Raw genomic sequence first — 72,089 nt, 5'->3', positions numbered from 1 at the left:
GGTCTCCCCTGCAGGTTCTGTCGTAATCCGAACCTTCTTTTCTCGCAGCTAGGTAGTCATTCTTGATCCGCATCTCTTCTGTTTGTTGTAGCTTGTTTTTCGTCTCTTTTGTGTTGGTGATCTGTAGTTGGTGGTAGTGCTCTTCTGCCGTTCTCCGCCAGTCCTTCCTGTATTCTGCATCTCCTCGTGATTTCAACCGCGCGCGCGTGTATGCGGTACGGGTCAGCTCCTTAAGGTGGTGTCCCTCCGGAAACTCTAGTAGTTTCGAATATTGCCGTACTGCTTCGTCCTTGATGAATGTGGCAATTGTGGGTAGCTGTGCTTCCGCTAGAGTGTTGGCGTTGTTGGAACCACTTGGGCAGCCTGTAATGAGCCTTGCGGCTCTCGTGTTGCAAGTTTCCAGCTTCTTGAGATTCGTTTGCGCTATAAAAGGCCCCCATACTCCACACCCGTACAGTCCTCCGGGGCGCGTGTACGCCTTGTAAGTATGTCTGATGTCGGAGCCCTTTAGTCCCCAAGACTTGCCGGCCATGCAACTGAGGACTTGGTTTCTTTCTTTGAGCTTCCTTGTCGCGTTTACTGCTTGTGTTTTGAAAGTGCATTGTGAGTCTATTTCTACCCCCAGAATCTTCACGGTCTTGTTGTAAGAGACATCTGCCGCTGCCAGTTGTAGTCTTGGTTGGCTTTTCCCTGCAGTTTCTCTAGGGTCTAGGGAGATCACAATTGCTTCTGTCTTATCTTTGGCGACTTCCATGTGGGTATCGGCTGTCCATGCGTCTATCGAGTTCAAGGCTTTCTGCATTTCCTGCTGGCAGTCTTCTACTCTGGCGCTGGATACGTGTAACGTGATGTCATCTGCGTAAACGTCACAGCGGACGCTGGAGGTTTCCCTGATCTTGATTGGAAGTCCGCGGGTCCCGAGGATGAAGAGCAAAGGAGAAAGTGGGCTCCCCTGCGGTACGCCTTCCTTGAATACCATCTTGCTCCTCAGACCATCCCAACGCACTGCTGCTCTTCTATCTGTTAGAAAGGCCCTGAGCCACTTGAGGCACCCTGGTGAGATGTCCATAGCAGCTAGGTCCCTCAACAGGCCGCCTCTCCAGATACGGTCGAAGGCGGATTTTAGGTCTACTGCGACCAGTAGAGTCCTCTCTTTCTTCTGGAGCTGGTTAAAGGCTTGCTGTGCGATGTTGGTGATAGTGTCGAGGGTTGACCGTTTAGGCCTGAAACCTGATTGTTCTTCCGGAATCAGATTTCTTTTGAGTGCCCATTCTAGTAGGCGGCTGGCTATTGTCCTCTCGCATAGCTTCGTGATGCTGGAAAGAAGCGATACTGGCCGGTAGCTCTTTATTTCCGTCGGCGGCTTCCGTTTCTTCAGTACTGGGATGATGAGCGCTCTTCTCCATTGTGAGGGGACTTTTCCTTCCAGCCAACTGCGGTTCAAGATTTGTGGCTTAATAGTTCCTAATGTTCCTCTTAATCTTACGCTTAAATTTTGAATGTGACCGCCAATAGTGTTTTGATAGTTCTGTATTAAACTAATCATTCTTTGCACTGGACAAATAGTTTAGTTTATTCCATGTTTCTCTCTGTTACAAATGTATATACGCGGATGGTGTAATTTACTTTTTTTAAAATTAAAACTGGATAATTGCCAGGGCTAAACTAACAATTTCTTGTCGTTTTTTGACTCTAATCGTATTTTTAATTGCTCTCAAACAAAGTTTTTTTTTCGCTATTATATTAGTCCTACTGTTTTTTTTTCATGCGATGTTTCTTTCTACCAACTTTTGCTGTATTTTGTCTGACCATTGGAATTTTTGTCGCCCAAAACGGAGTGAACCGCTAAAGCCCGGATGGCATTAAGTTTCTCTAAGATTTTTCGGTGTACTAGTTTCTACATGATCGATTCATCGAAACTTATTAGGAGACATCCATAGCCGTTGGGTTCTTAGGTTTGACCCATTAATTTCACCCCCACCCACCGCATTTCACCTCCGAACTTCATCCACCTCATTCCGACCGTACCCTGCGTGCTTGACAGATATGAAGTCATTCGAACAATTGTGCAACTTGTACAATGTTTAATAGTCGCACTCATCTAAGCCAAATATAATTGCGGCCCTAATTTGTCAAAATCTGGTATTTCTGCACAGTATTTTTTGTAAGATCTGTTAGCAATTTTTTTCGACTTGGGAAGTCAATGACTAGAATGTCAATGACCTGAAGATTGTCAATGACAAGCCAAATCAGAGTGGTGATTTTAATCACACTGGAGTGGTAAAAAGTGAAATGGCTATAAAGTTCGAAGCGTGTTTTTATTTGAACTTCCTTTAAATTAGAGTGGGTTCTAATTGTTTTTTTTGCATTTGCTTGAATCTTTGAACCGACAGCTAATTCTTTTTATGACTTTGAAACCATTTGTTGTCATAAACTATGAGTGAATTTTTTAATTGCTGTCAGACGAAGTTTGAAGCAATTAATGTAAACATGTATCTTTTTCAATGCAAAGTTTTTGCTCGACGCTATTGAGTTTTTGTTCTAAAATATACATTGATTTCTTGAGTGACTTTTTCACACTTTAGTTCTTCTTTCTTGAGTGATCTAAGTTGCTCTTTCTGAAATAGCTTGTTGTTTAAAGAGATTGTGGGTGAAATGATATCGAAGCCTTTAGCCGAGTGGTTTCGATGCCAGGCTGCCAGCCTAAGTGTTTGAGTTTGATCACCAGTGGGTTAGATTTTTTTGCACCCATAAAACATTTCTAAGGTACACCTCTAAATTAAATTGCCCTCGTCTGTCGTTCGAGATCAGTTCATCCCACTTCAGTCGGTTTTTGTTTGATGTTTGCCCTTGTTTTTTATTCTGGTGTCATACTTACACTAATTAATGGCGCCTCCTAGTGGTTGCTTTTGAGATATAAATGAAACAAATTAAACCTTTCAGCTCATAGCTAAATTGCTAAATTTTTTCTAACTTTAACACTTTTCTGAAATTTGCTTGTGTATGCTCTTCATTAGTGTCAGTCTTTTTAAGGCAGGTCTCATCGGTCGGCAATGAGACATTAATGAACCCGATTAGTAATTCAATTTGTTGACTGGTAGCTTTTATAAATCTGGCACTATTTGTCTTGAGAAAATAATTGCAAAAGTTTAATATTTTTGCCTGTATTTGATGCCCTATTTTGTTGTTGTATCAAATAATTCCATTAATGTCATGTCTTGACGGTTGCTACTGAGACATAAATATGTCTAATGAGCCGCTTGAATTCACACCAGTGGTTTTCATCACTTGGAGGATTTTCAATTCTAATCTTGTGGCCTAGTTGCTAAATCTTAATAATAACATTTCTTATTTTCCATCAATTGCAACAGAATTTCAATTTTTTATTTTAGGTTATTTTTAGTTATTTTTTGTACCTCTGTTTTTGATGACTTGGATAAATTGTATTTGGAAATGTTTTAGTGAATTTTGGAATTTTACCTTATTTTGGTGTATTTTCTTTTTCTGGCTCATAAAATTTTAAATGTTTTTTTAGGCTTATAAGCTATGGTTAGTTAAATGTTTTTTGGATATTTGTTTTTTAATTTAATGCCAGTATTTTTCAAATAATTCAGATTTTTGTCAATTTGTTTTTCGAGCCTTTTTATACTTTCCCTCAAAAATAGCCGCACAGCGATAGCTTGGGCTATTATTGGCCTTCTTTTGGCTTTTTTTATTTCGTCAAGATTTTTGTTACGACCATATGACGTCATAGTCACTTAAAATCTGCTCTTTGTTCATACGTTCATGCAATTTCAACTGAATTGCGTGCATGATGTCATTTTTCACTCTTATTGGAGCGAGTTTTTTGTTCATTTTCGTGATAAGTTTTTGGTCACGCGTGATTTTCTTCGCTCTCGAAAATGACTTTTTGACTCTGCAACTGACTTTTTTTATTTTAATTCAAAGAGATAAGGGCAAGTGAATGCGTGTCACTCTAAATGAAGGTTATTGGAGAGCAACTAATAGAAGCAGCATTGACTTATACGGATTCGTAATCAAAATATAACATTTCAGAATTTAACAAAAAGAAATTTCATTTGTCTGTTTCTGTTACCATCTTTTTTGAGACTGCATATCTACAAAGCTATAGCGGCCGTTTTCTGGCAATCTGTCAGTTTTTTGATTTTGTCGAGGTTTCTGTATTGTGTAGGTTGTCGTAGGTTCAATAGTACATTAAGTATTGTTTTTACGACGATGATTGGCGATGATTTTTACGACACTAGTTATTGGAAATAAGTGTTTTAAAATTGTTTTCATGTTTTTTTTTGCGCATATGCTTTGTTGGCTGACGAAGTTAGATGTTGCTGGAAAATGCTGGAACATCTAACAAAATTGTTGTTTAGGTCGTTATGTAATTGATTTTTATGGATTGCAATTTCGGACTTGCTATGTTTTTTTTTAACTTCGTCGGATGAAAAGTTGTTTAGCTTCACCGTAAGTCACAACTTGTTCAACTTTCTGGGTGATTTTTTTTCTTCTTTAGGATAGTTTTATTCTACCCATTCTGCGCAAATTGCTTTTAAGCAGATTTTGCTCAGCAAAGCAATCTTAAATGAACAGAGTCATGAAAACGAATGGAAACGGGGTAAATCCATAAAGCCGAATTTTAGATGCCCGTTACTTGAAGTTTGTTCTTATGTCTTTGTACCATCTCTAATCCTTATTGGCATTGATACTAGCACCTGTATCAAGTCATTAACAGACATGAGCTTCTCTAACTTAGGAAAGACATCAAAATAGTTCGCACTTTAAAAATTAACTTTTATTTTTCTGTTCTGGCAATTGAAGTGTTGCCTTACAATTGGTCTGACTCTATTTTACTTTCCATTTTTTTCTCCATGGCTAGTACGATTTTTTTGTTACTGGGTTTTATCTATTGCTTTCCTTCTGAGAACCGGAATGTGCTAATTTAAATGAGGTTTATTGATTTTCTGATAAATTCTTAAGTTAAACTGAAAATGATCTTAGTGCTCAGTTTAATTGGGCCTAGTCTCATTTGTATTGCGCTTTGATTTTGTTCTGGTAAGGGCGACGTCTCGAATGGTTTCGTGAGTTCTTACAGCCGTTTGTTTCTGGTTCTTCGTTGTATTAATTTTGCTGACAAAATTTTCATTTCGTGTCAAAAGCTGGCAACATATTTTTATTTGCAGCGTGCTGCCTGTCTTTCAATAATTTGCGTGGTCAATTTTTTTGGTCATTTGGGCAGAATTTCTCTCAAAAGAAAGTATCTCATCCTAATTCATATACAGTAAGCAAAATGAAATTGACCATCTCTTCAGTGCATGTGTAATAATTTTATTAATAGCCGCACTGTGATAGCTGGGGCTATTATTGGCCTTCTCTTGGCTTTTTTATTTCAAGATTTTTGTTATGACCATATGACGTCATAATCACTTCAAATCTGCTCTTTTTGACTCTGCAACTGACTTTTTTATTTTAATTCAAAGAGATAAGGTCAAGTGAATGCGTGTCACTCTAAATGAAGGTTATTGGAGAGCAACTAATAGAAGCAGCATTAACTTATACTGATTCGAAATCTAAATATAACATTTCAGAATTTAACAAAAAGAAATTTGTCTTTTGTCTGCTTCTGTTACTATCTTTTTTGAGACTGCATATCTACAAAGCTATTGCGGCCATTTTCTGGCAATCTGTCAGCTATTTTTGATTTTGTTGAGGTCGTTGTATTGTATAGGTTGTAGCTTCATTAGTACATCAAGTATTGTTTTTGGCGATTGTTTTCACGACACTAGTTATTGGAAATAAGTGTTTTAAAATTGTTTTCAGATTTTTTTGCGCATTTAAAGACATGAGCTTTGTTGACTGACAAAGTTAGATGTTGCTGGAACATCTAACATTAATAGCCGCACTAACATAATGCTGGAACATTAATAGCCGCACTGCAATAGCTGGGGCTATTATTGGCCTTCTCTAGGTTTTTATGAATCGAAGAGGAGTATTGGAGAAGTCCTTTTTAATCAATTTTATTGGAGTGATTTTTGAAGTGGGAAATGAAACGCGTGAAAAAAATTGAATTGATTTTGGTGGTGCTAGGAAAATTGGCCGACATGGCGTGTAATTGGCCGACAAGGAAAAAATGAGAAATTTAGCCGACAGTTTTATCATAATTGGTTAAAAAGTCTCATTGGTCCACATAATTTAGTAGTTCGGTGGACCATTATCTTTGGTGTGCGGTCTGGTAGCGCTCCACTCGGCCTGCCTCTCCGTGGCCGCAACCCCCCCCCCCTGACGGGGGGAGGGAGGCTGCGGCCACAGATAGACTTTCCTTACGCTAGTTGACGGTATATTTTTCCGCTTACAAATAGTGATTTAAATTGGCCAATCACAGCTTCAGAATTGATTTTATCGCTCATTTTACTTAAATTGTCGGCTAAATTTCTCAGTTTCTGGTTGTCGGCTAAACGCCCTGTCGGCCAATATGCGAGCGAAATTTTTTTTATTCACGACCGGCTTTTAAAAGCAATTTTTTGCAACTTTTGATGGTTATGAGGTTTTATTATGATATTGTATTAATTTTAGGCTTGTTTTGATAGGAATTGAAGGTTTCAAGTAGTTAATTTGTGTTTAATGCTAATTTGGAGGTTTTTGATCAGTTTTGCTGATTTTTAGACGAAATTTAATGATTTTTGCCTGTTTGTTTTAATGATTTAAGTGGGTTTTGAATAGAAGCTTGTTACTTAAAAAATATTCAGATACCAATTGGCTAAAGTTTTCTTGTTATAAATCATTTTTTCTTGGGAAAATTGACAGAAAAATTGAGAAATTTTAAAACCATTTTTCTTCAGTTTTTTTTTAATCTTAGACAAGTTTCTTAGCCTAGAGTGACTTGCCCATCGTTTTGCGAGCTTTTCATTGCTCTAACTGCAAAGGAACTTTATTCGGTTTTATGTTTCCTTGTACTATTAAAAAAAACGCATTAAGTTTTTCTGGTTTTTTTCTTGTTCAATTTGTTTTTGGATGCCGTTTCTATTCTACCTTTTTCTCATGGCATTTTTGGAGGTTCAGGGTTCACAGTAGTTGTTCTAATTGATTGGGCATAAGTATGGGCAATTCTCTCCTTCGAGTCGTTTCCGGAATTCTTCCGGCTATGTTTTTACAATTCAAAGAATTTGAATTGTATTGGGTCGCTGTCTTTTTCACACATTTTTATGATTTTCGAAGTCAAATGGGAGTAGTGATTTTGGTCACGCCGAAACAGGAAGTGGAGCGAAAAAGCGAGTGGTTGGATCTATTCTGTTTCGCCCCCCTTCCCCACCAGTGTTTTTTATGACTCCCAGTTAAAAATTGTATGTTGTTATATAGCACGTTACTATGTAAGAACATAGCACGTGCGCCTGGGGGTCATAAAAGATTTATGCTTACTAAGCGGGGGGGGAAACAGAATAGATCCGAGTGGTTTTGCGGCGTCAAAATTTTTGCTCCAATTTTAAAGTAGAGTGAGAAAACTGTGTTTGAATATAAAATCGCTTTCTCGCTAGTGGTTTTTTGTTCACATGCGGCATTTTGACATTAATTTTTGGTTTTTTTTTAATTTTTCTGCTCTGATTTTTTTAGAAATGGTTTTGCCAATTCACTCCTTGTCCGTGCTTGGTCTAGTTTTTTGTTTAGTCAAAGAAAATTCTTTGAATTGTACGTCAGGACTTGTCCTGTTGTTTTTTTGAGATCTGTTCATACATTTTCATGATTTTTGAAGTGAAATTGGAGTACATCAATTTTCTGTTTTTTAAATTTTGATCTGATTTTTTTTACAAATGGTTTTCCGAATTCACTCATAGTCCGTTCTAGTTCTAGCTTTTTGTTTAGTCAATGAAAATTCTCTGAATTGTACGTCAGGACTTGTCTATGTGCTATGTTTTTTTATTTCGTCGTCAAGATTTGTTACGACCATATGACGTCACATCCAGTTCTTTTTTCAAATCTTCTTTTTGTTCATTCGTTCATGCAATTTCAACTGAATTGCGCGCGTGAGGTCATTTTTTGCTCGTAGTGGAGCGAAATTTTTTGTTCAATTGCGTGATTAAATTTTTGGTCACACTTGACTTACCTCACTCACAAAAATGACTTCCTCACTTTGAAATTTACTTCACTTTGACTTCCTGACTTTTATCTACTTTAATTCAAAGAGAAGATCAGATGGGTGTGTGTCACTCTAAATAAAGCTTATTTGATTGCAGCTAATAGAAAAGGCAAAAACTTATACAGATTTTTTTTGAAATATAGCATCTCAGCCTTCAATGAAAAGACTAATTTTTTTGGTTGTTTTTTTACTGTTTTTTTAGACTTCAAATCTACAAAGCTATTGCGTCTATTTTCTGGCAATATGCCAGCTATATTGTTTAATAGGGCTTTATTCTTTAGAATCATGTGGTTGTTGCTGTTTTTCTTTCGTTATCCTTGTCAGTCACCGTGAAGGTCAATATGGTATATCGTGGTGGCTGTTAATTGATGCTAAGGATTTGCATGTTTTGCATATTTGATAGAAGTTGAAAGAGTTTAATTGCTAGCATCTTTTAAAAGCAATAATAGATGTCCTATGACAGTGTTGTGTTGTTGGGTTAATTTGATTATTGTGTTCTTTACAATTTTTTTGTACAAAATCTACAAGGTTTCGTTTTGTTATGTTCCTGTTTTGCAGTTTCGAATTTTTGATAAAATTATTTTTTGTCATTCTTGTTTAATGTTTTATAGGAGCATATGCGTTGTTGAGCTTTAAATATAATTCTAGCCTTGTAAATGAAAGTGAGTCTATTATTGGCCTTCACTCGGTTTTTTGCAATCCGAAGTGTTTGTAATTTTACTTTTTAAGACTCGAAGAGGAGTATTGGAGAAGTGCTTTTTTTTCAGATCAATTTTATTGGAGTGAAATTTGAAGAGAGAACTGAAATGCGTTTAAAAATTTTGAGTGGTTTGGGTGCTGAACAAAACTGGAGAGGTGAGCAAAAGGAGATTTTTTTGTTCATACCGCTGTTTTCGAGAGAGCAAAAAATTGAGGTGTGAAAAAAGTTTCTGTGAGCGAGCAAATTTTTTTTTTGTTAGCGTGCGGCTTTTTAAAGCCGTTTCTTTGTTCGATTATGACTTTGGTTGAAGTTTGGTTATGATTTTGTTTTTATCTTATGATTGTTTCGATAGTGGTCTGAAGTGTTTCTGGTAATTATCTTGAGTTTTATTTCAATTTAGTGTTCTTTTTCAGCTATTTTGCTGATTTTTGGGCGAATTTTATGATTGCGATTTGACTATTGTTTTGTTTTACTGCGTTATGTGGGGTTTGGAAGCATGTTTAGTAATTAGGGAGATTTTTGCATACCAAGTGATTCCAGTTTTCTTGGTATAAAACAAAAATCAAGAAATTTTAAGCTGTTAATTTTTTGCAGTTTTTGTCTTCTATTGTTCTAAACAAGCTTCATAGCCTATTATGAATTGCCTATAGATTTGGTAGAGATTCAGTACTTTTATTAACTTAAAAGAAAAATTCCCTGTCCTCATGTGGCCTTGTAATATAAATAAATTCATTCATTTTTTCTAAGTCAAATTTTTTATTTGCTTTTTTTTGCATGAATTTACTTCAAATGTTTTTCTCATGAATGGTTATAGTAGGTATTAGATTTTTAGAGGGGTTAGGTTTTGCGCCAGATTCATATCCAAAACTCTGTTTTTTTAATCGGTACTTACCGTGTACTTAAAACAGGAAGTGAAATACGTGAAAAACTGTTTGGGTGAATTTGGTGAAAAACTGGAATATCAGAAAGAAGAGAGAGTGGTTGCTTTTATGATCTTGTTGCGTTTTTGAGAGAACGAGGAGAGGTATGAAAATTTTTACCTGATAGAGCGAGTTGTCATCACGTGCTTCGTTTTCGAAGCAGTTTTTTATAGTTTAAACTCCAATACTTTCATTTAAAGTTTTTTGTCTCAGTTATCCAAACTAATTATAGTTTGTTTTGAAGCAGTTCTGACTATCTGAAGAAATTAACACATTTCCTGACTTGAATATGAGTTTTCTAAATCATTTTTACCATTTTGGACTCTTTTTGCATATAATTTTTGTATTCGGAAGCATTTGGGAGTTCTGTTGTTTCGTTCAAGTTTTTGCCTATTTCTAGTTATCTGCTTCTTGCTATAGTTTTTCCTGTTCAATCTTTCAATTTTTAACTTAAAACTATTAGTCGAGTTTTGCTTCTAAAAATGCCACTTGAGGCTGGGCAGGGACCTTTTCACTGAAAGAAATAATACAAGTTTCTTGTTTTTTCTTTTCTTTGCATTTTTGTTTAATATTTCTGTTAGGTGTTGGGTAGGTGAATGCTCGAGCAGATGTAATAGATGTTTTTTAAATTGATCATTGGGGAGTACATTTTGCTGTTTGTGCAAACTACGCTAAGTTTGCGTAATTCAAGTTTTTTAAAATAATATTTTGGGCTTTGTTTCCTTTGCCTTCACTTTGTTTTCTAAACTCTGTTTTTCCTGTCAATTGGTAATCGTTTATTGAATCAAATTCAACGAAAAACGTAATTGTGTGGTATTTAATTGCATCTTTTAAAAGCAATAATAGATGTCCTATGACAGTGTTGTGTTGTTGGGTTAATTTGATTATTGTGTTCTTTACAATTTTTTTGTACAAAATCTACAAGGTTTGTTATGTTCCTGTTTTGCAGTTTCGAATTTTTGATAAAATTATTTTTTGTCATTCTTGTTTAATGTTTTATAGGAGCATATGCGTTGTTGAGCTTTAAATATAATTCTAGCCTTGTAAATGAAAGTGAGTCTATTATTGGCCTTCACTCGGTTTTTTGCAATCCGAAGTGTTTGTAATTTTACTTTTTAAGACTCGAAGAGGAGTATTGGAGAAGTGCTTTTTTTCAGATCAATTTTATTGGAGTGAAATTTGAAGAGAGAACTGAAATGCGTTTTAAAATTTTGAGTGGTTTGGGTGCTGAACAAAACTGGAGAGGTGAGCAAAAGGAGATTTTTTTGTTCATACCGCTGTTTTCGAGAGAGCAAAAAATTGAGGTGTGAAAAAAGTTTCTGTGAGCGAGCAAATTTTTTTTTTTTGTTAGCGTGCGGCTTTTTAAAGCCGTTTCTTTGTTCGATTATGATTTTGGTTGAAGTTTGGTTATGATTTTGTTTTTATCTTATGATTGTTTCGATAGTGGTCTGAAGGTTTCTGGTAATTATCTTGAGTTTTATTTCAATTTAGTGTTCTTTTTCAGCTATTTTGCTGATTTTTGGGCGAATTTTATGATTGCGATTTGACTATTGTTTTGTTTTACTGCGTTATGTGGGGTTTGGAAGCATGTTTAGTAATTAGGGAGATTTTTGCATACCAAGTGATTCCAGTTTTCTTGGTATAAAACAAAAATCAAGAAATTTTAAGCTGTTCTTAATTTTTCGCAGTTTTTGTCTTCTATTGTTCTAAACAAGCTTCATAGCCTATTATGAATTGCCTATAGATTTGGGAGAGATTCAGTACTTTTATTAACTTAAAAGAAAAATTCCCTGTCCTCATGTGGCCTTGTAATATAAATAAATTGCCACTGGAGGCTGGGCAGGGAACTTTTCACTGAAAGAAATAATACAAGTTTCTTGTTTTTTCTTTTGTTCTTTGCATTTTTGTTTAATATTTCTGTTAGGTGTTGGGTAGGTGAATGCTCGAGCAGATGTAGTAGATGTTTTTTAAATTGATCATTGGGGAGTACATTTTGCTGTTTGTGCAAACTACGCTAAGTTTGCGTAATTCAAGTTTTTTAAAATAATATTTTGGGCTTTGTTTCCTTTGCCTTCACTTTGTTTTCTAAACTCTGTTTTTCCTGTCAATTGGTAATCGTTTATTGAATCAAATTCAACGAAAAACGTAATTGTGTGGTATTTCGCCAATAGTTTGCTCTTGGTTTCTGCATATAAAGAAACATATCATGGTTCATTTTCCTTTTGTCATTTGAAAATGATTATTATTGCTAAGTATGATGTTGATTGTGTCAGTTCGATTGGTCAATTTTATTCGAGTCGTTTCCGGAATACCTCTGTTTATGTTAAGATCTGTTAGCACTCTGCGAGTTTTCTGTTGACCTTGTTAGTCTCATTAATGGCACGCCTCATTGGCTGCTAATGGTGCCCAAAGTAGTCGAATTAGTTGTTGCGGTTTGTAGCTTTTACTTCTATGGCTTATACGTTGTTCGTTTTCAAGAACTTTAAGTGATTTTTCAAGTTTTGTGAGTATTTGTTTTACTTATTGCTGTCTTATCAATTAATATCCTTGATGACAGATCTCACCGGTTGCTAATACGGATTAAGTTGATGGAAATTATTGTTTGAGTCAGTGTTCTTTTTTTAGCGTATCGAAATTTAGTTGTTCAATTTAATCGCTTGAACTTGTTTAGGTTTAAAGTGTGTTCATTTGTAGTGTAGTTCTAGTGTTCATTTATCAGCCATTAGAACTGCTAATTGTTTTCAGAAAGTGCTTTTTATTGTTGATGAATCTTTAAACACTAAATCTTGGAAAAAGAATTTTTTTAATTAGTTCATTTTTGCGCATGGGTGTTGTCTCTTTGATGTTTCTGTTAAAAGGTTGTCATTTTAGTAGTTAGTTCAATTCTTTTTTTTGCACTTCAGGGTTTGTACTGCTAGTTTTTTTGTTTCAGTATGATTTTTGTTAGACCATATGATGTCACAATTTTAGTGGAGCGAGTTTTTTCGTTCGCGTGATTAAGTTTTTGGTCACACTTGACTTAACTCACTCTCAAATTGTCTTTTTTTCTTTAATTCAGATAAGGTCAAGTGAGTTTGTGACACCCTAATTGAAGTTTACTCAAGAGCAGCTACAAGAAGCAACAATAAGTTATTTAGATTTTTGTTCAAAATATAAATTCTCTGCCTTCAATGGAGATAGATTTCTTTTTTGATCTGTTTTTATAACTATATTTTTAAGACTGCAAATCAACAAAGCTATCGCGGCTTTCCTCTCGCAATCCATCAGCTGTTTTCCCCCCAATTTTTCAGTTTTTCAAATTATAGTTTTTCAATTTAATCACTTGAACTTTATTTAGTTTGTTGGCAACCAAGAGTTGAGTTGACAAAATCTTGACAGCCTAAATTTTTAGTTACTCTTTTGATCCTTAGCTGAACCTGCTGGCTTGGCGTCTTTCACGCTAAAGCATAAACTTCTGTTATTGAAGTGGATTGTCTTTCTTAGCGAAAAAAGCCTGGCATTCAACTATGTGGGTTCATGAACTAATTGAAGATTGAAGATCAATAGATTTGTTTTAAAGTAACTTTCTAGCGGGCTTTTGGCAAAATTTATTCGAAATAATGAAATCAGAGATGAAAACGATGATTAATTGCTTTTTTGTCAGAAGTTTATCGTCACGTAGATCTCTCCTTGGTCAGTCGCCTCTTGTATGTATCTGGCTTTGGTCCGAAAGTTTTTATGCTTGCTTGAGTTTTTGACTTTTAAATATTCTCTCTTACTCAGCCATCTAAATTGTATGATTGCGTCCATATGTCAAAACTAAATGCAAAATTGAGCCAAAAATTGTTGTTACGAGCAGTTTTGCTGCGAGAGTCGTTTGTTATCGTTCCTTTTCAAATTGACTTTTGACATTGGCCATGCTTTTGGGACTTTTTCACTGCATGATTTTGTGGTAAAAGACAATGGAAGAGAGGTTCAATAGCTGCTAATTGTTTAATAAGAGCATTGAAGTAAGAGCCTGTTGTCAGCTCTAATTTTTTTATTCCTAAGAGTTTGAAGTGGCATTTGTAGAATGATTGTCTTTTCAGCACCTTGATGCTTATTGTAATTTATAAAATGGCGTGCTGGCATTCCTATCGTTGATTATCGAAAAGGTAGTATCTCTTGGTTTTTGAATGTCGACATTTTAAAGTTGTGCTCCAAAAATATGAAGAGCGGGTCATTCTTCTTATTTTGCTGCTTTTACACGTTTTGTTTGCCCTCGCTTCGTCTTGTTCCAAATTAATTGCAGCTTGGTTGTTCGAGTTAATGTGTACCCTGTAATTGTTCCTGTAATTGTTGAAAGCATGCTCTCCTTTTTCCGATCAATGTCTGCTGCTTTCTGAATTGTTTTATTTAATCTCAGATATGTAGACTTGATATGAATTTTTAGTTGACATGTTTTCTGAAACGCTGTCTGATTTGAGTAATTAACTAAGTGTTCACATGGATAGCAGCGTGCTCGTAAGCGGACACAATACCTCAACGCTACCAGGACACTATAGCGGACAAAATGGCGGCGGACATGGAAGGAATTACGGCCCAAATTCCCATACAGGAAATAACCCAAGACGCTCAAGTACTTCATCATCAGCCTATTCTACCGAACAGCATTCATCCATGATGGCCCCAAATCACAACATTAGTATTAGCGGAAGCAATTTCAGCCCTGCAGGGAGCAACACAAATTCGCTAACCTACCCTGATCATTCACAGCAGGAACAGTTACATAACCAGTTCAGTGCCATGGCATTAGCAGCAGCAGGTGCAAACGCCATCAGGATCAAGGCAGCCTACAATGGCAATGTATACATATCCTCCATAGAGTATAACTATTCCTTAGAAGAGTTAGTTGATCACATTCAGTCTATTTGTGGAATCAAACCAAATCCTGCTACTTCATCAGCCTCATCATCATCAGCGCCGTCAGACACCTCAAACAATGCTGGCCGCCCAAACGATACCTCATTACACATGCGAAATTCGTTCTTCTGTAAGTAATCATTCTTGAAGTAACTTCAACAGTGTTAGAGACACTTGATTGATACAAAAACGCCTTACACAAGGGTTCTTTGAATGATATCTAATTTCAAAAGCCTGCTCTCAACAGGATTAAGTCAAAATTTGTTGAATTTTGTCAAGGCTTTCTATTCCGACGCTTCCGAGAAATTGGGAGTTTATTTGTAATATAAACTTTTTTATAAGAAAGCAAATTTTGTCGAAGATTTTGAAGCAATATTTTGCTCAGAATAAATAAACGAGTGAAATAGATCAATCGAAAAATGAAATGAAGTTAGCTGTAAGTAGCAAATAGAGCTCGTGTTGAAAGAAATAAAAACTGCATCAATGTTTCAGCTGGCAATGTAGACACGAGTGGCTGCACTATCAAATGGATTGACGAAGACGGAGATCCTTGTACGATAGAAAGTGAGTTTGAACTGAAGGAGGCCATCAGACAGTACCACGAGAACAAGGACAACGAGATCCGCCTCTATGTCTTTGCCACGAAACCACTTAGGTTAGAAATTAGTTGTTTACTTACTCACAAACGCATTAGCAATCACAAAGTTTGAAGCAATCACATTAGTCCTGTTGGTCTTTCTTTTTTAATAGCCGCACAGCGATAGCTGGGGATATTATTGGCCTTCTCTTGTTTTTTTTTTAAATTCAAAGAATTTGAATTGTATTGGGGCGCTCTTTTTTTAAGATCTGTTTACACATCTTCATGATTTTTGAAGTCAGATTGGAGAAGTTATTTTGGTCACGAGGAAACAGGAAGTGGAGCGAAAAAGCGAGAGGTTTTGCGGCGTGAAATTTGTTCTTTCTAATTTTAAAGTGGAGTGAGAAAACGGTGTCTGAACAACAATTCGCTGTCTCGCTAGTGGTTTTTTGTTCACATGGGGCAATTTCACTTTGATTTTTACTGTTTTTCAATTTTTTGGATCGGATTTTTTCTAAATGGTTTTCCCAATCCATTCATAGTTCAATCTAGGCCTAGTTTTTTTGTTTGAACCAAATTTCCATTTCTCGCTGGTGGTTTTTTGTTCACATGCGGCATTTTGACATTGATTTTCTGTTTTTTATCTGAATTTTTTAGAAAATGTTCTCCCAATTCACTCATAGTCTGTTTTAGGTCTAGTTTCATGTTTCGTCAATGAAAATTCTTTGAATTGTACGTCAGTAATTTACCTGCTATGTTTTTTATTTCGTCGTCAAGATTTTTGTTAAGACCATATGACGTCACAACCACTTTTTGTTCATTCGTTCATGCAATTTCAACTGAAGCGCGTGCGTGACGTCATTTTCCACTCTTAGTCGAGTGAGTTTTTTGTTCATTCGCATGATTAAGTTTTTGTTCTATTAAAAATTCAAGGTTGTTTATGAGCTGCTAATAGAAACAGCAATAAGCTATACAGGTTTTTAATCAAAATTTAACATCTCAGCCCTTAATAACAAAAATATATTTTTTTCGTCTGTCTTTTTAATAGCCGCCGTCAGCGTCTCAAAGGGCTTTTATTTAGGCGCTCTCCTTTTTTTTAATTCGCCTTACCTTTTGATCGCGTTTTTCGTTTTACATAAGTCACGACTTTCACGTTGGATTTCTGACTTACCTCACTCACTGTTTCAACTGAATGGTTTTTTAAATTCTTCACGAGTTCAATTACGCAATGTGAATACTGTCAAAGTCAAAAGAGAAAAATCGAAAGAGACGAGATAAATCGATAGAGCCCGGTCATTGATTGAGAATTAGGTTATCAAAGTTAGTGTTTGCTAGCTGACATTAGTATTAAGCTTATTAGCTTTCATTTTAGAAATTGAATTAAGTATAGTTTTAGAATCCAACTGAAACTGCACGCCGAATTAGAACTTTTTGACACAAAAAGTAAAAGAAAATTCGGGCAATTTATCTCTTCTTTTTTCTTTTTCTGTTTCAATCCCGATACGCGTCAACGACGGCTATTTTCTGGCAATCTGCCAGCTATGTTCTTATTTTCGTTGTAAATTATTTTGTTCTGGCAAAGTAACATGTTTATTAAGATAAGAGGCAAGGTGTGTGCTTCACACGCAAATGATTGAGAGTTCAATCCCCTGCCTCCGTGAAGCTGTCTGTGTGAGGATGAGCTCTTACTTAACCATAGCTTCAGGTTGACCATAACCTGACCAATGTTGGCTGCAATGATGGTACCACGTGAAAGTTTCAGACGCAAAAAAAGTGGCTATAGTCACCAAAAAAAGAGCAATTCTGCTCATAAAAAGATCAGTCTGAAATGTGGGGAATAATAAGAAAAGGGCAGCTGAGAACAGGCCGCTGTGGCCTAATGCTGTTCCGCTGCAATTACGCAGGAACCAAAATTATTATTATTATTCGGTGAATGCTTTGAGATGTGAATTTTACGTCAATTTTAGTATCAACAGCAATAAGTTTATGAATAAATTACTAACAGATTGCAATTCATCTGTTTGTGTATTAAAAACATGCCGAGAAAACACGAAGAATGCCTTGGCGTACCCAGCTGTTGATTGTCCCTCAGTCAGATGTTTTGATTCAACTGAAGGAATTGAAATCTGTTGCGTCATTCAGAATTGAATCGTATGAGACAATTTCCACGAATGCCATGTATTCCCAGTTCTTAAAGCAAGTTACGATGACTTTTTAGGTCCAGTTAACATTTTGTTGCAGTTTATTAATTATATTAAGTTATGCTTTGTTGGGGAACTCATGGTTTAAATCAGTTCTAAGTTTAGTCGATTCTCAGAAATTGTAGGCAATTGATAAACCAGCTGGTCCTAAGTTTTGGTTATCGCCAAGCTAGGCTATACGTTTCAAAGTTTTTCGAACCAAATCTGAGAAGCCCCTGAAAGATTCGAACGTTTATTAATTCCCGTTTCAGCTGAAGATTTTTGCAGGCGCTGCGAATGCGCCAAAAAGTAGGCTCGGAAAGTGCGCGGGCAAATCTTGTCTCAACCGTTATTGATCTTATCCCAAATTCAAGGTACTTTTCTTGAACTCACCACACGGTTGTTATAGTGGAGCATTAAAAATTGAATTTGGACAATTAGATCTAATAATTTTCACCTTGCGGATAAAAAATTTTTGAACGTTTTTGTGTTCTGTAATTAGTAGAGTAGGTTTTGCTCTCGTTATGAAGCAAGCTGTAAATATCAAAACCTACCGCTGTTCTTTTTCTACAAAGTTGTTTTAGAGTAGTTTTATATTTGTATGCAGTGTTCCATAGAACCACTAACTTCCACTAAAATTGATTTTCTGAGATGAGATTGGATCTCAATTTTGTCGAGGTTTTTTCTTCCTGTATGATCTTTTTGGCTTAATATCCAGTTTTCAGTTATCTAAAATATTTATTCCCGCATTTGCTGTGATTCTAGGTATCGTTGTTTACTGAATGTTTAGTTATTAATCTTTTTTTCACTGGTCCAAGTATAGTACATTCATTGAAAAGAAAGGGAGTTTTCTCTTTTATCAATTGCTTCCTTCAATTTTGCTCCTATTGTATTGCTAATAAAATCACAAGCTTGCTTTTTATGATCATCAGCCAGTTGAACCGTTTTTAATTTCAATTGATTGAGATTGGTTTTATGACGTTTGCTAAAAGCGTAAATTTACCATGCAGGTGTCAAAAACAGTGCTTCTACTTTCTAAAATCATATGTCAAGTTTAGCAACGGTTTTCAAAATGTCATGTAATGATTTTGGAACAGTACGTTCTCATATTAAAAGCTTGTACATTTTTCGTTTTTCATTAAGTAATTTATGGAAAATCTGAGATTTATGTCTATATAGTCCCCCAATTTAAAGTGATGCGTTGTTTCTTTGTTCTGGTTGAATTTTGTGCCGTCAAATGATTTTATTAATAAAGAAATTCGCTATTTGGAGGCATCTTTGATGTAGTGTTGAATCTAAACGAACGTAAGGTAACTTCCAGCTTAAATTTTAGAAGTAGCTGGTTTCCAATTTTTTTTTCCAATGAGATTTGAACCAACTTATATTTGTGGCTGTCTATAGCCTTATTACCGAACACTGAATGTCTATTCGCTAATTTTAAGCTTACTAAGTTTAACAAAAGTAAAATAATAGGGAATTGAGAAACTCATTAAAATCAAAAATAAAGTTTACTTTGAAAGATACGCCATAATGCATGAAAACATTTCTAAAGATTTGATGTAGCTATTGATGTTTTGGCATTTGTTTCAGGCCTGGTGAGCCTTGTGAGGGTGAAGTAAAGGACATCTACAGAAGAGGAGCCAGACGTTGGAGGCGGCTATACAAGATTAATGGACACTCGTTCGCAGCCAAACGATTCGGGAAACGTGCTCTCTGTTTCATCTGCCGTGATGTCATTTGGGGTCTGGGCAGACAGGGGTTCCGGTGTGTCGAGTGCAAGATTATGGTCCACAAAAAGTGCCATAAACGGGTGTCTTTCGTGTGCGGCGAGTCTTCATACGATACCATTACGAGGTCTTTTGATATTAGAGTTGTCTGTTCAATCAGTTATATCAAATATCTGTTTTTTACTATCCAAATAGCTGTCATTGCCTATAGCAATTATGACCACAGAACTGTTAAAATTTAATTGTCGGTCAGAGAACTCGAAATTGCTATACCTTGAAAAAATGTTCTATTGTCTTGTGTACCTGATGGTCACTGCTGAAAAAGCATCTATGCTTGTATGGCGAAAGTAATTGAAGTTGTTCCTACAAAATGCTATGTGAGTGAAATTTCCAAGAAATAATTACATCAGATATTATAGTTGCTTGAATAATTCAAGAATTTTTCATCTTATTACGTCATTGTGAGCTATTGCAGTTGTATATTTCCAGATGATTTAAGAGGTGTTGTTTCGTTAATAATCAATCAGTCTTTCATGTGACAATTGGCTTTATTCGTTCACAGGTCACTACCTACCCAGAAAAGGGAAACGGATGACAGAGAAGAGCTGGATGTTGCTCTCTACAATAACAACAATTCTGCTGTTAGGATATCTTACAAGCAGAACGAGGCCAAACCTCCTCTAACAGGGCAGCTTTCAGCCACTAACTCAGAATCGCCTTCTAACAAGAGACCCCAATCGCGAGGACCCGCCAATGACTTCATAGATGCAGCCGGTAAGCTTGCTTTTCTAAATAGCAAAACGTAAGCAGATTGTGAGGGTTAAAATCAGTCGATTTCCGCGCTCGAGAGGACAAAAGCAACGTTAGTCAATGATTTCACTGACAAGTTAAATCACTGATATGTTTTTCATAGAGAAAAATTCTTGCTAATCTGTGTGTTGAAACTTTTCTTTCCTATCGTCCTTCGATGCCGGCGGTGTACAATATCTATCTAGTCAATCAACGCCTCTTGACCAAAGTATTTTATCTTTGCTGACACATCTCTGACTATTTACAATTGTGCTCACAGGTTCTAAGGGTGTCCTGACATCACCTCAACATCGTAATCATCATTCGCCAATGTCATCGGATGTCCACGCTAATAGAGGAGTTCCAAATGGTGGGAAGGGTGCCGGCAGTGGTACTATGTCACCTGCCTTTGCTATATCTCTTGCCGACTTCAGCTTGCTCAAAGTTATTGGACGGGGTAGCTTTGCCAAGGTACGATCCATGTTCCAAAAATAGCAAACGTAGACCTTCAATGCAATGAAGAGAGAATTTTTGTCCGAGAGACTTAAATTAAGTAAAACCTGAAGAAAGGCTCCAGTTTTTTGCAGATTATACTGACAGAATACGTGCAACTTTGAAATGCCAGATCTCTGCGGTTGCAGATTCATATATACCAGATTCAAAATACCAAATTTTCACAAATACAGCGCGCAAGATTTCGAACTTGCAAGTTCGTGTTTCTTGCTGAAGTAACTACGAAGTTCAGGCTCGTTTAATGCCAGATTTTAGTAATTGAAAGGCTAGCCTAACCCTCTCATAACAAAGCATTAATATGGTTAATTTCTGTTGCAGGTCTTGTTAGCCGAGTACAAGAAAACTGGTAAGAGATACGCAATGAAAGTGATAAAGAAGGAGTCTATTCACGACGACGAGGACATTGACTGTGTGCAAACAGAGAAAAATGTATTTGAAATTGCAACTAATCACCCATTCCTGGTTGGGCTGCACTCTTGCTTTCAAACGCCAAGCAGATTGATCTTTGTAATCGAATTCGTGTCAGGTAATTAATCATTGCTGTAAACTAAGCGTAGCTTATTGAAGTATTCATAGTTTGGCTTTTTGTTTCGCTCATAGTTTGATTAATTGCTCTCAAACGAAGTGTGTAGCAATTATATTAGTCATGCTGGTCTTTTTTTATGCGATTTTTCGCTTGACCGATTTTTTGTCTGACCCATTTGACTTTTCCTCCTTAAAAGCGGCATAAACCTCTGGCGCCTAGCGGGCATTAAGTTTCATTAGAGACCATTAGCCGCTTTTAGTAGTCTCTCAAGTGCTTAATTTGGTGAAGCTACTGGGAGGGCCGTAGTTTAAGGTTAAAAGGTCATTTTTAGGAGTTGTTGAGCCCAAAATGTTGCAATTTTTCGTGTTTTTTCGTCGTTTTTAAAATTTTTTGTTGGGCAAGTCTAAAATGGAGGTTGGCTTTAGTTGAGAAAGGTCTTTTGCATTACATACGTTCTTTTTATGACCATTTTAAGAGCAATATGTTTTGGTACTCCAATTACTATGTTTACTAATTTTTACAAATTTTACAAACTTGTCGTTTTGTTCAGCCCTAGATGCCAAGGAACCTCCTCTAGGGTTTGATAATAGGTTACTGCATAGTTTCTAGCGGCAATGCATTGGTTTTAAATTTTTTAACGTCACAAATTTTTGCGTTTTTGAAAAAAACATCGCAATTTTTCATTTTTTTTACATTTTCATTATTCAAGTTTCTCAAGCCCCAGGGGTGAGAAAACCATTTTTAGGGTTTTATAATCAGTTACTGAAATACTTTGTTTTGGCCATGGAATAGTTTTCAACTTTTTAATATCACAAATTTTAGCAATTTTTGAAAAAATTTAAGATTTTTTCAAGGTTTTCGAAATTTGTCATTTTTTAGGTTTCTCCAGCCTCAAGAACCAAGGAACCTCCTCTAGGGTTTGATAATATATTACTCCATAGTGTTTAGTTGTAATGGAATGTTTTTGTTTTGGCACCAGGGTCCAAGTGACCTCCTCCAAGTTTTGATTATAAGCTGCTGAATAGTTTTTCGAGTTACTGGAATGGTTATCAATTTTTTAATAACTCTGAGTTTTAGCAATTTTTTTTGATAAAATATAAATTTTCAAATTTTTGGAAAATTATTTTTGTGATCCCATTTTATGGATCTTTAGGAGCCAGTGAAACTATTTAAGGGTTGAAATAGGGATACTGGATGGTCTCTTGAGGTTCTGAAGATATTGATTCACTAATTTTGCTAAGATTTTGTTAAAATTTGCTATTTGTTTTAAAATTTTTGTATTTGTCTTTTTCTGAGTTTAACGATCTTACTGACCAACAAAACTTTTTAAATCTTGCAGAAGGGTTACATGACAGAACTCGCTACGAGACAGAAGGTTACGAGACAAAAGAATTTGGAAACTTTTCTTTTAAATTTTGCACTTTTGGGTTTTTTCTATATGACTTTATTCCTAACAAGGCTAGAAAACTAAGAAGTTGCAGAGTGGAATCTCATCATTGAAAATGTTCCTGGCTTTCTCTCTCTCTCTCTGTTGTTTGGGGTTCCTTTCCTTCTCTTTTTCGTTCACGTTTTTTCTCTCTCTCTCTCTTTCCTTATCTTTTGTTGATGCAGCACTTCAGCTGCTGTTATGTGGCGTGATGTCATCATCTTTTACCCTCATTACCGCTGAATTAAAGTACAAATGTATGAACAATTTTTATAATCATAAATGACTTAACTAGCACTTTTTAGGAAATCATTGTTAATTACTCTCAAACGAATTTTGTAGCAATTATATTAGTCCTTCTGGTCTTTTTATGCCCGATTAGTCCTTCTGGTCTTTTTGACCGATTTATCTCCTGGGCATTTTACTTTTCGTCCTCAGAAACAGGATAAAGAGGTAGCGCTCAGTGGGCATTAAGTTTCTTAGAGCCTTTCAGCTCACTAGTCTGCAAGTATGCGATTCACGGAAGATGTTTTGGAGACTTATGGCCATGGTGTGAAGGGCGGTTATTAGAATTGATCCCCCGCCCCACCCAGCCCCTCTCCACACCAATCCCCCCAAGCCGCACCTCTACTTATCTTTCAGGCCGTAAGGGCCCCGTGCAGCCAAGGGTTGTCTCCCACCGTTGCCCCCTCCCACTGTTGCACCCCCCCCCGGTGCACCCCTACCCTCCCGCTGCGCTCACCTCCGGTGCCTTCAATTAAGCTATAGCTAGTCTTACAAAACCGTGGCTAGCAACTGATGAAGCCAACCGCTCGCCTGTCGTTATGTTTTTGACCTGTTCACATATTTTTAATGTCAGCTTTTAATGTCAAAAAGTCGTTAGAGGGTCAATTTTAGTCACATTGGACAGGCAAAGGGTGCGAAAAGCGAGTTGCTTGCAAGAGTGAGACGTTTTCTAATTTTGAAATAGAGTGCGAATTTCGGGTTTAATTATTTTTCCGGCCTTTTAAAGTTTATTTTTTCACGTGCCTAAATTGGACATCTGTTTTCTCTTTCGCTTTTTCGGTAATGCAGCTAAAGGCGATGCACGTGTTCATTTTCGGTAATTCTGCTTAGTTGAATGTTCTTAAATCTTTCAGGGCAGAGAAAATTTTTAAAATGAATTAGATTTCTTTCCAAAACAGTTGAGTGTATTTTTAATAGCCGCTGTCAGCCTCTCAACGACTATTATTCGGGCGCTCTCCTTTTTTTTAGTTCGCTTAACTTTTTATCACGTTTTTCGTTTTACATAAGTCACAATTTTCACGCTTGACTTCGACGGATTTCAATCACTGAATGGATTTTAAATTCTTTCACTTATTGAGTTACCTAATTAGTGAATACGGTCAAAGTCAAAAGAGCAAAATCAAAAGATGAAAAGAAACGGGATAAGCATATAAAACCCGGTCATTAAGTCATCGTGCATTAGGTCATCAAAGTTCGTTAAAGCGAATGCTAGCTGGCATTAGTATTTTGCTTAATAGTTTTCAGTTTAGAAGCTGAGTTAAGTGTAATTTTAGAATTTTACCGTATATGCAGAATTTACACAACAAATAATATCACTTTGACACTTAGAAAATTTCTGTCATTTTCTATCTCTCAAGTCCCAATGTGCGTCAGGCGGGTCAACGGCGGCTATTTTCCGGCCATTTGCCGGCTTTGTTTTGTTGTTCACATTTATTTGTTGCTTTTTTGTCTATTCATTGTCGGTTTGATGACAGGTCCCATTGGCTTTTCAATGAGATTATGAAATTTATTTAAAAGTTGAAGTTGATAGCAGTACATTTATTTGGAATTAGCACTGTGTTTTCACAAAAGTTTGGTGAATTTTCACAAAAGAGAGAATTTTTGTCCGAGAGACTTAAATTAAGTAAAACCTAAAGAAAGGCTCCAGTTTTTTGCAGATTATACTGACAGAATACGTGCAACTTTGAAATGCCAGATCTCTGCGGTTGCAGATTCATATATACCAGATTCAAAATACCAAATTTTCACAAATACAGCGCGCAAGATTTCGAACTTGCAAGTTCGTGTTTCTTGCTGAAGTAACTTCGAAGTTCAGGCTCGTTTAATGCCAGATTTTAGTAATTGAAAGGCAAGCCTAACCCTCTCATAACAAAGCATTAATATGGTTAATTTCTGTTGCAGGTCTTGTTAGCCGAGTACAAGAAAACTGGTAAGAGATACGCAATGAAAGTGATAAAGAAGGAGTCTATTCACGACGACGAGGACATTGACTGTGTGCAAACAGAGAAAAATGTATTTGAAATTGCAACTTATCACCCATTCCTGGTTGGGCTGCACTCTTGCTTTCAAACGCCAAGCAGATTGATCTTTGTAATCGAATTCGTGTCAGGTAATTAATCATTGCTGTAAACTAAGCGTAGCTTATTGAAGTATTCATAGTTTGGCTTTTTGTTTCGCTCATAGTTTGATTAATTGCTCTCAAACGAAGTGTGTAGCAATTATATTAGTCATGCTGGTCTTTTTTTATGCGATTTTTCGCTTGACCGATTTTTTTTCTGACCCATTTGACTTTTCCTCCTTAAAAGCGGCAAAAACCTCTGGCGCCTAGCGGGCATTAAGTTTCATTAGAGACCATTAGCCGCTTTTAGTAGTCTCTCAAGTGCTTAATTTGGTGAAGCTACTGGGAGGGCCGTAGTTTAAGGTTAAAAGGTCATTTTTAGGAGTTGTTGAGCCCAAAATGTTGCAATTTTTCGTGTTTTTTCGTCGTTTTTAAAATTTTTTGTTGGGCAAGTCTAAAATGGAGGTTGGCTTTAGTTGATAAAGGTCTTTTGCATTACATACGTTTTTTTTATGACCATTTTAAGAGCAATATGTTTTGGTACTCCAAACAAAAACACGCAAATGTTTACTAATTTTTACAAATTTTACAAACTTGTCGTTTTGTTCAGCCCTAGATGCCAAGGAACCTCCTCTAGGGTTTGATAATAGGTTACTGCATAGTTTCTAGCGGCAATGCACTGGTTTTAAATTTTTTAACGTCACAAATTTTTGCGTTTTTGAAAAAAACATCGCAATTTTTTTTTCATTTTTTTTTACATTTTCATTATTCAAGTTTCTGCAGCCCCAGGGGTGAGAAAACCATTTTTAGGGTTTTATAATCAGTTACTGAAATACTTTGTTTTGGCCATGGAATAGTTTTCAACTTTTTAATATCACAAATTTTAGCAATTTTTGAAAAAAACTTAAGATTTTTTCAAGGTTTTCGAAATTTGTCATTTTTTAGGTTTCTCCAGCCTCAAGAACCAAGGAACCTCCTCTAGGGTTTGATAATATATTACTCCATAGTGTTTAGTTGTAATGGAATGTTTTTGTTTTGGCACCAGGGTCCAAGTGACCTCCTCCAAGTTTTGATTATAAGCTGCTGAATAGTTTTTCGAGTTACTGGAATGGTTATCAATTTTTTAATAACTCTGAGTTTTAGCAATTTTTTTTGATAAAATATAAATTTTCAAATTTTTGGAAAATTATTTTTGTGATCCCATTTTATGGATCTTTAGGAGCCAGTGAAACTATTTAAGGGTTGAAATAGGGATACTGGATGGTCTCTTGAGGTTCTGAAGATATTAATTCACTAATTTTGCTAAGATTTTGTTAAAATTTGCTATTTGTTTTAAAATTTTTGTATTTTTTGTCTTTTTCTGAGTTTAACGATCTTACTGACCAACAAAACTTTTTAAATCTTGCAGAAGGGTTACATGACAGAACTCGTTACGAGACAGAAGGTTACGAGACAAAAGAATTTGGAAACTTTTCTTTTAAATTTTGCGCTTTTGGGTTTTTTCTATATGACTTTATTCCTAACAAGGCTAGAAAACTAAGAAGTTGCAGAGTGGAATCTCATCATTGAAAATGTTCCTGGCTTTCTCTCTCTCTCTCTCTCTCTCTGTTGTTGGGTTCCTTTCCTTCTCTTTTTCGTTCTCGTTTTTTCTCTCTCTCTTTCCTTATCTTTTGTTGATGCAGCACTTCAGCTGCTGTTGTGGCGTGATGTCATCATCTTTTACCCTCATTACCGCTGAATTAAAGTACAAATGTATGAACAATTTTTATAATCATAAATGACTTAACTAGCACTTTTTAGGAAATCATTGTTAATTACTCTCAAACGAATTTTGTAGCAATTATATTAGTCCTTCTGGTCTTTTTATGCCCGATTAGTCCTTCTGGTCTTTTTGACCGATTTATCTCCTGGGCATTTTACTTTTCGTCCTCAGAAACAGGATAAAGAGGTAGCGCTCAGTGGGCATTAAGTTTCTTAGAGCCTTTCAGCTCACTAGTCTGCAAGTATGCGATTCACGGAAGATGTTTTGGAGACTTATGGCCATGGCGTGAAGGGTGGTTATTAGAATTGATCCCCCGCCCCACCCAGCCCCTCTCCACACCAATCCCCCCAAGCCGCACCTCTACTTATCTTTCAGGCCGTAAGGGCCCCGTGCAGCCAAAGGTTGTCTCCCACCGTTGCCCCCTCCCACTGTTGCACCCCCCCCCCCGGTGCACCCCTACCCTCCCGCTGCGCTCACCTCCGGTGCCTTCAATTAAGCTATAGCTAGTCTTACAAAACCGTGGCTAGCAACTGATGAAGCCAACCGCTCGCCTGTCGTTATGTTTTTGACCTGTTCACATATTTTTAATGTCAGCTTTTAATGTCAAAAAGTCGTTAGAGGGTCAATTTTAGTCACATTGGACAGGCAAAGGGTGCGAAAAGCGAGTTGCTTGCAAGAGTGAGACGTTTTCTAATTTTGAAATAGAGTGCGAATTTCGGGTTTAAATGTTTTTCCGACCTTTTAAAGTTTATTTTTTCACGTGCCTAAATTGGACATCTGTTTTCTCTTTCGCTTTTTCGGTAATGCTGCTAAAGGCGATGCACGTGTTCTTCATTTTCGGTAATTCTGCTTAGTTGAATGTTCTTAAATCTTTCAGGGCAGAGCAAATTTTTAAAATGAATTAGATTTCTTTCCAAAACAGTTGAGTGTATTTTTAATAGCCACTGTCAGCCTCTCAACGGCTATTATTCGGGCGCTCTCCTTTTTTTTTTAGTTCGCTTAACTTTTTATCACGTTTTTCGTTTTACATAAGTCACGATTTTCACGCTTGACTTCGACGGATTTCAATCACTGAATGGATTTTAAATTCTTTCACTGATTGAGTTACCTAATTAGTGAATACGGTCAAAGTCAAAAGAGCAAAATCAAAAGATCAAAAACGGGATAAGCATATAAAACCCGGTCATTAAGTCATCGTGCATTAGGTTATCAAAGTTCATTAAAGCGAATGCTAGCTGGCATTAGTATTTTGCTTAATAGTTTTCAGTTTAGAAGCTGAGTTAAGTGTAATTTTAGAATTTAACCGAATATGCAGAATTTACACAACAAATAATATCACTTTGACACTTAGAAAATTTCTGTCATTTTCTATCTCTCAAGTCCCAATGTGCGTCAGGCGGGTCAACGGCGGCTATTTTCCGGCCATTTGCCGGCTATGTTTCGTTGTTCACATTTATTTGTTGCTTTTTTGTCTATTCATTGTCGGTTTGATGACAGGTCCCATTGGCTTTTCAATGAGAATATGAAATTTATTTAAAAGTTGAAGTTGATAGCAGTACATTTATTTGGCATTAGCACTGTGTTTTCACAAAAGTTTGGTGAATTTTTTCATTTTGCCCGTTTTCAGTATTTTGTCTTATCATTGTCTTAATAATGACAGGTTTCTCTGCCTTTTTAATAAGGCACAAGGGAAACTATTTAACGTTTTCAGTTGATGGCTAATGGTTGTTGCGACTTTGACAATGTGTTTTTATAAATTATCAATGAATTTTTGAGTTTTTCCTGCATTTGTTCTTTTTTGGCATTTTGGTTCACTAGTGATAGGAGGTCACATTGGGTTTATAATAAAGCAAAAGTGATCTTATTTATTTTTCGGTTATAGTTAAATTTTTTCACGATTTTGACACAGTTTCAATAAAATAGTAGCTTTTCTGTAGTTTTGCACTTAATAATAATAACGGTTTTCATTGGCCTTCTTTTCCAACAATTTTTTTTAATTCTTTCAGTTTGTGGCTATTAGTTTTTTATGCTTAGACACGAATTGATTCCAATCAAGATCAGCGATTTTTTTATTACGTCATAAATATACATGATAGATACATAGATAGAGAATAACTCCCGCGTTTGTCGGATTTTTGTCACTGTTGCTTAGTGTAATTAATAAAATAATTAATCTGCTTTCATAACTTGCATTTCATAAATTGTATGATTTGCTGAAGAATGTTGATGTATGCATAGTCACCTGTTTATTAACTTCAAATTCAAACACACGGGGAAAAACGAATTTGTTTTTCTGTTTAATAGCCGCGAAGCGATAGCGGGTATTATTGGGGACATTGGGGTTTTCTTTACAATTCAAGAAATTTGAATTGTATTGGGGCGCTGTCATTTTTTTAAAGATCTGTTCACATTTTTGAGGTCAAATTAGAGTAGTGATTTTGGTCCACCGAAACAGGAAGTGGAGCGAAAAAGCGAGTAGTTTTGCGGCGTGAATTTTTGTTCGCTATAATTTTAAAGTAAGTTTAAACGGTGTTTGAACAAAAATTTACTTTCTCGCTAATGGTTTTTTGTTCACATGCGGCAATTTCACTTCGATTTTTTCTGGTTTTTTCGATTTTTTGGATGGAATTTTTGATTTTTTTCTAAATGATTCTCCCAGTCCATTCCTAGTTAATTCTAGGCCTAGAAATTCAAATTTTCCATTTCTCGCTAGTAGTTTTTGGTTCACATGCGGCATTTTGACATTGATTTTCTGTTTTTTAATGGTTTTCCAATTCCCTCATAATCCTTTCCAGGACTAGGTTTTTGTTTAGTCCATGAAAATTCTTTGAATTGTACGTCAGGACTTGTCCTGCTATGTTTTTTTTTAAATTTGTCGTCTCCGTCGATGATTCTTACGACCTGACTTCTTGGAATTGACTTTTTCAATGGCTTCTAGTGCTTTTCAGTTAAAATTTGTGTGCGTGACGACATTTGGTCAATTGCGTGACTTACCTCACTCAAAGAAAATGACTTCTGAACTAACTTAAGGAAATTTTAAACTTTAAATTTTATGAACATTCACTAGTTAATGATTGGCACTACTTAGATGCAAACTATTAATCTTTAACTAGTGAATGTTCATAAAATTTAAAGTTCCTTAAGTGAGTTCAGAAGTCATTTTCTGTGAGTGAGGTAAGTCACGCAATTGACCAAATGACGTCACGCACACAAATTTTAACTGCAAAGCAAATTATCTTAAATTATTCCTTAAACTGTTAATCTTTATCTAAAACTTATGCCCTAATTCTTGAGTATGTCTTGAGTTTTTGATTTCGAATATCAATTTTGAAAAAGCTCTTTTAGGGTTTTTTTCCTTATAGACCGTATGTGTCATTAAATTGACTGTCCGAATCTAACCCAAAAAGTCTAGTGGTCTATTAAAGGACTGGTGGTCGATCTGTCTATCTTATTTCTTTAAATGTTTCAATTCATGGAAGGCCACAAGCGTCTATCGCTAATTTCCGGCAATCTGCCAGCTATGTTCTGACTTTTATGTTTCTTGTTTGTTGGATCATGTGCTTTGTTGACAATTAAAATTCAATTTTGTGGTAATGTTAATAGTCAGTTTTTTATTTGCGCTCAAACGAAGGTTGAAGGAGCTGTATAGGTGCTGTGGTCTTTTTTCAATGCGATTTTTCTTTGGGCTGCCCCTACACCCCTTCATTTAAGCTAAAGCTAGCCTCGCTAAACGGTAGCTAAGTACTGACAAGAGCAATTTGTTTGAGAGCAATTCGCGCGATCTTATTCGTTTGTTTATTTTTGTCTTTGGATTGTAGTTCAGGATGTTTCCGTCCCTTTTTTGTTTCGACCACGTGACAAGAAATCAACGTACGACTATTGGTGACTCTTTCTACTGCAGCTGTATTAGTGTGCGAGATGTCTTTCGTTAGTGCTGTGCGAGATGTCTTTGACTGCATTCTATATAGGGTTGTAGATCATTAGTGTTATAAATTTTTGAGAATGATTGACTTACTTCACCCAATAAAAATGATTTCTGCACTCACTTCATATTTTTATAGGGATAATGTAGACTTTAAATCAAATTGAAGAGAGGTCACCCATCTGTTTTAATCGAGACAAAATTAGTGTTTGAAATTTGATTTGAAAATAGGTACAATTGAAATCAGGACTCCTACATAAATTGTAGTTGCTCTCCCACAAAGTTTGTAGCATTTATCCTATTGGTCATTTTATTCGATTATTTGTACTACCAATTTGTGTTCTGAGTTTTCAGGTAAAGCCCAGAGAGTCTCCACATAAGAGATTCGCCGAAACTGTCTGAGACAAATTCGTACTGTGAGGGGCCGTTATTAGGGTTTGATCCCCTTCAACTCAATCCACCACTTCGAGTTAATCCTGCCTCAAGTTAACTAAAGCTTGCCTCACAAAGGCACACATAACCATTGACAAACCAACGATCGCCAATCGTTTGAGGCCAATTCGCCCGACGTTAGTAGGCTGTTTTTTTTGTCGTAATCTTGGTGATTTCTTAAGCAAGAGATCCTCACTGTGAGTTTTGCTGCTGTTGTCTGACAGTCTAACGGCAATGTTTTTATATGCGGGACTTCATGTCTCAGAGCAATCAACTGTCAGTTTTAACTTGGTGATTAATTGCTCTCGAACGATTGTTGAGGTGGTTGTTTCAGTCGTGGATGTCTTTAAATAAGGCTTAAGTGGACTGCTTGAACGTTTTCAGTTAATTGCTAATGATTGTTGCAATTTTGACAATGTGTTTTTATAAAGTACTATTAATTTTTATTAGTTTTCCTGGATTTGTTCTTTTTGTCTTGGCATTTAGATTCTTTAGTGGCAGGCAACATTGGGTGTATTTTTTTATTTCCTTATGGGGTCATGTGGTTTGTTGACTATGAAAATAAGGTTTTGTAGTCATGTTCATGGCCAGTTATTATTTGCACTCAGAGGAAGTTCGAAGCAAATATATAAATCTTGTGGTCTTTAATGGTATTTTTCACATAACCGAAGCTCGCCCACGCCCTTCAGCTATGCTGAGGCTAGCCTCCCTAAACAGTAGCTGACTGCTGACGACTTCTACTGCTCTCTAGTTGTTTTAGGGCAATAGGCCCGACGTGAGTCGTTTATCTTTAGATTTGTGTTCTTTCGATGGTAGTTCTGGAGGTCTTTTTAAATTCATTATTTTCTTCGTGAGACGTCTTTTATGACTGCTGTGCCAGACTCTTTTGTTACTACATTCTGTATAGGTTATTAGGTCACTAGTTTGATAAGTGTTTGAGACTGAATGACTTACCTCAATAATATGATTTCTGCACTCAATTCTTATTTCTAAAGGGATATGGTAATTTTTAAATCATATTGAATAGGGGTCATCCAACTGTTAAAACTAGATAATCCCACTGTCATCCATCTGTTATAACGAGGTTTCATTTTGTCATTTTTTGTTCTGACCATTTCCCCTTTCGTCCTCAAATACGGGATAAACGGTTAAGCCCAGAGAGTCTCAACATATGAGATTCACACTTTGATACAAATTCCCACTGTGAAGGGCTGTTATTGGGATTTGACTCCCTTCTATTTAAACCACTTAATTCTGCCTCAATTTAACTAAAGCTCGCATCACAAAGGGGAGGTAGTTATTGACAAACCAACTATTGCCAATCGATTGATAACAGTTCGCCCGACGTTAGTAGGTTGTTTTTTTGTCTGTAGTCTTGTTGATTTCGAAAAAGAGGGCCTCGCTGTGAGTTTTGCGGCTGTTGTCGGGCGATCTCGCGGCGATGTTTTTATATGCGTGACTTCATTTCTCAGAGCAATCGGCTGTAAGTTCTAACTTGCGTGATTAATTGCTCTCGAACGAATGTTGAGGTGGTTGTTTTAGTCGTGAATGTCTTTAAATAAGGCTTAAGTGGACTGCTTGAACGTTTTCAGTTGATTGCTAATGATTGTTGCAATTTTGTTAATGTGTTTTTATAAAGTACTATTGATTTTTATTAGTTTTCTTGGATTTGTTCTTTTTGTCTGGGCATTTAGATTCTTTAGTGGCAGGCCACATTGGGTGTGTATTTTTTTTATCTCCTTATGGGGTCATGTGGTTTGTTGACTATGAAAATAAGGTTTTGTAGTCATGTTCATGGCCAGTTATTATTTGCACTCAAACGAAGTTCGAAGCAAATATATAAATCTTGTGGTCTTTAATGGTATTTTTCACATAACCGAAGCTCGCCCACGCCCTTCAGCTATGCCGAGGCTAGGCTCCCTAAACAGTAGCTAACTGCTGACGACTTCTACTGCTCTCTAGTTGTTTTAGGGCAATAGGCCCGACGTGAGTCGTTTATCTTTAGATTTGTGTTCTTTCGATGGTAGTTCTGGAGGTCTTTTTAAATTCATTATTTTCTTCGTGAGACGTCTTTTATGACTGCTGTGCCAAACTCTTTTGTTACTACATTCTGTATAGGTTATTAGGTCACTAGTTTGATAAGTGTTTGAGACTGAATGACTTACCTCAATAATATGATTTCTGCACTCAATTCTTATTTCTAAAGGGATATGGTAATATTTAAATCATATTGAATAGGGGTCATCCAACTGTTAAAACTAGATAATCCCACTGTCATCCATCTGTTATAACGAGGTTTCATTTTGTCAGTTTTTGTTCTGACCATTTCCCCTTTCGTCCTCAAATACGGGATAAACGGTTAAGCCCAGAGAGTCTCAACATATGAGATTCACACTTTGATACAAATTCCCACTGTGAAGGGCTGTTATTGGGATTTGACTCCCTTCTATTTAAACCACTTATTTCTGCCTCAATTTAACTAAAGCTCGCATCACAAAGGGGGAGGTAGCTATTGACAAACCAACTATTGCCAATCGATTGATAACAGTTCGCCCGACGTTAGTAGGTTGTTTTTTTTTGTCTGTAGTCTTGTTGATTTCGAAAAATAGGGCCTCGCTGTGAGTTTTGCGGCTGTTGTCGGGCGATCTCGCGGCGATGTTTTTATATGCGTGACTTCATTTCTCAGAGCAATCGGCTGTAAGTTCTAACTTGCGTGATTAATTGCTCTCGAACGAATGTTGAGGTGGTTGTTTTAGTCGTGAATGTCTTTAAATAAGGCTTAAGTGGACTGCTTGAACGTTTTCAGTTGATTGCTAATGATTGTTGCAATTTTGTTAATGTGTTTTTATAAAGCACTATTGATTTTTATTAGTTTTCTTGGATTTGTTCTTTTTGTCTTGGCATTTAGATTCTTTAGTGGCAGGCCACATTGGGTGTGTATTTTTTTATCTCCTTATGGGGTCATGTGGTTTGTTGACTATGAAAATTAGGTTTTGTAGTAATGTTCATGGCCAGTTATTATTTGCACTCAAACGAAGTTCGAAGCAAATATATAAATCTTGTGGTCTTTAATGGTATTTTTCACATAACCGAAGCTCGCCCACGCCCTTCAGCTATGCTGAGGCTAGCCTCCCTAAACAGTAGCTAACTGCTGACGACTTCTACTGCTCTCTAGTTGTTTTAGGGCAATAGGCCCGACGTGAGTCGTTTATCTTTAGATTTGTGTTCTTTCGATGGTAGTTCTGGAGGTCTTTTTAAATTCATTATTTTCTTCGTGAGACGTCTTTTATGACTGCTGTGCCAGACTCTTTTGTTACTACATTCTGTATAGGTTATTAGGTCACTAGTTTGATAAGTGTTTGAGACTGAATGACTTACCTCAATAATATGATTTCTGCACTCAATTCTTATTTCTAAAGGGATATGGTAATTTTTAAATCATATTGAATAGGGGTCATCCAACTGTTAAAACTAGATAATCCCACTGTCATCCATCTGTTATAACGAGGTTTCATTTTGTCATTTTTTGTTCTGACCATTTCCCCTTTCGTCCTCAAATACGGGATAAACGGTTAAGCCCAGAGAGTCTCAACATATGAGATTCACACTTTGATACAAATTCCCACTGTGAAGGGCTGTTATTGGGATTTGACTCCCTTCTATTTAAACCACTTAATTCTGCCTCAATTTAACTAAAGCTCGCATCACAAAGGGGGAGGTAGCTATTGACAAACCAACTATTGCCAATCGATTGATAACAGTTCGCCCGACGTTAGTAGGTTGTTTTTTTTGTCTGTAGTCTTGTTGATTTCGAAAAATAGGGCCTCGCTGTGAGTTTTGCGGCTGTTGTCGGGCGATCTCGCGGCGATGTTTTTATATGCGTGACTTCATTTCTCAGAGCAATCGGCTGTAAGTTCTAACTTGCGTGATTAATTGCTCTCGAACGAATGTTGAGGTGGTTGTTTTAGTCGTGAATGTCTTTAAATAAGGCTTAAGTGGACTGCTTGAACGTTTTCAGTTGATTGCTAATGATTGTTGCAATTTTGTTAATGTGTTTTTATAAAGCACTATTGATTTTTATTAGTTTTCTTGGATTTGTTCTTTTTGTCTTGGCATTTAGATTCTTTAGTGGCAGGTCACATTGGGTGTGTATTTTATTATCTCCTTATGAGGTCATGTGGTTTGTTGACTATGAAAATTAGGTTTTGTAGTAATGTTCATGGCCAGTTATTATTTGCACTCAAACGAAGTTCGAAGCAAATATATAAATCTTGTGGTCTTTAATGGTATTTTTCACATAACCGAAGCTCGCCCACGCCCTTCAGCTATGCTGAGGCTAGCCTCCCTAAACAGTAGCTAACTGCTGACGACTTCTACTGCTCTCTAGTTGTTTTAGGGCAATAGGCCCGACGTGAGTCGTTTATCTTTAGATTTGTGTTCTTTCGATGGTAGTTCTGGAGGTCTTTTTAAATTCATTATTTTCTTCGTGAGACGTCTTTTATGACTGCTGTGCCAAACTCTTTTGTTACTACATTCTGTATAGGTTATTAGGTCACTAGTTTGATAAGTGTTTGAGACTGAATGACTTACCTCAATAATATGATTTCTGCACTCAATTCTTATTTCTAAAGGGATATGGTAATATTTAAATCATATTGAATAGGGGTCATCCAACTGTTAAAACTAGATAATCCCACTGTCATCCATCTGTTATAACGAGGTTTCATTTTGTCAGTTTTTGTTCTGACCATTTCCCCTTTCGTCCTCAAATACGGGATAAACGGTTAAGCCCAGAGAGTCTCAACATATGAGATTCACACTTTGATACAAATTCCCACTGTGAAGGGCTGTTATTGGGATTTGACTCCCTTCTATTTAAACCACATAATTCTGCCTCAATTTAACTAAAGCTCGCATCACAAAGGGGGAGGTAGCTATTGACAAACCAACTATTGCCAATCGATTGATAACAGTTCGCCCGACGTTAGTAGGTTGTTTTTTTTGTCTGTAGTCTTGTTGATTTCGAAAAATAGGGCCTCGCTGTGAGTTTTGCGGCTGTTGTCGGGCGATCTCGCGGCGATGTTTTTATATGCGTGACTTCATTTCTCAGAGCAATCGGCTGTAAGTTCTAACTTGCGTGATTAATTGCTCTCGAACGAATGTTGAGGTGGTTGTTTTAGTCGTGAATGTCTTTAAATAAGGCTTAAGTGGACTGCTTGAACGTTTTCAGTTGATTGCTAATGATTGTTGCAATTTTGTTAATGTGTTTTTATAAAGCACTATTGATTTTTATTAGTTTTCTTGGATTTGTTCTTTTTGTCTTGGCATTTAGATTCTTTAGTGGCAGGCCACATTGGGTGTGTATTTTTTTATCTCCTTATGGGGTCATGTGGTTTGTTGACTATGAAAATTAGGTTTTGTAGTAATGTTCATGGCCAGTTATTATTTGCACTCAAACGAAGTTCGAAGCAAATAAATAAATCTTGTGGTCTTTAATGGTATTTTTCACATAACCGAAGCTCGCCCACGCCCTTCAGCTATGCTGAGGCTAGCCTCCCTAAACAGTAGCTAACTGCTGACGACTTCTACTGCTCTCCAGTTGTTTTAGGGCAATTGGCCCGACGTGAGTCGTTTATATTTAGCTGGCTTTTTATTCTTTCCATGATAGTTCTGGAGGGCTTCCTTCTTTAATTCATTGTCTTCATCGTGAGACGTCTTTTTTTAGTGCTGTGCCAGACTCTTTTGTTACTGCATTCTGTGTAGGTTATTAGGTCACCATTGTGATAAGAGTTTGAGACTGAATGATTTACCTCAATAATATGATTTCTGCACTCAATTCTTAATTCTAAAGGGATATGGTAATTTTTAAATCATATTGAATAGAGGTCATCCAACTGTTAAAACTAGGTAATCCCACTGTCATCCATCTGTTATAACGAGGTGTCATTTTGTCAGTTTTTGTTCTGACCATTTCCCCTTTCGTCCTCAAATACGGGATAAACGGTTAAGCCCAGAGAGTCTCAACATATGAGATTAACAGTTTGATACAAATTCCCAATGTGAAGGGCTGTTATTGGGATTTGACTCCCTTCTATTTAAACCACTTAATTCTGCCTCAATTTAACTAAAGCTGCCATCACAAAGGGGGAGGTAGCTATTGACAAACCAACTATTGCCAGTCGATTGAGAACAGTTCGCCCGACGTTAGTAGGTTGTTTTTTTTTGTCTGTAGTCTTGTTAATTTCGAAAACTAGAGGGCCTCGCTGTGCGTTTTGCGGCTGTTTTCTGGCGATCTAATGGCGATGTTTTTTTATGCGTGACTTCATTTCTCAGAGCAATCGGCTGTAAGTTCTAACTTGCGTGATTAATTGCTCTCGAACGAATGTTGAGGTGGTTGTTTTAGTTGTGGATGTCTTTAAATAAGGCTTAAGTGGTCTGCTTGAACGTTTTCAGTTGACTGATAATGATTGTTGCAATTTTGACAATGTGTTTTTATAAAGTACTACTGATTTTTATTAGTTTTCCTGCATTTGTTCTTTTTGTCTTGGCATTTAGATTCTTTAGTGGCAGAGCACACTGGGTGTATTTTTTTATTTCCCTATGGGGTCATGTGGTTTGTCTCCCTAAACAGTAGCTAACTACTGACGACTTCTTTTGCTCTCCAGTTGTTTTAGGGCAATTGGCCCGACGTGAGTCGTTTATATTTAGATTTTTGTTCTTTCGATGGTAGTTCTGGAGGTCTTTTTTAATTCATTATCTTCTTCATGAGACGTCTTTTGTGACTGCTCTGCCAGACTCTTTTGTTACTACATTCTGTTTAGGTACTTAGGTCACTAGTTTGATAAGTGTTTGAGACTGAATGACTTACCTCAATAATATGATTTCTGCACTCAATTCTTAATTCTAAAGAGATATGGTAATTTTCAAACCATATTGATTAGAGGTCATCCAACTGTTAAAACTAGGTAATTCCACTGTCATCAATCTGTTATAGCGAGGTTTCATTTTGTCAGTTTTTGTTCTAACCATTTCCCCTTTCGTCCTCAAATACTGGATAAACGGTTAAGTCCAGAGAGTCTCAACATATGAGATTCACAGTTTGAGACAAATTCCCACTCTGAAGGGCTGTTATTGGGATTTGACTCCCTTCTCTTTAAACCGCTTAATCCTGCCTCAATTTAACTAAAGCTGGCATCACAAAGGGGGAGGTAGCTATTGACAAACCAACTATTGCCAGTCGATTGAAAACAGTTCGCCCGACGTTAGTAGGTTGTTTTTTTGTCTGTAGTCTGGTTTTCGAAAACTAAGGGGCCTCGCTGTGCGTTTTGCGGCTGTTTTCGGTCGATCTAGCGGCGATTTTTTTATATGCGTGACTTCATTTCTCAGAGCAATCGGCTGTAAGTTCTAACTTGCGTGATTAATTGCTCTCGAACGAATGTTGAGGTGGTTGTTTTAGTTGTGGATGTCTTTAAATAAGGCTTAAGTGGACTGCTTGAACGTTTTCAGTTGATTGCTAATGATTGTTGCAATTTTGACAATGTGTTTTTATAAAGTACTATTGATTTTTATTAGTTTTCCTGCATTTGTTCTTTTTGTCTTGGCATTTAGATTCTTTAGTGGCAGAGCACACTGGGTGTATTTTTTTTCCCTATGGGGTCATGTGGTTTGTCTCCCTAAACGGTAGCTAACTACTGACGACTTCTATTGCTCTCCAGTTGTTTTAGGGCAAGTGGCCCGACGTGAGTCGTTTGTATTTAGATTTTTGTTCTTTCGATGGTAGTTCTGGAGGTCTTTTTTAATTCATTGTCTTCATCGTGAGACGTTTTTTTACTGCTGTGCCAGACCCTTTTGTTACTGCATTCTGTATAGGTTATTAGGCCACTATTGTGATAAGTGTTTGAGACTGAATGACTTACCTCAATAATATGATTTCTGCACTCAATTCTTAACTCTAAAAGGATATGGTAATTTTTAAATCATGTTGAATAGAGGTCATTCAACTGTTAAAATTAGGTAATCCCTCTGTCATGCATCTGTTATATCGAGGTTTCATTTTGTCAATTTTTGTTCTGACCATTTCCCATTTAGACCTCAAATACGAGATAAACGGTTAAGCCCAGAGAGTCTCAACATATGAGATTCACAGTTTGAGACAAATTCCCACTGTTAAGGGCTGTTATTGGTGTTTGACTCCCAACCATTTAAACCACCACTTAATCCTTCCTAAATTTAACTAAAGCTGGCCTCACAAAGGTGGACGTAGCTATTGACAAACCAACGATTGCCAATCGCTTGAGGACAATTCGCCTAACGTTACTAAGCTGTTTTTTGTCTGTAGTCTAGTTGATTTCGAAAACTGGAGGGCCTCGCTGTGAGTTTTGCGGTTGTTGTCGGGAAGTCTAACGGCGATGTTTTTATATGCGTGACTTTTTTCTCAAAGAAATTGGCTGTGAGTTTTAAATTTAATTGCTTGATTAATTGCTCTCCAAACGAATGTTGAAGTGGTTATTGTTTTCGTGTAGGTCTTTTTAAATTCAAAATGTTGACCGTTTTTTCCTATTTTTGTCAAAAGAAACGAGTTAAAATCGGAGAACGCGAGGGCACTCAGTCGCTTAGAAGAGCCTTAGACGAGATGTGAACTCTTAGAGCTGTAGTAGGCGCTAAGTGCACGGTTCAACGAAGTTGTGCCCTATCCTTTGTGTCATTCCTTTTTCAAAAAGAATCGTAAATAACTTAATTCACTCTCTAAATGGACTTGTTTTCTAACATTGACTCATCTTTTAGAACGTTGAATTCTGTTTGCGATCGTTGAAGTTTAGCTTAATTTCTAAGACAATAGTTAGGCGCTGTTATTAAAGGTGAACAGGTCATTTTGGGAAGTTGTGTTCCCATAACATTCCCCCTCCTCCATATTCAAATCATTGCAAACATCAAACATTGCCCCCACATACATACCGCCCGCATTACTAGCTACCCCCTCACCACGCCTACCAAACTTCCCCACCCCCCATCACATACATAACCCCTCATCACTTTCTTGCCCCCTTCATCCATCAACCCCTTCACCAACCCACTCCCTTAAAATTCCGTCTGCTTTTTGTTCAAAACTTTTTTTGTTCTATTAGGCAATTAATTTATTTCTCTCGCTTTTTTAGTTCGTTTTATCTAGAACATCTGATCTTTTCCATTGATATTTTTGATTTACGATTATATTGCACACGATTCTTTGGGTGGTTTCCGGTATTCTGTCGTCTTTGGAAAAGTTCTGCTTGACCGTTTTGACTTTTCGAATGTTTTTTGCGTCCATGACTCTCGTTTTGCGGGATCTAAATTTCTCTAATTCACAATATTCAGCAGCTGAACTCATGTGGCGGGAGATTACTTCTAGAAGTCAACTGAAAAGTGCGCCGGATTTGGTGTAATCTTTTTACTTTAAGTTTTATTAGTGGTTATGGTGGTATATAATAACATCTAATGACGTCATTTGAAACCCCCCTCCCCCTAGTGAATTTAGTTACTCCCCCATTGTTTTTGGTTCTTATTGAAAATGGTGCCGACATTCTACGCAAGAAACCCTCCGAGTTGATTGATTGCTTTATATTCAAAGTTGGAGAAAAATGTTGGTCACAACACTGAACTGCATTTGATTTCTATCGTAGTTCTATCATGTGTTTGAATTAATTATTTTTGACAATCAGTTAACCGGTGAAAGTAATTGAAAAAACTCAGTTTTACGTTATTCTGCTCAAGCATTTTTATCTGAGGCATTTGTAATTAAAATGAGCATCTAAAGTGATAATTGTTTTTAATAGCTGCCGTCAGCCTTTCAACGGCTATTATTCAGGCGCTCTTTTTTATGACTCGAAGAGCATCGGCGTGGCATTTTTAATTGCTCTCAAACGAAGTTTGTAGCAATTATAATAGTCCTGTCGGTCTTTTTTATGCGATTTTTAGCTTGACCGATTTTTCGTCTGACGCTTTGGACTTTTCGTCCTCAAAAACGGGATAAACAGGTAGCGCCCAGCGGGCATTAAGTGCTCTTAGAGCCTTTCAGCTCTGTCTCAGCTCAAACTGTTTCGGAGACTTATACTTATGTTGTGAAGGGCGGTTCTTAGAGGTTGACGACACCCCCACTGTTGACCCCCCATTGCCCCACCCCCCCCCACTGCGCTGTTGCCCCCCACCCCACTGTTTCCCACGCCCCTCCCCATCAGACCCGCGATGTACCCCCCGCCTCCCGTGGCTACTGACCAACAACCAATCGCTAAAAACACGCAATTTTATACTAATTTTCACAAAGTTTTTTTAAAATTTTTGTCATTTTTTGTGTTTTTTCAGCCCTAGATGTCAAGAAACCTCCTCTAGTGTTTTATATTAGTTTACTGCATAGTTTGTAGTGGTAGTGGAATGGTTTCAACATTTTAACATCACGAATTTTAGCCTTTTTTTGACAAAACCTGCAAATGTTTCCAATTTTTTCGACATTTATTTTTATTATCCACTTCTTTCCAGACGCAGGGGCCAGAAAACGTCCTTAAGGGTTTGATAATAAGTTACTGAAGCAATTTTATATGCCATGGAGTAGCTTTCAATTTTTTAATAATATGACAAATTTTTTCAATTTTTTTTTTTAATAAAACTTCATTTTTTTCAAGTTTTTGTTGGTTTTTAGGTTTCTCCAGCCTCAAGACTCGATACACCTCCTCTAGGGTTTTAAAGTAGGTATTGTATAATTTCTAATTGTAATGAATTGTTTTTCGAGATCAACACCACGAATCTCAGCATTTTTTTCTGACAGAACTTTTTTAAATTTGAAATTTTTTTAACATTTTTTGTCAGTTTATTATTGCTATTGTCAGTTTATTTGTCATTATTGTCATTTATTCAGATTTTTCAGCCTAAAAGAAAATCTCCGTTAGGGTTTAATATTGAGATACTGAAAAATAATTGTTGGCCATGGATTAGTTACAACTTTTATCACAAATTATAGCAGTTTTTTTTGCAACTACTAATTTTTTTCAAGTTTTGAAAATTTTTGTCGTTTTCTTGGTTTCGACATCTCAACAGCCACATAAACTCCTCTAATGTTTGAGCTTAGGTTACTGCATATGTTCTAGATGTATTGAAAGGTTTTTCAATATTTTAAGATCAGCAATTTTAAAATTATTTGCAATTTTAAAATTTCGTGAATCTTAACTTTTTTATCATTTTTTCCGTCACCAGGGTCCTAGGGCCCTCCTCCAAGGCTTTATGAAAAGCTGTCGAGTAGTTTCTAGATTCATGGAATGGTTATCAATATTTAAATTCGAAAAATTATTACCATGTTCCAAGTTTGTGGATGTTTTTGAGCCAGTAAAACTAATTGAAGATTGAAATAGTGATAATGGATAGTCTCTTGAGACAATGAAGTTGTTTTGAAGATTTTAATGTCTCGAATTTTAGCAAGATTTTGTTAAAATTTGCGATTGTTTTCAAAATTTTTGAGTGTTTTTGTCCTTTTCTAAGTTTAACTATTATTATTGGCCGACGAAGTTTTTCAAGTCTTGCAGATCGTTTACTTGACAACTCAGGAGAGAAAAAATAGTTTTGAACATTTTCACTGCGAAATCTGGAAGCTTTTCTTTTAAATTTTGCAATATCTTGCAAATTTTTTAAATATCAGTTTTCTATTTGATTTGTTTACTAACAAAGCTAGCAAACCAAAGTTGAAGAGTCGAATCAAGCTAGCGCTAGCTTCAATAAATCATGGCTAGCTACTGACAAAGCTAACTGCTCGTCGGTCGTTTGAGAGCAATTCGCCCGATGTTTGTCGGTTATGTTAACGATTTGAACAGATGCTTTGCAGAAGTGTTTTTTGTTTCAAGTTTATTGGAGTAAATTTTGAAGCAGGAAATAAAAAACGCGTGTAGTTTTGTATGTGATTTTTTGTCTGCCTATTTGACTTTTCGCCCTCAAAAACCTGAAAAACAGGTAACGCCCAGCTGGGTAGTATCAAAGCAAACCGCTCGCTGGTTTTTTGAGAGAAATTTGCCCGATGTTAGTTGGTTATGTTTTTCTAATCGTTGACAACTTTCTTAGCCTATTACTTGCGTGTTTTTTGTTCTTGCGTGTTGCTGTCCTTTGTTATCAACTTTCCCTTTCCTCGGTTTTCTGTATGAACCGGTTACTGTGTGTCATTTGATAATATTTTGTTTTGAACTATCACTATTTTTGTATTACGTGATTGATAACTGGCATTAGTATTAAAATTAATCGTGTTCAGGTTAGAAGCTGAATTAGTATAATTTGGAATCTAACTGAAACTGTTAACCAAATTATATCACTTTTGACACTTAGAAACAAATACTTTGAAGTTTTCTCCTTTTTCTGTTTCAATCACTATGCGTGCTTGAGTGTAAACGGCGAATTTTTTTCCGGCAACTTATTGCCTATGTTTTCTAGGTTGGCTTTTTGTTGAAACTGTGATTTGCTCCTGTACTATTTATACTTATACTACGAGTTTTATTGTGACTTGTTCACCAAGATTAGATTCGACAATTCGATCGTTTTGCAATGACTTTGCATTTGTTGTTCTCTTAGGCTGTGTGTTTGATCTTTCTTTCTAATCGCTGCAATAGAGGCAACAAAGAGGAGCCATTATTGGCCTTATTCTTGGATCTTTATTTCGTTTTGAACGACCATATGACGTCATGCTCTCTTAAGTTCAGCTTTTTTTCATTCATCCAATTTTTTTACTGAACAGCCTGCAATGGCATTGTAACATTCATTGGAGCTGGTTTTTTGTTCATTCGAGTGAACAATTTTTTGCTAGGCAACTTATTGCCTATCTTTTCTAGATTGGCTTTTAGATTAACCTGTGATATGCTCCTGTACTATTTATACGAGTTTTATTTTGACTTGCTCACCAAGATTAGATGCGACATTTCGATCGTTTTGCAATGATTTTGCATTTGTTATTCTCTTAGGCTGTGTGTTTGATCTTTCTGATTAATCGCTGCAATAGTGACAACAAAGAGGAGCTATTTTTGACCTTCTCTTGGATCTTGATTTCTTTTTGAACGACCATATATCCTCATGCTCTCTTAAGTTCAGCTTTTGTTCATTCGTGCAAATTGTGAATATTTTTTTTGTAAAACTTGACTTCCTTTACTCAAAATGATTTTTGCTTGCCTTATTCATCGCAGTTGAGGTCAATTGAGGTATCTTACTCTATTTGAATGTTTTTTGAGGGCTGCATTACAGCTCAGAAGTATGAGTTGATTATGGAAATCGCAACTTGTATAAAAAACTTTGATAGCCGCCGTACGCTTCTCATCGGCTATTAATTAGGCGCTTCTTTTTTAAACTCCAAAGATGTTTTTTCTTATGACTTTTTAGCTTTCGAAACGTGATAAACTGGTAAAGCTCCGCGGGTGTTAAGTTGCAATGGAGGTTCTCAGCGGATTTTAGGATTCTCTTTAGTGTTCAATGCAGCGTCTAAGTTCAAGGTGAAAAGTCCCTTTTTGAACTTTTTGACTAGAAAATGTCCTGTTTTTCATGCTTTTTTGTTTATTTTGGGAGTTTTCTCCCAAACGAGTCTTCATTTGATATTGGTTAAAGCTCCTAGTGGTCTTCTGACAGCTAGAAATGTTTATCAGCAATCTTCTTTGATGTATCTGTTTTGGTAATCCAAACTTAATTACAAAAATTTGTAGCAATTTTTGCATTTTTTGAATTTTTTTATTGGATTTTTGGAATTGTTCATGTTTTTCGATATTTAGGGCCAAAGAATCTTTTGTAGAGCTTGAAGTTGGGTTAAAGATTAGTCTTAGGTGACAACAAATTAAATTTGATGATTTCAATATGAAATATTTTAGCAAATTTTCATTAAAATTGCAATTGTTTCATTTTTGAAGGTTTTTTTTATGTTTAGACAACTATTTAGTTGTTTAGGCAACTATTTAGTTTTGAAGATATGAATCTGAGGAATTTGAGCAAATTTTATTGAGTATTGCCAATTTGAAAATGTTTTTTGAAAATGTTTGTAATTTTTGAGTATTTTGATCTTTAACGGCTAATGAAGCTCTTCATGGTTTCAAATATGTTTACGGGATAGTTGTTTTATGACAACTAAATAGTTTTGAAGATAATAATCTTTGCAATTTTAACAAACTTTTACTAAAATTTGCCAGTATATTCATGTTTTTGAAAATGTTTGTCATTTTTTCAAGTTTTTCGGTTTCTAGGGGCCAGTGAAGTTTTTCGTGGGTTTTTAGATGATTACTGGATGTTTTTTGACAACTAAATGTCTTTGAAGATATTAATCTGAGGAGTTTAAGCAAGTTTTTGTTAAATGTTTTTCATTTGTTGAGTTTCCCGGTCTTTAGGGGCCATTGTATCTTTTCGAGGGCATAAAGATTGTATAGTGAATAGCTTTAAGTTCAATAATATGAGAAATTTTAGCAATTTTTGTTCAACATTTCTCATTTTTCATGTTTGTGAAATTTGTTCTCTTTCGACTCTGTCAATTTTTAGGCGCCGATGAAATTTTTCCAAGCTTGTTTGTGTTATCAGATAGGTTTTGGTGTCGTAAAGTGGTCGTCTGAGAACATTGGATCAAAAATTTTAGCTTTATTTATCTAACTTTTTTCGATCTATTATACGCAAACTGATTTCTGCTGGCCTGTAATTTATTTATTATTTATATCTTTGCAAGGATGAATTGGTCTCAATGACAAACATGTGAATTTTGTTAGTTATAAAAGACAAATTTGCAATCATCTTATAGTTTTTTTTTAGTTTTTTGGAATTTTAGCGATTCAGTTTTCTTGAACTCAAGTCGTCAATATTTTTTGACGTTGTTGATAGCTTGATGCGCAGAATAAAAGAATTACCACTTTGGCTTTGAAGTTGATATTAGAAAGTTGTATCGAATCTGCAGCACATTTGCTAAAGAACAGTATTTTACATGATTAGCCTAGAAGTTACATTTCGATTTACGTTATTATTTCTATTTTTTGTGAAATTATTTTTCCATTTGATTCATAAAAATCATTTGGTTTGATGGTCAGATGTTTGACTGCTTGCTTTTTCTTTTAATTCTTTGGATTGTTTTTCAGTACTTGTACTGTTTTTTTTATTCACTTTACCTTTTGATCACGTTTTTCGTTTTACATATGTCACGATTTTCACGCTTGAATTCTGACTTACTTCACTCACTGTTTCAACTGAATGGATTTTAAATTATTTCTCGTTTTGAATTACGTTGTGTAGTGAATACAGTACAGTCAAAAGAGCAAAATGAAAAGAAACGGGATAAACATATGAAGCCCGGTCATTAAATCATAATGCATCAGGTTCTCAAAGTTCATTAAAGCGTTTTTAGCTGGAATTAGTATTATGCATTCAGTTTAGAAGCTGAATTACGTGTAATTTTAGAAACTAACCGATTAAACAGAATTTACACACCAAATAAGAAAAACAATTTGACACTTAGAAAACTTTTGCCAATTGCTATCTCTTAATTTTTTCTTCTGTTTCAATCCCAATGTGCGTAAAGCGGGCCGACGGCTGCTTCTTTCCGGCAATTCTTCAGTTATTTTGTTTTATTTTGAGACTACAGGTCTTTCTTTTTACACTTCAAATCTGCGAGCTATGTTTTGAGTTCTGAGATGATTTCTCCAAAGTGCAATTGACGTTAACAATGAAAGATTCTATCTTTCCTCTGAAAGATTCTATCGATGTTTAGATTCTATCGATGAAAGATTCTATCGATGTTTTTATTAGCCACCGTCGTCTTCTCAGTCGGGTACTATGTTGGTACTAATTTCTATTACTTTGTGAATCAGAAATTGCCAAATTTCCTAATTTTACCAATTTTTTTTCGGTATTTTAATTGAATTTTGCCTTTTTTGGCTAATTTCATCCTTAGCTCATTTTGATGAAAGCGATTTTAAGTAGCTGTCTCTAGTCTGCGTTACCAAGTCTAGTCCTTTCTTGCTTCGATACTTCTTTGTATTATTAAGAAACAGAACTGTGCCCAATCGAAATAGCTGACAAATTTGAGATTTTTTATATTTTTTTTATTCTTGTTTCGATCCCAATTGTGGTCATGGGAATCAATGGTGGCTATTTTTGGCCAATCTAATGAGGTTGCGACAGAGACCGAATACTTAGTTTTGTTCTAATTTTGCTTGAATCTCTAGCCCTTGTTTTGTTCGAACGAGATTGTGATTCATATTGAATTTTTTCCTATTTGTAACGTGTGTCTTAAATTTTTTGTTAAAATTTTCTGCCGGATGCGTTTGAGAGGGGTTTGATAGAAATACCGTACATGAAATACTATTTGAATTTTAAGTTTCAAACATCGCAGGTTTTGTTCTGTATCGAGAGTTGTGGATGCGGCCTTCATCTTGCTCAAGCCTTCCAGGATTTGGGTTTAAGAGCTTTATGCCAGACTGACTTTGTCCGAACAATTACTTCTGCGGCGACTAACAAAACTAGTAGAACGCCCTTGAAAAAAAGCTGAGTCGTTTGTTGGAGCCATTTTCAGTGTTAAGTTCCGCCAGGAAAATAAGGTTTCCAGAAATTTATATTCCTTTACCCGCCATTTTTAAACTCTTCATTAAGGTACGTGTTGTCATGGGTAAGGAAAATAATGCGCGTTCGGCTTCTTTTTGTTCAGTCTCATTTGGCCGATCAAAATGAATTGAGAGTTGGCTTTGTCTCAGAAAGGTTTTGAGATGCTTTGAAAATGCTTTTCCGACTTCCAAAATTATGGAAAATGGTCTAGCAGGGCAAAATCCAGTGTCTAAATTCTAATCAGTATTTTGAACGTATTAAGTGACAGTGTATTCACACAGCTGTTTCTTTCTTATTTTTCCATGAAGAAAGCGAGACTGTGTTAATCCCGCCAGATATGTCAATATTGAAGAGAGATTTGGGACGAAAAGATTAAAACTGATATTAATAAAATTGTCATGCGAATTTTTGTGGTCTCTTCGCACAGACTCTGATTAGTTTAAATAACTCACACTATTGCGGTTTCTACATGTTTTTGCCTACGAAGATAAAGATGAGGACAGACAACGGGGTTATGCGAGTCTGAAAACGAATTCTAAAAGGTAATAGTTGATATTTTTGGTGCTTAGGAGGTGACCTGATGTACCACATGCAGCGTCAAAAGAAGCTTCCTGAAGAGCATGGCCGCTTCTATGCTGCTGAAATATGCAGTGCATTACATTATCTTCATGACAAAGGCATCATCTATCGCGACCTCAAGCTAGACAACGTCTTGCTAGGTGAGTTAGTTCAATTAAAAACTCAACCTGAAGTTTATCTGCATAAAGACATGATATGATGGCCACCATACAGCTGTTCTTCAAAGCCATATTTGAGATGCCCAGATGTCTCGATGCTCAAGTAATAACACGATCTTAGACCAAAAGATAAACCTTAATCGAAATAGCCGAGACAATTTTTGAGACTGCTATTATTCCTATTCTGAGTTAAATGCCTGCTGATAGATGAGGTTGATTTATGTTAAACATTGCTCCTTAAACACTTCCAACCCAATGGGATCCTGTCCAGTTTAGTCCAATCGAATCTTCAATATGAATCAGTCTAAACTTTTAAGAATGTTTTCTACAAGACGGGCAAGAGAGTAACAGAATGGGTTATTACTAGTAGAATTTTTTGCTGTTTTTTTAGACGATGAAGGTCACGTCAAACTGACTGATTACGGAATGTGTAAAGAGAATATGGGTTACTACGATACCACGGGCACATTCTGCGGAACCCCAAACTACATTGCACCCGAGCTCTTGACAGGCGATGAATACGGGTTTTCCGTCGACTGGTGGGCGCTGGGAGTCCTGACGTACGAGATGCTTGCCGGAAGGTCACCGTTTGACTTACTAAATGTTGACAATGTCCAGAATACAGAAGAGTATTTGTTCCAGATCATTCTAGAAAAACCAATCAGAATCCCCAGATCTTTATCGCCCAAAGCATCCGCGGTTTTGAAAGGGTTTTTGAACAAGAACCCTGCAGATAGGTTGGGCTGTGATCCCGCTGAGGGTTATATTCACATTCAAAATCATCCGTTTTTCCGGTCAATTGATTGGGAAAAACTGGAACGAAAGCAGATTGAACCCCCATTCAGGCCAACTATTGAGGACGAGTCTGATTTGAATAACTTTGACCCCCAATTTACAGACGAACCTGTGCAATTTACACCTGACAAGACAGCTGGTTCAACTGAAGGAATTGACCAATCAGAGTTCGAGGGCTTCGATTATGTAAATCCTCTTCTAATGTCAAGCGAAGACAACGTTTGATTCTGTGTCATAATTACTTAATTGTGAATTTTGATGACGTAATTAAGAATACATTGCGCAATTTAATTAGTGTAGCACTTTGATTACCCCTGCAAATCAGAACTGTAAAATAGTTGATGATATTTAAAGATTTAAGTTTCCACATTCCGTTTCCTTATTTGATTGTTTTAATTCATGAACCTTATTCTCATTCATGTAGGTATCCTCACATAACAGTTTGAATTTAAGAACCCACAAATCAGCCAGCAAAATTTTTCTTTCACAGATTTCTCGAAGGGCACTTTCTTAAAAGACTTGAAAACTGAATCGTTTCAACTAATACCTCGGCCAGTTCGCTTGACTAAAATTTAGTGATAGGTCGATTCGAGAAGAAAAATTTTCGCTTAAAGAACATCGCATAAAAAGAGTGCGCTGTCTAACCCTGTTTTCTTTTCATTCTTCACCTAACAAAGATCATAAGAATTATCATCATCATAATCATCCTGCTGCTTTGCGCTGTTTCCTCCTGAATTGCATATCTCTCTATCTATCACACTTCACACACAAGCCTACCCGCTGCTAGTTTACTTTATCTGTCCTTTTTTGTTCTTAACTGGCAACGTTGTTTTTGATGAGAACTATTAAGAAAAATAGGTAGCAGTGACCGCGTAAGAAATTAGTTTGACAATAGCTAGTTTATTCAATTGATTTTAGGAAGGTATAGTAAATCTAAAATGGAGACCGCAAATACGATTAAAACTTATATTACGGCCTGTACGTCGACTAAAATAATATCATAATCCTTGTGCTCCAAGTGTTAGGATGTTTAATTGCTCTCGAACGAAGTTTGAAGCAATTATTGTAAACGGGTGTGTCTTTTTTCACGCAAAAATTTTTGCTTCACTGTTTTCTACATTTCGATTAACAGCTTTTTCAAAAGTTAGTTTCAACTTTTTTTTCCTTTTTACAACTTTGCTTGACGTTTTCTTTCACAACCTTTCGATTTCACTTCTCGGGTGACTTTTTCACGCTTGACTTTTTGACTTTTTTGTGATTTGAATTGCGCGCTCACCGATTGTGAGGAATGATCGTAGTCATAGCCTTGAGTAGCGTAGTGTTTATTGTCCCTGACTTGTTCCTGGCCAAAGGTGTTTGCACCATAAAAGTTTCTCTATCCTATGCCCCCTTCTAAATAGCTTTCCTAGCCAGTCGTTCGAGAGCAATGCATCCGACATTAGTCATTAGTTTTTGTTCAGTTTCACTCCTTAAATGGAAAACGTCAGCTCCAGCTCATTAATTGCTCTCGAACGCAGTTTGAGGCGATTATGGTAGTCGTTAGGTTTTCCTTAAGGAAAATATTCATGTGAACGTTTTGATTACGTGATTTTTTGCTTTTCATATGATTTTATTTCATCTTTTCCTTTTGTCTGAAGTATGCTCCAACTTCTTTCTTTTAAGATAGATGCCAAAGAAATCGGAGCTGCCCGGTTCGTGTTCTCTTCTATATTCTCTCATACATCCAGCTCGAAGTAATACTTGAGTCTTCATTGCGTTCGATGAGATAATTTGCATGACATGGAAACATCATTTTTCTTTTTCTATTATCCATCTTCCTTCTGGTTCATACTTCTTTATGGTACGAAAAGTTTGGATAAACGTTGCGTTTTAAAACTTGATGTCTGCCCTTGAGCGAAGGGTTTTTAATAGCGAAGATGTTTCTCCTTTTAACAAACGGCTTTTTGGCTTGCCCAATTTGACTGTTACGTTCTTCCATATGTACAGTCTGATAAAAATAGCATCCTAAATATTAAACTTCTGATCTTTAAGAATCGTTACAATTATAATTGATGAAGCCTTCATTTTGATGTGACAGTTCATTTTCCGTCAAAAGCAGCAAATTCAGTCTTTCCCGGGTATTGCTACTGCCTAACCCAGTTGCATTGCACCGTTTCTCCCGTGTTTCGAAGGTTATTCACATGCCCAATTCCTACAGAAAAGAGAGATAAGTCCTACTCAGGCCTCATTAGGATTTCAATGTAAAGGGAGATGTCAGGTGAAAACACAGCTATCTCTCACCCTTCTCTTTGGGAACATCTTGATATGCAAAAGAAGAGCTCTTAAGGTAACGGTACTCGTCTCTTGAAAAACTTTACTATTTATTACGGAAGACTGAATTAGTGTTCATTTTTAATAGCCGCCCTCATCTTCTCAGCCGGCTATTATTGCGGACGTATTTTTTTTTACTTCGTCAAACTTTTTTTCGCTTTACCATTTTGCCGCTTTTTCGACATTTTGCGTGAAATCTTTTTGACTTCTCTAGGCTAGTTTCTCTCTTCTCTCATTCTGCTAAAAGTGAATTTGAACATCAGTTGCTAAGCAAAGCAATTCAAAATGAACAGAGTCGGTATAAAAAATTGAAGTCAGAAATAGAAACAGGATAAACCCATAAAGCCCAATTTTAGATGCCCGCTATTTGAACGTCGTTCCTATAAGTCTTAGTTACCATCTCTTGTGCTTATTAACAGCCGCCTCATCTTCTCAGCCGGCTATTATAGCGCTCCTATTTTTTTTTACTTCGTCGAATAAAAAAATTTTTCGCTTTACCTCATTTTGCCGCTTTTTCAACATTTTGCGTGATATCTTTTTGACTTCTCTAGACTAGTTTCTCTCTTCTCTCATTCTGCTAAAAGTGATTTTGAACATCAGTTGCTCAGCAAAGCAATTCAAAATGAACAGAGTCAGTATAAAAATTGAAGTCAGAAGTAGAAACGGGATAAACCCATAAAGCCCAATTTTAGATGCCCGCTATTTGAACGTCGTTCCTATAAGTCTTAGTTACCATCTCTAATGCTTATTGGTATTGATAGTAGCCCCTGTAGCCTCTCTCTAAGAAACAGAAGTACGTTATCTTCAACTACGAAAAGCCATCAAAATAAATCGCACTTAAAAAATGTTTTTGTACAATAATCTTTTTTTTTTCAATATCTTCTATTCTTTCAATCCCAATCATGCATATTGGAATCAACGGCGGCTATTTTCCGGCAATCTGCCGGGTATGTTTGGTATTTATAGTAGCCCCTGTAGCCTCTCTCTAAGAAACACAAGTATGTTGAACTACGAAATGCCATCAAAATAAATCGGACTTAAAATTTTTTTTGTACAAAAATCTTTTTTTTTCAATATCTTCTATTCGTTCAATCCCAATCATGCTTATTGGAATCAACGGCGGCTATTTTCCGGCAATCTGCCGGGTATGTTTTTTTTTCTGCTTGCTGTCGTTGTTACATTAAAATCTGCTGGTAGTGAAATCGTTAGTTTCAATGATTAACTTTTCCCATGATTGAATTGCATTGCACTTTCTGATTCCATGTTGGAGAAAATTGTAATCCAGTATTACCCATCATTGAGAACACTCGGATTTCGGCAGAGTTTATGAACAGTTTCCTTTCCCCATAGAAAAAAAACTTCAATAATTGATATTCCTATACTTTACAACATTTTTAAGTTGTAGTTAATTAATTGCACCACCGATCTGGCTCTACAGATCTTAATCAGTTCAAAAATAAGAAGTAGTTTGTACACTCGTGCTAATAAAGAACAATTTTGGGCAGAATCAATTTTTTTAGGGGGGGAGGGGGTGGCAGATCTAAAACATGGTTTAATTGTTTATGAACCTGTGCGCCACCACATACCTCTATGCTTTGGAGCATCAGAAGATCGGGTATGGTTACTGTAATAAGCGAAGATCGTTGCATTTACTGATTAGTTCTTCATCAACGACGTTGCCTTTTTGCGACCCTGTTGAATAAATAATGAGTTAAAACCTGTAAAGATTAATTTCTTCATTGCAGAACATTCACAACTTTTTACGTTCTATCTCTTCATAAATCGATTTTATTGCCTTACACTAATAACAGAATAAAGTGACTTTTAATTCAAATGTTTTAGATTTTATTCTTTTTCATATTTAGCTTTGAAAGAGTATTATGCTCATAAAGTCTTTCTCGTTATGAATGGTGGCTATTTTTCAAGCTCGCTGAAGCGAAAAATTGTTTACTGTTTGCCAGTCTGTTAATTCAAAGTCAATATTAGCGTGCTACTAAATTATTTATTGCATTTTATTCAGCTCTCTAGACGGTTACAAAAATTGCCTATTTTTCAGGCTAGCTATGCATCTACACAATGTTTCGTTACGATCAGTTGCTAACACAGTTAGGTTGAATTCATTAAGACATCCATTATCGAGCTTTTCAGTTATCGACAAACGAAGTTTATCACAAACACAAACCGCAAAGCTTTCGACTCAGTCACTACCTGAGAAGACGTCATTTTTTGACAAATATCTGGGACCGAAGTCAGTCGTAGCCAATGAGAAATTCAAAGCGAGATGGCTAATGGCCGTGCCACCATTTCTTGCCCATTTATGCATTGGCGCGCCATATGGCTGGTCAGCGGTTGCCGGACATTTATCCAAAGAGTACGGATTTGTCTGCAGTGCAGCAAACGACTGGACTTTAGCTCAAGTTTCGCTTCCGATGTCAGTTGTCTTTTTTCTTCATGGGCTTTCGGCCGCTGCATTGGGTAAATGGCAAATGAAAGTTGGACCGCGAGTAGCAATGGGTCTGTCGGGACTTTGCTTCGGGGGAGGTTTTGCTCTCACTGGCATTGGTGCCTGCACGCATTCATTGCCCTTGATTTATCTTGGGTTTGGTGTTTTAAGTGGAACTGGCCTTGGTCTAGCATACACGCCGCCTATTCAGGCTTTGATGACTTGGTTCCCCGACCGAAAAGGGGTTGCTTCTGGTTTGACAATTATGGGCTTCGGTTCTGGCTCTTTATTGTTTGTTCCAAGTGTCAACTACCTTATAAGTAAATTTGCTAAAATGCCAACCTACCTTGGACAAACATTGGACTACACTCTGAAAGATGGAAAAATGTTTGCAAGTTTATCAGATGGCAGCTTGGCTGAAGTTGTTTACGCAAACGCAGCCGATTTAGCAAAATTATCTCATAAGGGATTATCGGAGGGATACTATATCGTTGGATCCGGATCTACTGGTGCTACATCCGCGCTTATGGTCATCGGAGCTGTTTACAGTGCCGCAATGTTGACTGCCGCTACCTTGATCCGAGTTCCGCATCCCAAATACACGGAAGAAATGAACAAATCAATGGCAACTGTCAGTACCGGAACCCCTGTTAAGGTCGAAAGAAACGTGCACGTAGATACAGTTATGAGGACGCCTCAGTTTTATGGTCTGGCAGCCACCTTACTATGTTTGGGATCAGGTGGTATGGGTCTTCTAAGTGTGTGCAAGCCTTTAATGGCTGACACGTTTGGAGGACTTCTGCCTGACATTGTAACCGCCAGCTTTGCCTCCAGTTATATCTTAATGTTATCAGTCGGAAACCTTGGTGGGCGTATTGGATGGGGCGTTCTTTCCGATTACGTTGGCCGTCGAAAGGTTTTTCACATGTTCACTTTTGGTTCCTTGGGTTTATATCTCAGTTTTCCATTTATCGTATCACAAATAGCTCAGACTAAATCTGCCTTGCCCTTAGCCATCTTTTGCGGGACTACTTCACTTGCGGTATCTTTCATGGGTGGTGTGTATGCTATTTTACCCGCATACGAGGCAGATCTATTTGGGCCGAAATATGTTGGTGCTAATCACGGTAGAATGTTGCTTGCATCCAGCGCGGCAGCAATTACTGGACCTTCTATGATTCTATCTCTTCGCAATATGGGCGAAAAATCGGCCATAAACGGGTTACTTGAAAAGGTCGACCCGGCAATTTTTCAACAGAAATTTGGTGTCGATATTTCGCAAGCGGACGAACTGATTAAAGCCAAGACAATGACCATCAATAAATTGATGGAAATTGTGCCCGCGAATGTACAAGACCCTACACCCTTTATGTACAACACATCATTTTACTCTATTGCCGGACTTATGAGTGTGGCTGCGTTGGCTCATTACATGGTCGGTCCTGTGAATCCGGAATACTATGAAACAGAAGAAAATATCGAAAGCAAATCTATCACAGACGAGATTCCGGAGAGCGAGAAGTTGGTCGACGCTGCTGATAAGAAATCTTCGTAGTCTGCAAACTTCGTATCTGAGCAAACTTGTAGCTATAGCTTTATTTTAAGATCTGAATTTAGTTTCACATCCTAGTTCAGTTATCTTTAATTTTGTATCATACAATTTTCAAAATACGGCTTATTGATATAAAATTGTCAAATGTTTTTTCCTAAGGAGGAACCTGAGAAGAAAAGCGTTTTAAAGCTCTTAGTTGTCTTAGATATATTTAAATTGTAATAGTTTCAGCATTTTTGATCAATCATAAATTTATAACAGTTCAAGAATTAATCCAGAATGGGCGTTGATGAGAAAGGCGATTGTATGATCTACTGGTTTTTTAATTGCTATCGAATAATGTTCGAAGCTATTATTGTAGTTGAGTGCAAAATTTGTGTTTGACCTTTTTGCCATTTTCCTCTAGAATTTTGTTCCGGAATCTTTATTGCTCGGTTGAGCAGTTTGACTTTTCGAGACTTTTTCGCGCTCAACTTCTTCCGCTCTGTGTGATGTAAATAGCTCTCTCACTCAGAAGCTGAAACATGTGAACTGAATTGGTGGCAGTTTTCTACTAGCCAACGAGCCATTCTTAAACTCTAATTCTTAGTAGTTGTCTAACTTAAGTAGTTGTCTCTATTAATATCACTTAATGCCTGAATTTATTCCGCTTGCTATCCCCACCCCAACTGAAGCTCACTAAATTAAATTCATCCGACGTCAGTTCGTTTGCTTTGGTTTATTCAATTTTGACCGCTTGATATATTCGACCTAGAAAGTTGTGAGTTGTATCACATTAGTGATGCTATAGAGCTTAGTATGTTTTAACTGTAGACTTTTCGTATTTTATGAGGAGCAAAGCAAAGTTTTTGTTATTTGGGGTACATTTTGCACTATTTTCAAGCTGTTTTCAGAAGAACCGGAGGAGTTATGTGCAATGATACTGGGGTTGCTCAACGGTTTTTTGTGGCCACGTTTTTTTTTTTGAAAAATGAGAGAAATTTATGCTGGCCCCATTTTTTTTACTCAGACACTTTATTACTTTTTTGGAAAATGTTTTGAACAAATTTTGGCAACATTTTATATTTCAACGATTTTCGATGACAATAATATTAATAATAATAATAATAATAATAATAATAATAATAATAATAATAATAATAATAATAATAATAATAATAATAATAATGATTATAATAATAATAATAATAATAAAAATGAATTCAAACCAAACATGGTTTCCACTATCTTGGTTTTGCGCCACTTAGGGAAGGTTCAGTTTTGATTAAGGTTTTCGAATGGATTCCATCCAGAAGGATCGCAGTAGTATCTGAATATATATTGCTTCTGTCTCAGAGTTTTGTCCTTTTTCTTTGGAATGTTTTGGGATTCATCAGAGGCGTATACCAGGAAAGATTGTAGGTGAATGAAAGCACATTGTTATACTTAGCTACACGATAAAAAAAATTCACACCGCTTCTGTTTCATCTCTCTAGCATAAATCAAGACTTTGCCGCTGGATCCTGTATTGCAGTTGTGTGATTTGATCTCTCAGAAATCAAATGGATTCAGAATTGTCTAAACAACAAGTATTTTGTACAAAAGAAGGAGATCTGACAGGACCAGCTTGTACCCAATCGGTAAAAGACCTTGGTTTATCAGACTTAAGACGTTGTCTGAATCGGAGAGATTCCGTTTTCTACAGATACACTTAACACATCTTCTACGAAGTTTCGGCTTCAAGTTACGGTTTTTTCATTAACATCCCAGATTAACCATTTACGTTGCGGTCCTCGAATTGTCTGTTCGTACGTTAATTACATCAAAAATTGTGAAAACAAAATTCTGTAGCTTTTGATGTTAATTTCGCCTCATATTGTGATCAGTTTTTTCTTTATTATGAGTTTTTGTGATTATCTCAGATGACATATTTGATATATTCTGGTACTGTCACTATAGAACTCAAAAACGTTTAGAAAGTGCGTCCACCAGGCCTACTTTTAGCCAGTTTGACCAACTTTTACCCTTTTTTCATTTTGAAAAAAAATGAGATGAAGGAAGATTAAATTCTAGAGCTTTCAGGAAAAGAATTGAGATTTGACATAATTGATCAAGTATCGATGAGTTCTATGAGAATGTCCACTCAAAAATGACGATAGCTCATAACGAACATTGTAAAACTACGAAAAGTTACGTTTTAGTCCTAGCTTGGTCAAGAGCCAAAATTAACACCTGACCAAAAATTACTGGTTGCTTTTAGGTACTTCTTTGCAGTTTCTGCGTTCATAAACAAACTGAAACCTTTTCGTGAATTTTAATAATTTAATTATTATTCTACTTGTTTGTTTTTTGAATTTTAAAAATTTAATTATATTCCTACTTGTTTGTTTTTGGAAGATATGCTCCCACTTTTCGATTATTTTGAGGTTAAAATTTTGAGGTTGACTTCTTTCACATCGGAGCTGTACAGCTATTGAAAAATCAGCAGGTTACGGAATAAATGCTACTTTGAAAGTGATATGTAACCGAATGTAGCGTGAATATAATTTCATGTGCGGTATATTGAACAATGTGTTTACTGTTTCTCTTTTGACTGTCCGATTTCCTCACGACTTCCTGTTTGCATTTGCGCAATTCAGTTATTGAGATTCTTTTGATTTTTTGGAGTTTAAAGCCATATGTTTAGATAAAGAGTTTATTAGTTCTGCACATAATTCTCCTCTTTGTAGGTGATTTGTCCGAGAATCATTAATAAGATAAAATTGTTTTTTGTAGTTTCTCTGATTTTTTCTCCGAACTGTTATCATTTTTACCGCTCCTTTGATTTTTATAACAATTTCAATCATTCTTCGATTCTTTTGAATTTTGATAAGAAATCAATTTTAAGTTATCAAAAAAAGTTGTGAGATTTTAAAGTTCCGGCCATTTTTTTAATTGTCATTTTTTTGTATTTTGTCTAGAAGTCTAATAATCGAAAGATATCTGGCTCTCAATTAATGTGTATCATCTTGCTAAGAAACACAATTTATTGCTTAGGCAAACTTTTCGGAAAAGTTATTTTTAGAGAAGGTGATTCGATGCAATGTATTTTTAGGTGCGAAGGTAGGAACATAATGATTGATGTTTGAAATGAAGGTAACTTTTTTGAAACCTGCAGAGTTTCTGCGAAATTTTCTTTTCTATATTTCTTTTCTCTTTTTCGTTTGAATACTATTCTTTTGTCGGTTTTACCATTAAAAAAAGAGAAAAACACCATTAGGAAAGGCAGTATATAACTGGGTCAAACAGTAGCTTGGGTTGTGAGCAAGTTAATGAAGTCAGGCAACGAGCCGATTTTTTTTAGAAGATAATTAAGTTAAAAAAAAACAAGGAGGCTTCGTAATGTGAGTTCGCACATAATGTTCCGACCCCGCTCATCTACATTTTTCACTTAATTGTCTACTAAATGAGGAAGAGAAAAAAATAACATATCGTTCAACAAAGCACTAAATGAATAAAACAATCTACCTTAGAGGGCCGATGAGACCTGTCATTATTGTGACTTCCAGAAAAGAGCGACAAGAATCAAATAATTTCACATATTAATTCCGACCCAAATCTCGTCCCGCCCATTTTTTAAAAACCATTAATAATAAAATCAAAATGGCATCAGATAAAACTTATAATGAAAAATGAACCTGTACTTCATTAGAAAAAAATATGGAAATTTTCTTCAATGCGACTTGGTAACAAGTCGACAAGAAAAGAGCAAAAGAAGAACGGCAAAACAGAATTCAAAAGTGGCGCGATAATATTTTCCAGTCAAATAAATTTTAAGCCGTTAACTAAGAACCTTAAAAAGTTTTTCCTTGCGTTTTTTCATAGGGCAACAGGACCGCCCAATATTATGATACTGCGGAAGAGAAAACAGAAACCTGCGGAAGAGAAACAAAAACCTAAAAACCCAATGATGCAAAAATCAACATTATTTTTTGGAAACTCGCAGTGCCTGGAACAGAGACCATTTGAGGAAAATAAAACGGTTATAAAAAGCAAATTGTAGTTCACTAGATAAGGGTTGTAACTTGTCTTATAGAGATACTAAGCTGCAAATAAACAGAAACAAACATTAACTGCAAAAAACCGCAAACATTAACCACTAGACATTAACCGCGAGAATTTTTAATCTTCACTTGCGTCTCTCAAGACCAGTATAAAGCCTTTTTTGTATATAAACCGCGAGAATTTTTAATCTTCACTCGCGTCTCTCAAGAACATTATAAAGCCTTTTTTTGTATGACTATCTCAAATTGACAACAAAAAACCGCAAACATTAACCGCGAGACATTAACCGCAAATATTAACCGCGAGAATTTTTAATCTTCACTTGCGTCTCTCAAGAACAGTATAACGTATTTTTTGTATATTAACCGCGAGAATTTTAAACCTTCACTCGCGTCTCAAGAATATTATAAAGCCTTTTTATATAATGACTGTCTCAAATTGGCAGCAAAAAACCGCAAACATTAACCGCAAATATTAACCGCGAGGATTTTTAATCTTCACTCGCGTCTCTCCAGAACATTATATAACCTTTTTTTGTATAATGACTATCTCAAATTGACAACAAAAAGTGGCAAACATTGAAGCTTATCTAAGACTCACAAAATTCTTATGAAACAAAATGTCTAAGCCCGAAAGACATGAGAACAAATGTTTGCGAATGAGATCAATTGTTAAGTGAATTTTTTGAAAAATAATAACGATGCATTTTGTATAATTAGTGAGTTCAATTTGCAAAAAAACGGCAAATTTTTTAAGGAAGACTTTTATAGGTCTCCAAATTTCAACTACCTCTCTCTTGGTGTTTACCGAGATTGTAATATTGGTTTTTAGGTCTCTACTTTGGGCAAACCTAATCAAAATGGACCAAAAAAGCATATTCTGCGCCATTTTTGATGAGAAAACTCTGAATGTTGAAAATTTATCAAAAATTTTAGCCGAAGAGAATTCCAATCAAACAATTCAGCAGTGCTCTTCTATCTCTAACGGTAACAAAAACACTCTAACGTTAAAAATTTTAACATTTTTTGTATTATAGCAAAACTTTTTTTGCAAAAAATATGGAAAAAGTGAATATCCACAAAACTGTAATCCTCGATAATCCTGTAAAAACGAAATTCGAAAAAATCTTTTTATTTCCATTTTCTAGGATGCAGGTGCTTTCTAATGATACCACTCTCAACTCTCATCGATGATTATATCGATCAGCCAAATTTGACTGAACAAAAAACCCATTTGAAGTGGGGGTCGGAATAATTAATAATATATAATTTTGATTGGTATTAGCTCTTTTGCTCAATCTTTCGAAAACAATGTTGCCTTCAGTGGAAAACATTTTTGTGTAAACGCATTAGAACGATCTTCTTCCATTTTTACGACGAGGTATGATTTTCCGCTAATTTCAGACAGCAATGGAAAATTTGGAAGAAAATGACGACTTCATCGATGAGAAGACTACTGCCACCTTTGCTTTCCGCAAGAAAGGCAAAAATGCACTGGAAAAACAATTCGCTGCATCTTCTCAGCATTTCTTTGAATCAAGCTCTAATCAGCCCTCGGCGAATTCTGGTGGCCCATCAAGTGGTCTGGATGCTAGCAAAGTTCCTCTGATTGATTCCGAGAAATACTCGAAAATTTTGAAAACCTTAACAGATTCACATCAGGGCAACATTGATATTTTACAGGAGAAATACCAGGACAGATATTTTCTCAAATGGTTGAAGCTGATGTACTTTGGTTATAACATTTTACTACATGGTTATGGGTCGAAAGTTAGCTTGATTGAAGACTTCAGACAAGCTTACTTGTTACATTTTCACCATGTTGTCATCAAGGGCTTCTATCCAGGATTGACTATGAAACATATAATGTCGTCGTTATCTGATAATATTGATTTCGGAAATAAATTTACACCTAACAGCTTGGACAAATTTTGTTCCGAATTTGCGGAACATTTTCAGAGGAAAAATATTGATTTGTTTATTGTTATTCCCAGCATGGATTCTGCCATGGTTAAAATCCCCAAATTGCAACAGTTGTTGTTAAACTTGACAAAAATACCCAAAACTCATATTGTTGCTAGTATTGACCACATTAACGCGGATTTGTTATGGGATACGGAATCTAAATGTCAAATGAACTGGTTAAAATTCGACTGTACAACTTACGAAAACTACACAATTGAAACTAGTTTCGAAAACAGCCTTTTGCATAACTCAAGCGGAGCTCTTGCTCTTTCCTCGTTGGCTAACGTCGCAGCTAGCTTGACCCCTAATGCTAAGAAGATTCTAGAAGTCATAATCAGTTTTTACCTAAACAGTGATGATTCGAAATGCGCGGGGATGTTGTTCCAAAACTGTTACTTACAATGTCGCGAAAACTTTCTGGTCAACAGTGATTTATCTCTTCGTGCTCAGTTGACTGAATTTATCGACCATGGACTGGTTAGTATGAAGAAAAATTCGGAAGGCGGTGAGCTGATTATTCTTAATCTAACTCGGTCTGTCATGTCAGCGTATCTTGAAAACAACAGAAATTGAGACCTCTACTTGATGGGAAGCCGGGTACGGAAATTTCCATTTTTATAAACGACTATAGTTGTCTGGTCTTTTATTCGCTGTTTTGATTATAAGCTTTTTTTCGCGTGCTTTATTTAAATCTGGATTTTAATTATCTTGCGTATTTGAAATTTGGTATTTTGAATTTTAACAATTCGTCGCTTCAGTTTTAACTATTTTGAACGACGCTGCTCAAGCGAGCTCAGACATCAATTTATAACAGTCATTGTGGCTAGAATTGGCGAAGTTTTGCGAGCAATTCAATAAAGCACCCCGGCGAGAAGCTTTCTCTCTATTTTCCTTTATTTTCTTTTTTATTAATGATACTTTCAAGTGCTCTCATCTAATGATCCTCGACAATGTTTCTTTGTTTGAAAGCAAATAACTTCAAAAACTAAAATGATAGATTCCGTGCTACTCCTTAGGAAGCGAATGGGACCTGTCATTAGGGATACTGCAAGTGAAGACTGCAAAATATCAACAAATTCAGAGGGGACTCAAAATTTCACAAATTGTTAACGAAAACCTTGAAGACATTGAGCTATTAAGTGAAAAGATTATATATGTTAACTTGCACCTATTTAATCAATAGGGCCTCTTTTAAAGGGGTTACGTGAAAAACAACAAAAAGAATTACAATTATTGACGAGTATCAAAGTTTTCTTTTGTGAACTCATTGTCAAAGCCATGAAAGAACTGGTGCCATGAATGAGACCAGGTACAAGTTTTCAAAAAGAAAACCAAAAAGGCTAAAATTCAAATAACATCAGTATTTTCGATAACAATTAATTTCAGTCATTGAAATCATTAGCTAGCAGTTGAATGCATAAAATAAATTCAATTTAAATCTTCATAGGAAGCTACTGAAATGTACGAGAATTAAGGCAAAGTGCAAGAAAATAATAAGAACCATGTTAACTGAAAACTATATGCTATTCCTTGTTATATATAATTAATTGGGCTTCTTTTGAATGCTAATATGAGCTGTCATAATGTCAGAAGAGCCCAAAAAGCCACATGTATAGGGAACTATCAAAAGATCACAAATTTTTTAAAAAACTTGCAGTATAAAAATGATAAACTCATCACTTAAAACCGTTAAACCGCTAAATAGATCTAAAAAAATTTCAGTTGTAAGTGAAGGGGACCTGTCACATAGCGAAGCAAAGATACATTTTTTTGAAGTTAAGCCAACCACTGATATTTGTCAAAACATTTCATGCCACCGGTTATCAACCGAAAGCTAAGATAGTTTAGCTAATGCCTCTTTAGATATACAATTGCATGTTTTTTTTATCAATAAGTCTAAGTCAAGACTACAAAATGAACAAATGAAGACAAAACTCAGGAATTAATTAAATTTAACAAAATCACTATTGGAGCCGTGGTAACCATGAACTTGATAATCAGTTTTTACCTAAACAGTGATGATTCGAAATGCGCGGGGATGTTCCAAAACTGTTACTTACAATGTCGCGAAAACTTTCTCGTCAACAGTGATTTATCTCTTCGTGCTCAGTTGACTGAATTTATCGACCATGGACTGGTTAGTATGAAGAAAAATTCGGAAGGCGGTGAGCTGATCATTCCTAATCTAACTCGATCTGTCATGTCAGCGTATCTTGAAAACAACAGAAATTGAGACTTCTACTTGATGGGATGCCGGGTACGGAAATTTCCATTTTTATAAAAGACTGTAGTTGTCTGGTCTTTTATTCGCTGTTTTGATTATAAGCTTTTTTTCGCGTACTTTATTTAAATCTGAATTTTAATTATCTTGCGTATGTGAAATTTGGTATTTTGAATTTTAACAATTCGTCGCTTCAGTTTTAACTATTTTGAACGACGCTGCTCAAGCAAGCTCAGACATCAATTTATAACAGTCATTGTGGCTAGAATTGGCGAAGTTTTGCGACCAATTCAATAAAGCACCCCAGCGAGAAGCTTTCTCTCTATTTTCCTTTATTTTCTTTTTTATTAATGATACTTTCAAGTGCTCTCATCTAATGATCCTCGACAATGTTTCTTTGTTTGAAAGCAAATTGTTTGAAAGCAAATAACTTTAAAAACTAAAATGATAGAATCCGTGCTACTCCTTAGGAAGCGAATGGGACCTGTCATTAGGGATACTGCAAGTGAAGACTGCAAAATATCAACAAATTCAGAGGGGACTCAAAATTTCACAAATTGTTAACGAAAACCTTGAAGACATTGAGCTATTAAGTGAAAAGATTATATATGTTAACTTGCACCTATTTAATCAATAGGGCCTCTTTTAAAGGTGTTACGTGAAAAACAACAAAAAGAATTACAATTATTGACGAGTATCAAAGTTTTCTTTTGTGAACTCATCGTCAAAGCCATGAAAGAACTGGTGCCATGAATGAGACAAGGTACAAGTTGTCAAAAAGAAAACCAAAAGGCTAAAATTCAAATAACATCAGTATTTTCGATAACAATTAATTTCAGTCATTGAAATCATTAGCTAGCAGTTGAATGCATAGAATAAATTCAATTTATATCTTCATAGGAAGCTACTGAAATGTACGAGAATTAAGGCAAAGTGCAAGAAAATATTAAGAACCATTTTAACTGAAAACTATATGCTATTCCTTGTTATATATAATTAATTGGGCTTCTTTTGAATGCTAATATGAGCTGTCATAATGTCAGAAGAGCCCAAAAAGCCACATGTATAGGGAACTATCAAAAGATCACAAATTTTTTATTAAAAAACTTGCAGTATAAAAATGATAAACTCATTACTTAAAACTGTTAAACCGCTAAATAGATCTAAAAAAATTTCAGTTGTAAGTGAAGGGGACCTGTCACATAGCGAAGCAAAGATTTATTTTTTTGAAGTTAAGCCAACCACTGATATTTGTCAAAACATTTCATGCCACCAGTTATCAACCGAAAGCTAAGATAGTTTAGCTAATGCCTCTTTAGATATACAATTGGATGTTTTTTATCAATAAGTCAAGACTACAAAATGAACAAATGAAGGCAAAACTCAGGAATTAATTAATTTTAACAAAATCACTTTATTGGAGCCGTGGTAACCATGAACTTGTCTCTGGAAACATTTTTTATTGGGCTCAATCGAACGTAAATGTGATTTCTCATTAATTGAGCATCTGTATGGTAACTGAATTGTCAGTATTTGGTCAATAAAACAAAAGTGAAGGGTTTTACGAAAGACAGAGCCCCAATATAATCAGAGTCTTCTTTAAGTAAAAATCAACGATGAGACAAGCTAAACTTGCTAGCTCTACGCGACTATCAAAAACTTTTAATTGTTCCACATAGCGTAATACTTTTTTTGGTATCAGAAAATGTTAATATATCAAAATTAAATCATGCATTTTGGATAAACACAATATAGGTTTAAGCTTGCGAAAAGCCGGTAATTTTTTTAGCTCCTGAACCCCATCCGGAGAAGCGGAAGTAATGGGTGTCATTTTCCATGAAAACAGGCCAAATTTTCAAAAATTACCCAAAGTTTTATCCAAAAAAGTCGCATCAAACAGTTCAGCAACTCTTATTGGGTTTGTACAATGCAATTGAGGAAAAATGATAAAGAAAATAAACTAGATTTTCGGTATTAGTCTTTCCGAATAAGAATAAACTAGAAATTAAACGTTTTTAGTTGCCAAGTTATCACCTTTTCGGAAACTCCCTTTTACTCTACAGAGCTATTCTAGTAGGAGTTTCCGTACTAATATTTAGATTCCAAGTGCGTTTTTATGCTTCTTTTTTCGAGCATGAAGAATCAGACTCAAAGGAAATTTATAAAATATTTCCTAACTATTAATAGAATGAAATCAATTCTGATTGGACAAAAACTTAATAAAAGTATAAATCAGAAATGCATCGCACAATTTTTTAATTCTTTGTTAAACTGATTCTTGCGAAACTCAGTGCAATATGGCACTGAGTTTCGAAAGAATCAATTTAACAAAGAATTAAAAAGTTGTGTGATGCATTTCTGATTTATAATTTTATTAATTTTTTGTCCAATCGGAATTGACTTCATTCTATTAATAGTTAGGAAATATTTTATAAATTTCCTTTGAGTTTGATTCTTCATGCTCGATACTCCCTTAAGGTAATAGATTAGATTTTCTTGAAAACTGATGCTATACGCTTTTACAGTAATATATAAGGTAAATTAAAATTAAAAAGTTTAATTTGCTGCTGAAAGTAAAAATAAAATTTGCTGCTGAAATACGATATCTGCGTTTATTTCATCTACCAATACGGCAGAATGTATCTTTGTACAAAACCAACTTGTAAGTCAATTAGCTGAATTTGCAAATAGGTGGTAAAATTTGGTGACTTCCACTATCTGTTTTGTAACTCTTCCTTCCTACCTTAAGCCTTGACCAACAAAACTTGGCCCTGTTAGCGTTGGAATTGAGAAAACTGGAAAGATATCAATAATTGTTCCAATATCTTTCCCTATTTGACGAGTGGAAAAGCGAAAGGAGGAAAAAAATTACGTCTCATTTTATGGTGGAGAAACCGAAACATATAAATGTCTGTTCACCAATCGATTAAGAGCTTTACCTGGATCGCGTTTGTTCTTCACACCCAATTCATGCAGATGTCCCACAAACGAATAATGGTAGTATTCTGTACTAAGGCATTTTATGAAAGACCTACCATTTTTTTTGAATTTTAAGTTCCACTGAAAACTCTCAATTTTATGTGGTACCAGGAACGTGATTCCATGGGTTCTCAGAGGCGTTTGAGAACTAAATTTGTTGTTGCGTTTTGAGCTTCAATTTTGCAATCTTTCAATTCTTTAAGATTGATGTTGGTTTCAAAGATTAGCCATGTCATTCAAAGAATACCAGCTGCGTAACATAAAGTCTAAGAGCTTCACAGCTTCGACTGCATTGGTGCCTCTGAACAGATCTCGAGATGAAAGAAATATGATGATAGTGCCCTATGGCTACAAACCCAACTATCGTCTGAGACATGCAACTAATTCATCATTCATTGAAAGCATGAAACATGTTCAGATTGAAAGACGAACACACTCATCGCCCGCTTTTACGTTAAACGTCGTGGAAAAAATTAATAGTTCTGGCGCGGGGCATTTTAGCGCACTAGAAGTTAATTCCAGCGGTGATTTTGCCGGTGAAACGACAACTATTGATGAAAGTGCTGAGGAGTTCATTCATGAGTTATCGTCCAATGAAAGTCCAAAGCACGCCCCGAAGTCAAACATGAACGACCCTGGTTTGTCTAGTTCTTCGATCGTTGGTAATTCTCGCACAAATGAAAATAAAACTGATTTGGCGAGTTTGGATAATAAAAATGCTAAGAGCTCAATCAATGTAAAAAATTGTGGGACCAATAGTGCAGTGAGTGCTAATAAGGAAAGCGTACTTGTGGAGGGGACAGACAGCAACAGAACTCTTTGCTATTGTGTCCTATCCTTTTTATTTCCATTGTTTTTGACTTTATTGCTGTCAGTTTATATGTTAAACTTCGCCAAATTACCATTTTTGCATTCAAATTGTTTACTAAGCCGAACCCAATTGATATCTCAGGTGCAAAGTTCCGATGTATTTCTTGCCATGAAGTTAAACGTGATTGGTCAGAATGATTTGATTGACAATTTGACATCAACATTGACCGAATTTCTAAAAACTTCTGATAGTCAGGGCAATGATGTATTGATGATGTACATTTTTGGACGATCTGGCGTTGGGAAGACATATACTGTTCAAACTGTGCTGAGACATCTTGGAGTTGATCCTTTTTGTGTTGGGACATGTGAGTATTAATTATTTGTGCTGTAAACGTGGGGTCTGGGAAATAAACCCCCACGTAAAATAACCCCCACTCTGATATTATTAGGAACACCCAAGCCCAACATTGAAGTTCGGCTGTGGTAGTTTGTTCGCTTGTAATAGTTTCATAGCAAGTCCCACGAGCAGTAAGGCGAGGACAGCGCTTGCATGGCATGGCCAAATGTGCAACTCTTTAACAGTCAAGTTGGACGGTTTTTTGAGTATTTTCTGCCTAAAATGGGTGTTTTTTCGAAAACCGTTAAGCTTGACCTAAAAAGAAAGCGATATATCTCAAAGCTCATAGGAGAGATAGAGAGAACGTGTAGATTATTATACCCTCAGGATTTTGAATTTTTAAGTCGAAAGGCCGCAACATTGTGTACTGTCCATAGATTTAGTTTGATTTATTTGTGTTGATAGTTTGATCTATTTGTTGGGTGATTGATGATTTTCTCTGTGTTGTCATCTTGCTTCTAACTCTTGTGCTGCTCTGGAAATTTTTAGTTTCGAATTCAATAAAAAATATTGTTCTCAAGTAGAACGGACTTGCAACTCTCATGGTATATATATATAAATGTGGCGTAATATAAAATATAGTCGACATGCCAATACACTCATCTGCACTCATCTTGGTCTTGCACTCATCTGTTGCACTTCTAAATAAAAGTTAGATTAGAATTTCGTTTTTTCAATTTACTGTTTTAGGACTTAGGTCGATGCTTTTATTTCCAGCTTTGTTGCTTTGATTGGAATCTTTTTGCTTGAAGTGTTGTAACGTCCCGTTTCTCCCTAAACATTAGCTTTCCTTAAATGGATATTTATCACTCTGTGAAATACGTTTATTTATCTTTAAGTTGCTTATTTTTTGCAGTGATACATATTTAACCATAAAAGTAAATGTATACATCCGCTCTGTTTGTTTTATAACTTGTATATTTGATAAACGATGACAAAGATGTTAATAAATTTAGGTTATAATCACAACGGGAATAAGATGACATACGATTGCGAGTGATACCTGAAAACAAGTTACAAAATTCACTTGATGATAAACAGTTCTTTCACCCTTTAAGCTGCTAGCCTATGCACACCGAAGACAAAACGCAATCGCCATTCCCTGTAATTAAATTGATAAGTGCGTTAGGTGACTAAGGAAAACAACTGTGATTATAAAGTGTATACTCCAGACATTATGTTCAGAAAGTTATAGAGCACCAAGTATATACTAAACATATGAATATAACATGGTGACAGGAGTGACGACAGCTTATCAAAATCGTACCTAAAACTTAAACTGTAATATCACTATATAATAGAATTAATTACTTCTGTTTACCTTTCTCATCGTGATGTCAGGCCAATTCGAAAAAATCTTTGCCAATATACAGTCATCAACTCAATTGTAACCATTCGAGTCAACAGTAAACCTTTTTTTCTGATGGCGACCCAAACTTACCAAGCACCTCTGCAGAAGTAACCTTGCATATTCCCAAGAACAAATAGGGCTTATATTCTTTGTCGGTTGGACTGAGAAATATCAAAATAGAATTAGTGCCATTAGTTCTTTCGATAATCACAAAGCATTTATCTCAGCGAAAAAAAGAAATAGAAACAGAAATGCACTTTGACTTGACAGAGACAAAATTCGACTAGAGTTTTGAAAATTAAAGCATTTTCAACACAAAACTTTTTATTGGTTATATAATAGATTGACTGACGAGACAACAAACAGGACGAAGAAAGTGAGGCAAACATTTCCAGGAAACAATAGAGACCCTTGTGGTAAAAAGGCATTAAGTTCAAATTAAACTCACTCTGAGGCGCCAATTTAACTATTGTTGTGCTAAGATATTCAAAAACTGTGCAGTAAAATATTAACCTAAACCCTTAGACGAAATGACGGCCAACGCGCAAATTACAATCGAACCTTTTTTTGGAGCAGAAAATGAAAACTTTCGAGAATTCGAACAGCTTTTCCGAGGATGATTGGAGTAGCAGCTGTTGCAGCCGGCCAGCAAGTAAACTTTTTGCAGCTACATTTACGAGATGCAGCGTTACGCTTTTTCAAACGCTAGACGCAGCAACATAAGCGAACGTTGACTTAAAGTTGGCAGCGCTGAGAGATCATTTTTGTAATGTGCAGTTACAACAAGTCCATATCCTGAAGCTTGAACAACATAAATTGGATTTGAAAAAAGATACCCCAGAAAATTTTCTTGTTACATTACAAACGAAGGCACAACGAGCATATCGTTCCAGAAGTAGCCTCATTAGCGTTGGCAGGACTTGATCAAGCACCTGCAGCAGCTGAACAAACGCGTTTTGACAGTGAAACAGCGACAGGGACGGTCCGCTTACAAGCAGCTGAAGATATTAAAATTGAGCAGGTAAAACGAATCTTCATAAAAGCAATGCCAGGCTGGTTAAGGTCCAAAATGATGGAACAACCTCCTGCCACACCAGTTCAAGATCGTTGTACATTCGCCAGACAAATGACTATTCGTGAAATGTGCAGGAGAGAACATTATCCAAAGAGGCATTTAACGAAATTAGTCTTTCGAAAAGCACTTTCAGAAAACCTAATCAATGCGCTTTCCAAGCTAACCCAGAAAATGGAAAGACAATTGGAGAACATGGATGAAAAACTTCAAGCAAGTAATGCAGCACAAAAAATAAGGAATCATGCAAAACTTACTTCAACAGCAACCCTAGAACTTGAACTTACAAAATCGTAGCTTTGCCACTTTTACCGGGAATTTTTGCCGTCGCTTTCAAAATGGAGGACAAACTAACAGGCCAATTTTTCCAATACGTTCAAGAAACTATCAACCACGCTTTAGCCAATCTTTTCAGCAAAGGAGTTATCAGGCAAGGCCTAACAATCAAATTGATATACGACTGCCTACAGCCCCCTACGTGCCAATTACACAAGCAAGTAAAGCCTTTTTCTATATTTGCGGGTACCCAAATCATTCTGCAAGCCAATGTTTTTGCCAATGTAGAGGTAACTCGAGAGGATTTTCATTTCCATTTCATCGGCAGCCAAAAATCTTTAATGCTATCCAAAAAAATAAAGAGAAAACGGTAAACGAATCGCCTAATTTTCATTTATCTACTCTTTTTTTAAATAACGTAACTGGAGCTAATCAGAGTGTATTATCTTATATTAAACTTCAATTCTCTCCGAAAATAGTACGGAGAGCATTGATTGATTCCGGCGCCTGCGAAAACGTCATAAGCAGAAGAACTTATGATCAACTGACACCAGATCAGAGTACACACATAAAACGCTTAGCAGAAAAACCACATTGTAATAAAGTAAAAATGGCTGGAGGCTAAACAAAAAAGGTTACATGCCAAGTCAAAATCTAATTCAAATAAGTGCACCGAGAATTTAACGAGAATTTTCTTGTAATACCTTCGGCAAACTCGATAATCTTGGGAAACCCGTGTTTCAAAAACCATTAAGTTAATATATTTCCAGCGAAAAACCTCATAAAGTTTCAAGACTTAACAGTACAGATTAATAAAATTAAACCCAAAAACGAACCAAGAAGAACAATCAAACCAAGAAAAGTTCCAATTTATACACCAAGAAAAGTTACAATTAAGCCGAACGAACATTCAATTATCGAATGCAAACTCGCGAATTCACAGAATTAATTCCCAGAATTAATATCACTAGCCAAATACAAGTCATCAGAAAACACAATACCAGAAATTAATCACTTGATACAAGACTTCTTTAGACAAGGCGAATATCAGCCTCCTAGACCAGAGCCCAAAGACGAACAGCTTTGGTTTCCAACCCCGGAAACCTACAACCACCCTGATCAATTACAACCACTATAGAAGGAAATTTACGATCAAGTAACGAGAATTCAACATGCAGAAAAATTGGACCCGAATAAATGTGAAGAAGACTGATATCAATTTCTGGAAACAATTCCCTGTTAAAACACCTCACTAACGGAGGACGAACGCAAACAAGTTGAAAGCCTATTGATGGAATACCATAACATTTTCGCTAAACATCGCCTCGACGTTGGTTACAACAGAGTTGAAAATCAAACTAATACCAGAACACTACTTTCCTATCTACACTCAAAGTCCACCCACACCAGTTCATCGCCGCGACGAATTGCATATTGAACTAGCACTTATGCACTAGTTTGACCTTGTAACCACATTACCTCAGTCCAAGTACAGCAGTACGCTGTTTGCGGATAGAAAGGAATCTGGAAAACTCAGACTTTCAACTGATCTACGAAGGATTAACCATCTCCTAAAAAATGATTATCTGAATGCCAATTTCCCAATTTCAAACATGTAAAGCGCCCAAATCATTTTGTGGGAAAGACTATGTTAACAAAATTGGATTGTTCACAGGCCTATCTTTGCGTACAAATGGCTGACGAACTTTCAGTAAAAACTACTGGCTTTCAATTTTGCGTCAAGGACCTACGTCTAC

General features: G+C 36.1%; 4 protein-coding genes across 4 annotated transcripts in view; all 4 read left to right on the top strand.

Moving 5' to 3' along the window:
* The first annotated feature begins 14,141 nt into the window (after window positions 1-14,141).
* LOC142349791 (protein kinase C iota type-like) lies at window positions 14,142-49,798 on the top strand. Its single transcript, XM_075401563.1, has 8 exons — window positions 14,142-14,771; window positions 15,134-15,296; window positions 18,989-19,252; window positions 19,688-19,899; window positions 20,195-20,385; window positions 20,746-20,953; window positions 47,969-48,118; window positions 48,528-49,798. The coding sequence occupies exons 1-8, from the start codon at window positions 14,225-14,227 to the stop codon at window positions 49,154-49,156; spliced, it is 2,364 nt and encodes a 787-aa protein (XP_075257678.1). The 5' UTR covers window positions 14,142-14,224; the 3' UTR covers window positions 49,157-49,798.
* Window positions 49,799-53,198: 3,400 nt separating this feature from the next.
* LOC142349258 (putative MFS-type transporter YhjX) lies at window positions 53,199-55,384 on the top strand. The gene has a single exon (XM_075400700.1). It carries the CDS (start codon window positions 53,305-53,307, stop codon window positions 55,237-55,239), a length of 1,935 nt encoding a protein of 644 aa, XP_075256815.1. The 5' UTR covers window positions 53,199-53,304; the 3' UTR covers window positions 55,240-55,384.
* A 5,250-nt stretch (window positions 55,385-60,634) lies between these two features.
* On the top strand, window positions 60,635-61,980 carry LOC142350005 (origin recognition complex subunit 2-like). Its single transcript, XM_075401896.1, has one exon. The coding sequence runs from the start codon at window positions 60,669-60,671 to the stop codon at window positions 61,794-61,796; it is 1,128 nt and encodes a 375-aa protein (XP_075258011.1). The 5' UTR covers window positions 60,635-60,668; the 3' UTR covers window positions 61,797-61,980.
* A 4,620-nt stretch (window positions 61,981-66,600) lies between these two features.
* The window catches only part of LOC142350004 (uncharacterized), a 23,243-nt gene continuing 17,754 nt past the window's right edge, over window positions 66,601-72,089 (top strand). Inside the window, exon 1 of the mRNA XM_075401895.1 lies at window positions 66,601-67,601. Within this exon, the coding sequence (XP_075258010.1) occupies window positions 66,653-67,601 (949 nt within the window). The 5' untranslated portion in view covers window positions 66,601-66,652. The remainder of the gene's footprint in view (window positions 67,602-72,089) is intronic.

Source organism: Convolutriloba macropyga, chromosome 11 (assembly GCF_964194025.1).
Source record: "Convolutriloba macropyga chromosome 11, txConMacr16.3, whole genome shotgun sequence".
NCBI classification, from domain to species: domain Eukaryota; kingdom Metazoa; phylum Xenacoelomorpha; order Acoela; family Convolutidae; genus Convolutriloba; species Convolutriloba macropyga.
The sequence above is the reverse complement of the archived record's forward strand: the minus strand, read 5'-3'. Positions and strand labels throughout refer to the sequence as shown.

Coding starts and splice junctions, on each gene's coding strand:
- LOC142349791 (XM_075401563.1), top strand. CDS start 14,225: ATGGATAGCAGCGTGCTCGTAAGCGGACACAATACCTCAACGCTACCA. Junction 14,772..15,133: donor CATGCGAAATTCGTTCTTCT/GTAAGTAATCAT, acceptor TCAATGTTTCAG/CTGGCAATGTAGACACGAGT. Junction 19,900..20,194: donor TGACTTCATAGATGCAGCCG/GTAAGCTTGCTT, acceptor TTGTGCTCACAG/GTTCTAAGGGTGTCCTGACA.
- LOC142350005 (XM_075401896.1), top strand. CDS start 60,669: ATGGAAAATTTGGAAGAAAATGACGACTTCATCGATGAGAAGACTACT.
- LOC142349258 (XM_075400700.1), top strand. CDS start 53,305: ATGCATCTACACAATGTTTCGTTACGATCAGTTGCTAACACAGTTAGG.